This window comes from Gobius niger (genome assembly GCF_951799975.1).
Source record: "Gobius niger genome assembly, chromosome: 14".
NCBI lineage: Eukaryota > Metazoa > Chordata > Actinopteri > Gobiiformes > Gobiidae > Gobius > Gobius niger.
The window spans coordinates 20,406,754-20,475,208 of record NC_136865.1 but is presented as its reverse complement, the minus strand read 5'-3'; the positions used below and the strand labels follow the sequence as shown (position 1 = coordinate 20,475,208).

Below are 68,455 nucleotides of genomic sequence, written 5' to 3'. Positions count from 1 at the left end.
ATTTACGGTGTTCACTCGGACGGAATAAAGGAAGAGCAAAGAGGGGGGAGACGGGCTTTGGGTGTGTGCGTAAAATCAATCAGTTGTTGTTTTCCCCCCTTTCCCAATTCTCGTATAATGAAAGCCAAACCTAAAAACCTCTCCGCGATGTTACGTCAAAGCGGACATGAGAGGGAAAAGGCCGTAATTGATTGGGCGATATGAAAGCAAAGGAGAATGGCACGCGCCTGGACTGAATACAAATGAAGCGGAGAAAGGCTCATGTGATGGTTTATTTTGTGTGATTTTACGGCCTATTACTGACCACTGCGGAGCTGATTGGGTAAGGTTGGGGCAGTAAAATGTGTTCATATAAACCAGGCGAGCAGGAGCGGTTCCTATGAAATGGCAAATAGTTGGAGACAAAAAACGTATTGCTGAATGATTTAGCTTTAAGAAAAGATATAATGATAGTTTATTGAGTAAATACCCACATAGGATGAACAATGGAGAGGCTGAGGTGGAGGTGGTTATGCGCTGATCCCTGGGTAGAAGGATGAGGGCAGACCTTTCCCCTGTCCTACGCCCCGTACATATACTGAAGCATGAAAAGTAGTGCATCTATAATGGGTTAATGAGTGGCAGGTTGATTGACAGCATCAAACAGGGTGGAATTTATATGTTGACATTCATTTTTAACATTATAGTGCTGCACATTAACCTGGCAAATGCAAATACAAAGATTTTTTTATTCTGTTTTGCCCCACGGGCTCTTTTTCTTTCCTTTTTTAAAGACACAACAGTATCACCGGTTCTCAATTGGGACCCATCAACTCCCAAGACTTGGTATCGTTACAGCTGATATATAATGTAAAATACTGGGAAAGACTAGATCAGTCCCAACCTTTTACCCCCTGAGTCTTTCATTTACACTCAAAGTGGGCCTATACCCCTGACCCGTATAGGGCATAGCCAATTAAAATGATGTATTTAAGCTAAAACACTCAAAATTCAAACACAGAAACTCTTGATATTGATATGATGTTCAATTTCAGATTTTTCTATCTGAAATAAGTCAAAGGACCCCCTGCTAATTGCTCGCGTACTCCCTGGCGTTCCTGTACCCCTGGTTGGGAAACACTGCAGATGGCATTTCCTGAACATCGGGAGACCTGCAACAAGACGGACAACACGGTTTGGGAGTGCCAGGGCACGGGACACAGAGCTCAAAACCGTGACATCGAGTCAACCAAAAATATGCTAAGCTGAAAGCATGACCAAAACAATTCAGCGTTCGGCATCTTAAAGGCAAATGACACATTAGACACAATTATATTTAAGATTGTGCTAAAAAATGTTTGACCATTTTTGTGATGTTTATAGTTTCACTTCCTTGTTGGACACTGACAGGAAGTGACATAGACAGAGGACAACAATTTTAAACTGTTGCCGTGCCAACCATGTTATGTCAATGGGTAATGAGAACTGTCACTTCCTCTTCCTCACTTCAGTTATCCGCTTCACAGGAATAAAATGACAATTATTTACGTACACCAGATGTTATTCATCAAATAAGTCATATTTCAAAAGCAGTAAAACCTGTCACGTGCACTTTAACTGACTCAAGAGTTTTTCTACTTTTTCAGCAGATAATTATTGAAAATAATGTCCTCAGGGAAAGGTTTGTGTGATCCACTGAAAATGGAGTCGGGACTCGAACCCATAACTTTAGCTGGAATTATCCGATCGCTGCGACATAAGCCCTCAGGCCAAGATTTGTATTTTTATTGCGCACATTATTTGCACTGAGAGCCGCTGTGTGCCTCCCGTCCCGCCGCCCGTACACATATAAACCATGTTATGATCCACACAAAGTGGACTTTACCCCGCGTGCCGTGCAGCCTGATGGCATCCCAACATCTTGCGGCGGAGGCAGATCAATGCCTTTTAATTACCCAGGGCCCGGGCTGGCTGGTCGATACCGCTGAGAGAGGCAGAGGGGGAGCGGGACGGCCCGGAGAGGTGCCCAGCCCGTGATTGATGTACCCCCTCCTCCCTCACTCCGCGCGCCCCTACAGATGTGTCGTTAGGCTTGATTAATCCCGCCAAGCCACATGCAGTCACATCACAGGCGACCGCTTAACCGTCCCGGGCCGCCGCGGTCACAGGGTTAAGTGGATACCAGGCGTCCAGACCCGTATCGATAAGTCAGGGGTCCTCTGCCTTATGGACGCTTCATGCACTGAAACTTAAGTGAGTCAATTGAGATCTGAACGGTAGTCGTCATTAAAGGCGCGGAGGAGACGAAACACATTCTACGGAGGGCGTATTAGGACAAAAATCACCGATATGTGGAAATGTCAGCGGCTGCACAGGAATAAATTAGTTTTCAGACGGGAAGCAACGTCTGGACAAAAGGTCAGTTTCAAAGTCCAAGCCGATTCATGCGTGGAATAGTTTCAGACCAGGTCATTTTCGCTGAAATTACCTCTAACATCTTTGTAACAGAGTGTGAAAGCCTATCATTTCCTGCATCCTGTGCAAGATGCCCCCCTTGATGTCAGCACGGAGGCTTACTGTAAGTAACTTTATATTAGGAATTGGACCTGCAACCTCAAGCATCCAAAATAACCTTTCAACCAATATATGGCATGAGATTAGTTACACAACGGGTGCTTCTGTTGGTGAAAAGTACCCACTTTGCTTTGACTTAGGAGTAAATAGGTCATCTTCCAAATGCCTTTTTTTTTTTTTGACAACCCTCCATCCATCCATTTTCTTCCGCCTTATCTGGGGCCGGGTTGCGGAAGCAGCAGTCTAAGCAGAGATGCCCAGACTTCCTGATCAACACACACCTCCCCCAGCTGTTCTGGGGGTACCCCGAGGCAACACCAGGTCAGCTCGGAGACATAGTCCCACCACCGTGACCTGGGTCTTCCACAAGGCCTTGTCCCACTAGGACATGCCTGGAAAACCTCCTGAGGGAGGCGACCAGGAGGCATCCGGAACAGATGCCCGAGCCACCTCAGCTGGATCCTTTTGACGTGAAGGAGCAGCAACTCTACTCCTAGCTCCTCCCGGGTAACTGAGCTCCTCACCCGATCTCGAAGGGTGCGCCCAGCCACCCTGAGAAGGTATCTCATTTCGGCCGCTTGTATCCGCGATCTTGTCCTTTCGGTCATGACCCAAATCTCATGACCATAGGTGAGGGTGGGAACGTAGATCGGACGGTACGGCCGACTCAGCTCCCTCTTCACCACAACAGTCCGATACAGCGACCGCATCACTGCCGAAGCTGCACCGGTCCGTCTATTGATCTCACGCTCCATCCGTCCGATCCACTCTCAGCAGAGAAAAAGCAGTTTCTGTGTGTCTGGAGCATGATCGGCATCACTGGCATATTTTATTTAAAAATGTAAAAAGGGAGAGATTTGTTGCTGTAGCAATTTGTAACCTGGAATGTTCCACATTGTGGCTTTAACCCACTGTGCCCTTTGATGTTCAGTGCATTAGTAATGAGACAAAACACTTGGGTGATTTTATGGACGGGACGTGTGAAAAGGTTCAATTGGACACAGTTACACCTCCAAATTACATAATGCATTTCTTTGTGGCATAATTTGGATATTTGCAAGGCTAATTCCACAAAAGTGTGAGGGGATGACAAAATGTATTTAACTGTTCAGGTCTGTGCCACAGTATTAATGTTAAGATGCATGAGCGTATTATAGTGTTGGATAACGTTATGGAGAAGGATGTGAGAATGTGAGAAACAGCATTTTCTCACTAGAGTATTAAATTGCATTATCGTTAAACAACTGATCAATCATAGAAAATTACTATGGACAAACGGTACTAAGAAGATAATTTGCAGCTTTAAAAGAATCCACTGCACACAGTAACTTTCAATGCACTTTCGCTGTTGACACATCTTCATGTTCTATGCTTACAATACATACTTATCAATGCATTAACACAAAGCATTGATCGCAGTTGAACAGCTTTTATTAATATGATTATTTTTGCAGAGTTTTCTTCCCCCACCATCAGTAAAACACTAGATAACAGAGAATGTCAGGCCGATCCTCCCACTCTGTTTTCCCAGAGACTTCAATAAAGTGCACATTAAGTGGATTTAGCAGATCTGCCTCAGGCCTGACCACTGTGTTAGCCGCTTACCCCACTCCACGATCCTGCTACTGCCGAGGACATTACTCCAGTCTGACAGCGGAGACTCAGGCAGTGGATACTTCAAATAAAGCTACAACAAGTGAAGTTAATGTTCAAACATTTGTCCAACGGGTGAAATGTGTCTGGCCCAGCTGCGTGATCGGCAAGCACTAAATATCTGTAATATATCCACAAAGAAACAGTTTTAAATTGAGCTGCGATCTATGAGGATAATACACTGAGATAAACTTGAGTGGTTCTCAAACTTCACACCCTAAAATATATGACCTTACAAGTGTCACCAAGCTCTGATCAAAATCAAATCAGGACTAAAGGGCCTGAAATAATGAGAATGGGAATAAATGATGTCTAAACCAGAAAACATAAATGAAATGAAAGCATTAATGAAATTGTTAATAATGAGTAACGTGAGGAAACTCATTTCAGCCGCCTGTAAGGTAAGGAGCTCAGTTACCCGGGAGGAGCTCGGAGTAGAGTCGCTGCTCCTTCACGTGGAGCAGAGCCAGCTGAGGTGGCTCCTGGTGGCCTTCAGTCGGGAGGGTTCCAGGCATGTCCTATTGAGAGGAGGCGTCGTGGAAGACCCAGGACCAATGGCCGCTTGTAGCAGAGATTCACGACGATGACGCTGGACATTGGCCGCCACTGCTGCAGTACCTCCATATTCACCTTATTCCGGAAGTTCACGTAGGCGCCGCCATGAATTGTGCTCGCCCCTTTTCTCCTATCTGTTAACATGGGGCTGGAGAAGTCCACATAATATCAGCTTTCAACACGAAAGCAACGCCGTTTTTTAGGCCGCGCAGAGAAACGGTGCAGTGTTGACATGCTGGTGCAAATGAACATTGGACATTTTACACAAATCAATCTACTAAACATCAGATATGATGTTTAAATGAACGGGCTTTGCGCTCGACCGGAAGTGTCAGGACAAAGCAAAAAGTGGCAAAAGTGGACGGGGCGGAAAAAGGTGAATAGTGACGGCAGAACAAACTACATTTACATTGAATAGCATTGGACTTAAGACACGTTCTAAACAACTGTAAAGCCTGGTGCCTATTTTTTTTTAAAACTTTCTACAGCTAAGAACTAGTCACAATTAAAGGGACCAGGCTGGTTTTCGCAAGAAACATTGTAGAAATCTCGTATACTAATGAGGGCCGGAGCTGCGCAGCTTTGACACGTCAAGCAAGGGCCGAGTCTACAGTGAAGATCCCGCCCTTATGCCCATTTTAGGAACAGGCTTCGTCAGAGCTGGGGAGGAGGAGTCTTTAAATCCGCCATGATTTCCCTCTTGAACGTACTGTAGTTATTTTGCTCAGACTGCTGCCTCCGCGACCCGGCCCGGATAAATCGGAAGAAAATGGATGGATAGAAAAATGAGTAACGTGTAACATCGTAACCCTGAGAAGTATAAGAAGCCCAAACCCCATCACTTTGCAAATGCAATATTGATCTAATACAGTTAAAGCTCATCCAATTCCCCTTCCTGATTATCAAGCGGTCTCTCCATAAGCTCCTCCCACCACCGCTCCTCTTGCTCCCCTTTGCTGTGCAGCTGTTGAACGGATTAAGCTTAGCATAAGATCGAAGTGGGGATTTTCTGGATGCGTAGGACCTAAGGACGAGCTGTTTGGGAGCTGTCGCTGCAAAGAATAGACTCCTAAGAATGCTTAAAGATGCGTTAGCGGCTTGAGGTATGATTTTGATGAGAGAACAATAACATGGTAAAAAGCTCAAGACAAAGAGATGATTTTGCACAAAACCCTCCAAAGTAACTCCGAGTTGGGTTCCAATTTTTTTCCACAGACTTTGCAGGGATATTTTTAGGCTCTTAACCAGTGTGGAGGTTGCATAATGAATCATTTATAGTTTTATACATTACAATACACAGTACAAGACGGCACACTGCAGCTAATTGTGGCTTCGGGCAGTACAACCCAATGACAGCGCAGACCCTCCGGTGTTAAAAAATTAAAAATACATACATATGATCAATTAAAAGTTTTCCCGTTTCTCTGAGCTCATCATAAATTAACGTACAGAGTGTTGAGGTGCTGAAGTGACACTGGAGCCTGCAGTCAGCAAAAGATTGGTCTAATGAAATAAGCATCCTCACCTCGACCCAGCCAAAATATACAGAATTATACAGAATTACCCAGGCACTCTTCCACCAGGTGCATTAGCAAAGAGGTGGCCCATAAATTAAATTAACATACTGGCTCCAGCAGACGAGGACGACGTGAAAGTTTGGAGAAATATAAGTTTGAAAAAGTAGAAAACAAAATAACATTTGCATGAACACATTGGGAAACAGTAAAAACTCATAATTCCTCAATGCCTCTAAGGGCTGCTGATTAACGAACGAAAGCTTGTATATAATTCAGAAACGATGAAGTATTGATCAATGCTTTACAAATGTATGAAAAACGCGTCAGTTATAAATCCAAATCCACTTTATTACTACGGCGCATTAGAATAACATTGACTGCACATGATGTGAAACATAAAGTTATGACAAAGTGTGACTCTATGTTGTACATTGCTCTAGGTGCGTATATGAAGCCTTTTCTGAAAGTTATTGATTCAAATGGCATTCCGTATTATTATTGATGTTTTACTGTGTTTATTTTTGTTACCAGTCCATTTGGACACATTTAGGAGGTGGAAAAGTCTAGCTTGCATTACACGTGTGCACTTTATGTTGATATTTACACATATTCACCGCAATCTTACACAGCTCTTGAGGCGTGTGAGTCTCAGTTGCTTCATTCCAAAGTTATGTCCGAAAGTTGGTGATGTTGTAGATTATGGGGACCTCATAGGGTGTAAAAAAATCAGTACTCCCTTCAGCAGCTGCCACCTGGGTCACCTATGCCAATGATTTGCATTTCAACCTGGATAGACTCAAACAGACAAAAGCAGCGAGTTGGAAGATTATTTATTGACATGTATATTAGTTTTGGCGATCAGACCTTGGCAGTAACATCGATGTATGAAAGTCAGTATGGATGAACAGCTTGTAGTTAGGGATGTCTTCCCCCGGAGCCTGGACACTGGTGGTGGCATGGAAGACCCGTGAAGATGCAGCAGGTAGAAGCCGAGGACGGAAGAGGCGGAGATGGGGTAGAGGCGGGTCGAGCACAGCTGGGAAGCGAACAAACCATGATTGCTGGGGCTTAAAAGCGGGACCGAGGGCGATGATTGGCTGCTACGGAGGTGCGGCTCTTACGCTGATGGCTGAGGTGGAGGTGTGGCCCTCTCGGAAGCGATCACTGGCTGGAGGTATGTGATAAGTCAAATAAGACAAATTAGTCTCCCAGGTTGAATTAACACCTAGGCTTCATTTATTTATACTTCAGCTACTCTTAGTAAGTAAGTGCTGCTGGAGTACTGCCTTCAGTTTCTTCTTATCCTCTGAAACGGTGCAGCGCCTCCAGGTTTGTCCCCGTTTCAGAGCGTGGTGTCCTGCACTGGTCGGCTCCTCCACCTCCTCTTTCCTCTTGCACAGCTCCCTCCGCTCCACAACAATCTTTCACCATCTTCTGGAAAGATCTTAGCAGACGGGTATAATTTAATACTTATCTTTTTGCTATGGACATTTATAGTTGCACTGGAAAAAACGGATGTATTGATGTATTAGTTTTCTTAATATAACTGCTCATTTTCCTCACTTGTCCATAGAGGCTTTTAGACACATCCAACAAATCACGTATGTACAATCGTAAATGTTGTCGATCCATTAAAAGAAAAGCTGGACTGTCCAAAAGATTCTCTAATTTTCTGGAGCACATAATCCCCAGTGCGGTGAATATGCATAAAAATCTAGTGCATCTGTTGCTCCTGCCATCATTGTTTTGCTGGAAGGACATTTGACAGCACAGCCGGTGAAAGGGAGTGAAGAACATACATAAACATCAACTTTTTGAGAGGATTGATAAAGGTAAATAGGCTTTGAAAAGTGTTAGAAATCTTGTTGCTTTCCACCTGCTGCCAGCTCCATGAGAACAGACAGAGCGGGACGTAAAGCCGCGAGCTGCATGTGACCATCAAAATGTCAGTGTGAGGAGAGTAATGTGGCTGTAGACCTTTATGAGATGGAGGTCTGAGTGCAGGGACCACAGGGAGCGTTTGAGAGAGAGAGAGAGAGAGAGGGGAATGGATGGATGGATGTCGAGCTGCTGCTGCTGCTGAAGACTGGAGGCGGTTTAAAGCTGTGTTTACATATACTGGACAGATACAGTGACCATTTATCTGTTTTATTGACCTATATTTACATAAACTCATTACACAGTTACAGAAGCCCAAAAGGACAACTGAATGAAAAGCTTATAAAACCATGCATGCTCAACATTTACATCAATGGTCCCCAACCTTTTTCGTCTCGTGTACCCCTTGAACCTGCCATTTCTACTCAGAGTATCCCATACATTCTGGTTTTGGCCAGTTATATAGTAAGTGATGAAGAAAAACTTAGTAGTTAAAGCAGTACTAAGTAACTCATGCCCCTAGAGGCCATAAGCGCTACTGCAAGTGTCAAAGCATGTTACTGTTTTTTACACATTGTCCTTGAGAGTAAATACTACGCTGACAGAAAAGACAAAGGGAGAGAGGGATATTGTACATCCAATTACACAATGGAGACATTTTTTTTTCACTCCAACTTGGCTGTAAACACTGCTTAAGTGGCGCTAGCCTGTAGTTAGCTTTGCCTGTTAGCTTCTTCTTCGTGATTCCATTAGTGTGTATTGGGGCTCCGGATTGGTGCAGGCATAGTTATGCTTTTCTGGCCAGAGACACCAGGGGAGATGAAAGACCCCCCAATCATCCCATCAACACTTGTATTACCCCCAGAGGGACTACGACAAGGATTTATTAAGGTAACAAGTTAAAGCTAAAATACTCTTAAACACATACCGTTTAGTACTACGCATCTTGTAATGGACTTCCCTTTCTAATAATATTACTTTTTGTTCTTTATTTTTAATCTTGTCTAATTTCAAGCCCCCTGTGCTTGGTGCTTATACCCCCAGGAATCCCCGTACCATAGGAAGCACTGATGTACAGCTGTAATACAATACATTCCAAGGGGATAATAATGGACACATAATTTCAGAAATAAACCTTTTTTTAATCTATAAAAAGGATTGCAAAGCACTTTAAATGCCTTTATATTATATTGATTTTGCACTATATTCACACATCATACTTTAGGGCTTGTGCAGAGTGCTTTCATTTTTCAAATCTTATTCAAGTGGTCACCTGAAGTGTATTATTTAGTCTGTAAACTCAAGTGTGCAGGTTTGAAGGCTGACCTTAGTCTCAAGCGCCTGCTTTACCACGGATTATCATGCACATAGAGAAACTCAGGGCACACACTGGCTGAAAGCTGTAGGTAGACATATTTTCACGGCCACTCCATTCACTTTTTGTTTCAAGAGCTGTGTGCATTCTTAAAAATGGTTTGGGAAACAAAAGACAACTCAAGCTCTGTAGCACTGACAAAGGAGTCCGACACCTCCAGCAGATATCATTAAGAGAATAATAGCCTCACACATAACCGGTTCCCAAGCATTATTATTTTGCTAATAATGATTCAAACTTGAAGTACATTTTACTTTGGTTATGATTCGCCAAAATCTGAATGAATAACATTACATTTCTCACTACAGGTAATAACTTTCCACAAGGCACCTTCTGTCTTAACTTTGCTCATGTCTTTTTTGTCTGTTCAAAAACACAGTTCAAATAAACAAATTACCATATCACATTTGACTTTTTTATATTGACTTACTGCTAAAAATGACCTATAGTGAGTTACAGAGCGACACAATATTGCTTTTGCCGTTAATTCAACAACTCTAGTCCTGGCGCGGTCTATATGAACCTTGAAAGTTATACTGTATGCGTGATGCAGAGTCAACTCGCCTTATTCTTAGAGAAAACTTGACCCTCTTCCAAGTAGCTGTGAGTTTCTTGAATTGTCGGGACATTAGCAGATTATTGAGGTGGGGCACTTCGAGGGGTTAACTGGTCCCTTCAGTGGGATGTAGTTGGCTTTATGTCTTTTTAAAGGGGCAGCCGTGACTGTGTGAAGTCCCAGTGGAAAAAGGAACAGGGTAAAGAGAAAATACACAACGTGATAGAAATAAAGCTGCCACATAAAAAGGTCACACTCTGTAATGTTTTGTTGGACCGGCTTCAGCTTTGATTACTGCACACATTCACTGTGGCGTTGTCTCAATAAGCGACCGTCATGTCAAAAGACCCAGTGCTTTTTTCATTGTTCACCAGGATCTTGTATTCATGATGGGAGAGCGTGACCACTGTGCAAAGCCTTCTCAAGCACACGCCAAGGATTCTCAAAGGAGTTAAGATCTGGACTCTGTGAAAATGGTGTCTGGCAGTGGATACAACAGGAGGGGGTAAAAACTGCAGCTTTGGTTGTACATTCAGGGCAATCTTCCATCATTTCCTTAAATTGATTTAGTGCTAGTTTAGACCCCAGTTATGTCCTGTTATAGACATGAAGCTGTGGATATCGATCACTTTTTTATAAACTGACAAAAAGTTTGAGCTAACTCTCGGATTTATACAGGCAGAGGCAAGTCAGATTTAATGCTTTTTAATGCCCAAATATTACATTTTAATTACGCAGCATAAAGTGCATATTTCATGTAAGATTAGCAAACATTTCATAAAACAGAGGAAAGAGAATTGGACAAAACGGGCAAGTTTTTAGGAAATAAAAGGGGTGAATTGAAACTAAAACTGCAACTGAAAGTGCAAAATTTTTAATATTTTTAATGAACTTGAACAGTAAAACCTCTTGAGCAATGGCATCATTTTAAAATAACTTAACACTAGTTTAAATCCAATTCAATGCTTTTTAATGAGTTTTAAGGCCTTGATGTTTACAGTCTGTAGATTGCCGTTTCTTCCTTGTTGTATTGGTTTTATGATTCAGTGGATTAAAGCCACACCGCGTAGAATTTTACCCAATAAATAAAATTGAAATACAAGCATTTATTTTATGACAGATATTTTCATCATTGAAAAATACCTCAAATGTACAAACATTTATGAGGCTCACCCTTGCTAAGATATTACTGTAAACTTTACTGGGAGTGGGTACGTCTCCAGCCCGTCTCCATGGAGATGTGACGAAAGGCAGTAGAATTTGAGCTTTAAACAGGTCAGTTTCTCATCCAAGTTCATTCTTTTATAACACACTGCAGTAACAGCATTTTCTGTCATTAGGAGAAACAAATCTCGGCCCCATACTTTCATATTGCAAGATTGCTTTTAGCTCCTAATTTAATCAACACACTCTCATCATTTCAAAATTTCCAAAAAAAGGACCTCAACATATTCAACTGCATCTTTACATTTTCCTCAATGCTGATCTAGATGCAAAAAAATCACAGAATACAAAACACATTTCCCAATATATATAACTTTATTTAAAATATTGTTACAATTTATTACTCTACACAACATTTTAAACCTTTTTTCTCACGTTGGTTAGTAAACCTTCATTGTGTTTTAGATATAAAACTCTCATTTTGTGGCCTGCATCAGCTGTTAACTTTACCTTTAGTACGTGACTTTGTGAAGTTAGCGCCGTCCAAACCAAACCCGAATGCATAAAATTGAACGGTCAACAGTGCCGCGAGCATTTTTTACACTATAATTTCCCCAAACGTTATAATTTCTGCTTAAATAAATAAAAATCTTGGAGAAACAAGAGTGCATTTTTTGTCCAAAGGATATTCTCTTAACTTTTTTTTTGTAGTTTTTTTTTTAAAACAACTATTTACAGGTTATGCTGCAGACAGACAAACAACGCATTTAATCAATCAATGTCTAAGCGGAAACAGAAGTCTCGAAGCAAAACGAAAAAAAAAAGAAGAAAGACACAGAAAGGCTAACACTTTTAGATAAACTGCACTTACATCCACCCGTCATGTTCGATCGAAGTCTGAGAGAGGGAGGTCAGGGATGTGCCGTTTTTTTTTCTTTAGAAGTTACACAATACCTCCGGAGTGGAACACACCAGCCAAAACATTACGACCACCTGTAATAGAACTGAATGAGCTTAAGCTTTTTTGGTCAGTGGTCATAACGTTTTGGCTCATCAGCGCATTCCTCTCGCAAAAAGACAGAAACTATAAGCTGGGGCATATCGCTATAGCAACAGCAACACTCTTGACGAGACACGGCTGAGGTTGAAGTGACAACGCTTCTTTTTTGTTATTTTTTTTTTAAAGAGGCTTAAAAAAAATGTACGTTTCTTTTGTCACTGCCATGATTACTCCATGTACCTTTTTGAATACACTGTCCCATAAAGATACATTGATAAAAAAAAAAAAAAAAAAAAAAAACGTCAAGCAGTACAAAAACCCAGCAGACCAACGGAAAGTAATCACCAATCACCGGTCGACGACTGAAGGGATGGAGACTCGTTCACATTCAAATCAACGCCCCAAAATACTGATCACACTTATAAGCCGACTGTGAGCGGGAGATGGCCATTAGTTAGAAAACAGGGCTGCACAATAGCTCAAATGTGAGTTGTACTAATGTGACGACGCTTGTTGAAGTCGAGAACTGAAAGCCAAAGAGAGGAACATTTCATCTCATACCTTTTATAAAAACGCATTTCATTACAGGCGAAAAATACCTTTCACTATGAACCCTCGCCTCTCCACAGACGAGACTCACCACCTTTTGACAATCAACTTACTGTGAGAAAATTGCATCTCAAAATCATCTTGCAATTGACTTTTCATCCCCCAATACTGTGCAGCCCCATTTCAACAAAAGGTAAGCTGCGCTATTTTCTTTTTTTCTTCCACAAAGCAAATTGGTAACAGCATCACAAGCCACATCGAGAAGACGAACATTGAAAAACATTGACACAAGGAGCAGGGGGGGGGGGGGGGGGCTGGTTCGAGAAGCAGGTCGTGCTCATGTGGCGTCACAACATTCTGACGGGCCCAGAGTGAAGAGAGAGAGACTGAGGTAAGAAGTCAAATGAAAAAGGTTTGCTGCTTCTGTTACGTAATCCGTCGTCAACAGGGTACACAGCTTCGACCAATACGTGTTTTGATTAAGTCACAAAATAAATAAAACTAAGATGTGGGGCTAATAATTAATAAAACAATCACAGGCATCATCATTAGCACAATTTGTGGCTGGATTGTTCATTGTTGCTTGTCTATAAATCCATTAAAAAGGTAAAATGAGTCAAATGTATGGTATTTTTCACCAAACTTTAGAAGTGGTCAAGAAATAAATCACTTTTTGTGTCTAAATCGGGAGCACATTTGACAAATCAAACCCCAAAATGAAAAAAAAAAAAAACTAGTCTCCCAAACCTCAAAAACAACCCTCGCGCCTGCCTTTTTCCTCACAAAAGTCTGTGTGCACCGAACACAAAAGCAAAACCAGCTTGAGACGTCTCTTTCAAAAATAGTTCCTCACCTCAGCACAGCCTCCTGCCAGTGCCCTCCATCTGAGATTTTTGACATCGCATTCTCCAATACGAACAAGAAAAAAAAAAAAAGGAGATACGAGTTTGCTGCTGCTACCACGGCAACAACCACCATGAGACCTGCGAGACGGTAAACAATAGTTACAGATGGAGAGACATTTGACTGCACCTGCACCGTAAATGTTCTTTAACAATGGAATAAATGCGCCTCGGTTGAGCGAGTCCAATTGAGATGTCATCTCTTACGAAAGCAGCCATTACTCCGGCTGTCACAGTGACCACACAGCTTCCAGACAGGCATTTTTCAGCTCTAATTCCTGCAGTGTGCCCGCCATGTTTGACATATTCGAGCAGCCGCTAAGTGCTTCTCTGTAGAGCCAGCAAAATGACTGAAAACAGCCGGGTATGCGAGGTGAGATGAGCATGGGAACTTTGTTTTGGAATACACTTACAAAAAGGGCTGCACGATATATCGGCCAATGACTGAACGCAATATAAGGGGATGCAAGAAGCCAAAATATATCGCAAAATCACTAAGGTTTTTCCATCTGACTGAAATCAAGGCATTTTTGCGAACTCGACTTGAAGGAAAAACGAATCAACTTAAAAAGGTGGGAAAGTTGAGTCATTTTTAAACCTAATTTTGAGACAATTTGCCTTATTTTGGTCCTGGTTTTGTGTTTTTTGCAAGCATTGTTTTGACACAACAAACAATGCATCTCAGATTATAGTTTAAATGTCATACAACATTCTGTGTTGAAATATTTTTAGTCAAATATAGCAAAAGCATTGTTTTTGCCCTTTTCAATTACTGTATACATCGCCCAGTGTTTCACATATTGTACAGCCCTAGTAGAAAGGTAAATATAAAAACACAGCATCCTCTCAAACACTGAGCGTTTTCCAACTGCAGCCGAGCCAACAAACACCTGTCACTGCACACACGACGTCGCCGCTCAGCTATAAAAAAAATAAAAAAAAGCGTGCGAGTTTGACTGACACGGACAATAGGAGGCGTCTCTCATTTGTCTCAATCTGGCTGTCGTCTTCACGCCTTGATACCAAAAAAATCCCATCTTCATTTGCAGGCTCGCACGCCGACAGCCCAGAGCACGAGTCCAATCAGAGCCCACGAGCTTATCAGCAATGTCAACGGTAAAACGCACAGAGGACACGCACAACAGCCCCGCGCACACACGCAAACGCACAAACAGCTCGGCAAGCAAATCATGCATAAACAAAAGAATCTTATTATTGAAGCAAAACCCGAGAGGACGTTTTCACAAAGTTGAATCTTGCGTGTCATTTCTTTCTCCGCAGTTTTTTTTTTTGGTTGTTGCCAGGAAGAAGCAGAAGTAGTCGGTGATGATTAGCCCTTAGCGGCATAGGCAAATCTATTGCATCAGTGAGTATGCATTTATATTCCAATCAGCGATTACATGTCTCCACATAACAGTGCGCTCTACACACCATAGGCATAAACATCCTAGCATGATCTTTACGCAATAAACATGAAATGCTCCTCAAAGTAAAGTAAAGAATACAGTGTTAAAACTGACTATAGACATACATAGATACATAATACTGAATATAGAAGTCAGACAGCGGCCTGCTTTGCTCTGTACGCTAGAGGCACCATCTCCTCGCTCGGACGCACATTCACATCCGCCTGGTGTAGTTACCACACAGGAGTGATACTCGCAGGCTGACTTACAGCGCCCCAGGGATCCTCTTTTAACAAGGATTTTCTCAACCACTGCCTTACGCTCTGCTGCCCTCTGCTGCCCGCTTTGAAAACCACAGCTTAGTCCAATCTGTCAGTCAAAAACTCCCTATGTAAATAATCTTAGACGCTATAAAAACAGTACGGTCTGTTGCCAACAAGCCGGAGGGGAAGTCTCTGCTGCGGGCAATTAGCCAACGCAGGAAAAAAAAACACTTAAAAAGGGGTCTATACTGACAAAATGGCCGACTGCCAAAACTGTCACACTGAAGCAAAACAACATACAGTGGAAATAATATTAGTGATAGCAGTGTGGATGTTTAGTCTCATTTTCTGCTATGACTACAACACGCTGTGCTCGACTATAATTATGCATTTTCTCCTGATGCTGCGTAGAAAACATTTGATGTCAGTGCAGCATCGGTATCGTCAAAGGATCAGTCAAAGGAAAGACCTTCATCTTCCCAGTCCAGAGCAGAAGGGCTTTGTCAAACCGGCCGTCTCAATCCTTTCCCAAACCGGCCTCCTACTGGCTACATGGTGCGCCTTTGAAGACCTCCTTTTTGAGCTACAGGGGCCGTCCCGCGACTGCCACGGCCCAGAGCCTGGCCGCGGGGCCAAATGCCATCGGGAAAACAACACACACTTATGGAGATCAAGTGGATGATATGAGGGTTGGCTCCTGCGCGGCTCGTCCATGCTGCGTTTGTGTATCCCTGGAATTTTGGAGTTTTTTTTTGTGTTATTTTTTGTTGTTGTTGCTCCCCAAATCGGTCACTTTTGTTTGTTTTGCTCGGGCATGGGTCAGCGCGGTCTCCATGCCGTGTCTGTGGATAGAGGTGTTGATGCTAGTGGACCAGTTTCTAGTTGAAGAAGAAAGATGACGATGAGGGCGGATGCCGAGCTTTAGGATGTCGCGATCTCGCCCCCTAGGTGGCGCCATGCCTTCTGCTGCGTCTCCAACGGGGGAAGGTACTCTGGGAACGCACACACACAGAAATCATCCATCACTGACGGGTTTTATTGAATCTCATGTGACTGAGTGAATGCCAATTGAGGAGAGAGACACAACACAGACATCGGTTACCAATGGCAACACGGTCACCATGGAGATGTCCAAAATATTAAACTGCTATTACCAAATCCACATAAAAGAGTGTAAACCAATGCAATTCACCAAAATGCAAACATTTTTGGGTCATGTCACATTGTCTTCAATAGAAAGTGAAATAATTGGAGCTGTCAAAATGGAAAAATCCTGAATATAGTGATATATAGGGACAAACCGAGCACATTTTTTCCAGTTTGGCTTTATCTAAATCTAAAAGCTTGTTGAAAAAAAGTGTCAAAATAGCGACGAAAACAAGGATGAAAAAGCCACAAAAAAGTGTTGAAAATGCAACTAAAAAAAAGCCACAAAAGAGTGACAGAAAAGTGATGAAAACGTGACAAAAATGCGTGACGAAACTGTAAAAAAAAGCCACCAAAGAGCAACAAAAGAGTGACAGAAAAGCAATGGAGAAAAAAAAAGTTGAAAAAAGTGACGACAACAATGCGAGGAAAAAGATCTGTTGAGCTGGAGAAAATGCGCTTGGTTATGGTGGAGGTTAAAAGGTTAAAGGCACTATACCTGATTTTTGTTTCTAGAAGCAGAATAAAATTCGTTTTGTCCACCTTTAGTATATTGTGAATACAGACGGGAAAAACTGTGCATCTTATTATAAACCATTTGTATCAATTTCATGGACTTGCAAGCTAGTATTCTACCAATTTTGTGAAAAGTGACCCTGCAAGTTGTGAAATGTGTATAAACAGGTATAGGGCCTTTAATACAGTGCAGTGCTCTACAAGAGTAAAGCATAGGGGAACAAATCTCCACTTATGATTACTAGACCGCCCCGTTTCAGTGCTCTACAGTGTGCAGTACTCTGCGTGTAACTGTACTGCTGTGCTCACCATTGTTGCTGCAGTTCTTGTTGTCTTTGTCGGACGCCTCCTCCTCGACCTGAAGTGAAACAGAGGTTAAACAAACGCTCCCAGTCTGACACTCGTATCTTTGGGAGCAGAGCTAGAAACGGGTTATTATTAAACTTGGCTCGGTGTCAGACACTTCCAAGTACAAAGGAGGAAAGGAGTGGCCCGTTACCTGCTTCCTCCACTTCAGCTCACAAAAGACCCGCTCGAAGCATTCGTGCATGTAGTTGAACTGGGACAGGAGGGAGAAAGACGCTGTTAGTTTGGCAACACAACACAATTACCCCACTGTAACAAGATACTGTAAAGATCGTGTCCCTGTCCGAATGTTCTCATACCTTAAACTAAAAAAAACATTTTTTTTGCATTTTGAAAAGGTTATATCCAGAAAGAGCTCCTAATCCATATCAAAACACCACTTCATTTTACTTACTGACCTATTATCTCAGCACAACCTCCTTGACAGAGATCAGAGAAGCTACAGCACTATTGCTCATACACTTACATATGGAGTGAATATTTTGACCCATCGAGGTTTCTTCTCTCCTCTCGCATACTCAAAACAAAACGCCATGCCCTCCTCGTCAGTGTCCCAGCGCTGCATCTCGCTCCACTCAAAGGCGATCACTTGGTTCTATACGCAACCAGAGAGAAAAACTAGTTTAATTTGACACAATAATAGAGCATTAGTTAAATTCCCTGGTGAGTATTTAGTGCAATTATGGAGCTCAACAGTCCCAGCTTGAAACCTGCTCCAGTTTATGTTGAATCCTACAACTTCTGTAGACCCAAGAGCTTCAATTTAATAAAACTGCCACAGTTCATAAAGGGGAAACTTTTGATATAAGTGTAGTACGACTAGGGCTGTATCGACTTATCGTTCAATAAATGACAGATAAACAATACATTTTTGGGCTCAATATTTAGCGTCAGTAGATCACTTTTTCCAATGTAATACTTGATTTTTTTTTATGTGTACCATATTATATACATTTCAGGTTCATTGTGGGATATCTAAACATTAAATACTGGTATTGTCCAGATTATAAATCGCACTTTTGTCATAGTTTGGCTGGGGGTGCGATTTACAGTATATATCAAAATATATCATCTCACATTTTTCACACATTTTGTTATTTTCGAGCAGAAGAAAGAAAGTTTGGAGGGAGCGAGAAACTTATGAGGGACTGGTGAAAATCGGAGGTCACCCTTACTGCAATGAAGAAAGCAAAAGAAGCTAATCACGGGGATAAAAGCAAATGTGTGCTTGAACAACGTGCTGCCGGGAGAGGCTTGTCAATGGTGCACCAGGGAGGCTGGTGCGACTTACACTCCAGAGCGACTTATATATGTTTAATGCATGTTTTGGCTGGTGCCACTTATACTCCGGAGCGACTGCTAACAGAGCTTAACATTTTTTGAGCTGAAGAGCGTATGTGTCATTTATCGTGATAGTTTCCTGCTTCAATATATCGAACTTTAGATTTTGTTATCGCGACGGGCCTAATGGCGGCTCTTGTGATGATATCCCCTGCACAAAAACAAACTGGTGAAGACTGACCTCCAGCGTGCCGTCCTCGGTGCATGCGTGCAGTTTGAAGTGGTTGATGCTGATGGCGGTGATCACGTGACCTTTCCTCCGAGAGTCACATGAACAGTGCGGGAACGCCACCTCATTGTAGCCCTCACACGACCGCAGCAGACTCAAATACTACGAAGAGGGAGCGAGCCATTAGTCAGACACGGAAAAGTTTATTGTAAAGCAAAAAAAAGTAATATAGAGCAAAACTTCCAACAATATTTTCAACAATATGTCATATAGTGGTGTTTCTCAAACGCACAAGTAATACAAATTCGGCTCATGTAGTACCGCCAGATCTAAACCCCGTCTGTATTAGGACTGTACCAGGTTAATACGTGGGATTAATCAAGTGCTGAAGCTCGTCTAAAATGACCTCTAATGACCTCATAATCCCAAAGAAGACAGCAAACATAAATAGAATCATCTCTAAATTAAAACAAAAGGTTAATCAAGTAATTAATGGTAATGGAGATAAGAAAATGGCTGTGTATGGAATTCATGCAGCAATATGGCTAAAACGAAAAGCTCATAAACAAACCACTACATAAATGACTCCATACACAGCTAATATTTAGAAGATAAATAGCAACAATTAGGCTTAAAATTAAGTAACGGTATTAAATATTTAAACAACCCCAACTGCTTGACTATTACTGTAAAGAATAACTTTCGAAGCCACAACAAACATCTTGAATTCTTCCAGGGTGTAGTCCCTCCTAAGTGCTGTTTACAAAGCAATAAACGATAAACCCTCTGAATAACTGGCCTGCTTTAATACCAGCTCCTACTGATTTCCAAGGAGCTTTTCACACTTCTTAAAACAAAAGCGTTATTATAAAAAAAAGCTGCCTCTCTCTCCTGTTGATTTTTGGAGATGGCTCGGGTTAGCGGCGGCGGGCATAAAGTAAATTCAACGCCACGCTCCCGGGACGGAACAAAGAGGTGCTTGTGGCACTGACCGTGGCCATCTTGCGCTGCTCTGCCAGTTTCTGCAGCTGGTAGGATTTGTCCTCCGTTTTTATGAATCCCTTCTTCACATCATCCAATGCCTGCAGACACACACGGAGGGGATGGCGACGGGGCAGGGGTGACCGGAACAGAGCAAAACACCGTTAATTAAGTCAAGTCCCAGTGTCATCAAATATCACAATTTCTTCTCATATTGCCAGATTAATTTCTCAAACATTGAGCGACTAGTTGATACAGCGTTAACGTGACCACAATACAAGTGTCGTCTGAATTGGTTTGTTTTCTTGCTAGTCACGAGTCTGTGCAGTGATACAATGTGCAGTTTAAATAGAAGACTGTGTGTGCTCAAATGCCTCAAATGCTTCAGGTAAGTGACTTCTATTTGTCAGCATGTGGCTTCAGGCTGAAGCTGCTCAAGGCACATGGCAGACATTTATGCAAACAGTTCAACAATATCGTGGTCATCTGATGCCAGAATAGTATTTAATTACAGTAAATCCGATCATAAGAAGCTCAAAGAACTGGTCTTGTAAAAATGAGCTGAAAAAACACTCAACACAGGTTGCAAAATATGAAATAGCATAAGGGCAAGACTATTTGTACATGTTGAAATCACTCTTCTGAAAAGTGGGACTCGACAACATGCCAATGCTTGCACAGTACAACCCTTCAGCTTGCAATTTTCACAGCGCACATTTTAAGCACGAACAGGAGCATTAGGATTTGAGACTAAAACATGAACTGCTTAACCAATGCAACATGTTAATGGAGGTTAGCACACCAATAAGGCAGAATGAATTATATTGTGCTGCCTTAGTAATTGTAAGCTGTGATTTGGCATTTGCAACCATTCAGTATGTGATTTGTTTTGCTAAATTTTGCAGCCATGTAAAAATAAACACCCCAGTCATCCGAGTGGAAGCACAATGATGAACAGAGTGAGCTAAACAGCCGTCGTCTGCAAATCTGGTAATAAACCTTTCGATTTGGTACTAACAGAATCTGTCGGATAATTATGACCTGGCTTATTATATTTAGTTAGGAGGAAAATTACATATTAGTAAACTGAAGGTACTTTACATAATAAGACACGTGGGATTCAAATGTTTGCCTCTTTGTCACAGTCAGCAGCACAGACTGTTATTACCTGGTGAAAGCAGTAATGCAGTGCCAGAGGGTTGTCCCGCAGCAGCTCCTCCTCCTGGAAACTAAACAACCATTTACGGAGCGCCAGGCAGGTCCCCGGGACGGCCGACGTGTAGTTCTGAACATACAGCTTATGGGGGAACTCGTTAGGGGCCAGCTTTCGAACTGGAACGACACACAAAACCACAAGCTCATTTCAATGCTGGGAAAAGACTGAAGGCTAATCTTGCAACAACAAACATGGAGTGTGACCTACAGCTCTCCTAGATTATACTTTTCAAACCTGAGTCAAAGTAAATGTTTATTTTTTTCCATTCTGAAGCGCCTCGGGCAGAGATAAGGAAACTGTGGTGGATATACAGTTGGATTCAATGCCAGTTTGAATCTGATTTAATGAGATTTATAATTATAATTCATATCTTCAATCAATAGAGAAGCTTTTACTTTCTCTTGGATAGGCTAATCTCAGCTTTATTTTACTCAGAGCTCTCTCAAATTCCCTAAGGATGAGTCAGAAATATTTCATCATCACTTTGTGTGTTTAACCTGTTGTGCAGAGCCTGGTATGAATTATGTTCGTTTTAATTTTATACCTAATTATCCCCCCGTCATTGTTGTTTCGTGTACCCAAAGGCCAATTACACAAAACTACAAACAGAGTCTCATTAAATTTAACTAAACAGCGTTAGAAGTAGTCACTATCCCGGGGCTACTAATATTTCCCAAACAAACAGCTCTTACCAAACGAGTGGTTGATGACTTCGAAAAGGGCAAAGTAACTGGCCATAATACTGTCCATGCCGACCTTCAACACTAATGCCTGCGGGGAATACAAAACAGGGTGAGTTATTGTTCAGGTTATAGAGCTGTAAATGATAAAAAAGATGCAAACTCAAAACGCTTGTTAAAACATGAGCTCACCTGGTACACCTGGTCTGTGGTGCTGTTCTTACGCACTCGCACCGAAATGGTCGTTTTGTCGGGAAGCGCTATCCGCAACTCCACGTCTGTCACGCCATTGAAGTTCTGCACAGATGACAGGATTCAAACCATATCATGACATGAATTAGTTATACGACAGACTATGTAAAAGAATGAATATTTTATGGACACCTGTAATGTTAAACCTGCTTATGTCGCGTCTCAAAACACCAGATCCTGATCTCATTTCAATCTAAATAAACAGCCATCATTACCAAGGATGGCACATTTCTACATGTTAGAAAACTGTAAGTATAATTTGGAATTTAAAATGCTAAGAGTAATTTTATTCATATTTATCATTAACAACCAAATAATGATACCTTCTGATCACCAAAGAATGCAACCACACAAAGCAAACACCTCTTAACCTCCACCGTAACAAGTTCAGCATTACCCAAATCTTAAAGCATCTTGACCCGAGACTTTACAGCTTATAGGCCAGGGTAATGCCTCGTTTGAAAGCTAAGGCCAACAAAACTTATCTCAGCTTCTTCTAGGGCTGGGCGATTTTGGAAAAAAAAATAATCCAGATTATTTTCCTCATATGGATCGATCTCAATTTTATTTTATTTTGTCATAATAAATTAAATACATCTTGCTGATTCATGAAATTAGATGGACAATTTATTCTAACCTCAGCTCAAACAAAAACAAATGCTTTCATCAAGTCTCATTTAACGCACAAAGTCTTCCATTGTCTCGTCCAAACTCCCAAACTAGGAACTGTTTGTGCCAAGAAATGGCTGTAAACCTGTTGATTATAAAGTCCCATGACGCGTTTTTTGTCACCTTCTATTCACTTTTTTGGTATTTAAGTTTTTTAGTGTAATGTGACTGTGATGAAGCCACAAACATGTGACCAAAACGCAACAGGAACATGACAAAGATCAAACAAGAATGTGACATAAATACGCAAACCTGACCTCAAAAACAAGGAAAGAGCTTAGGCCTTAGCTTTCAAATAAGGTATGGTACTGGCCTACAAGCTGTAAACTCTCAGGTCAAGAAGCTTTTAGATTTGGGTAAAGCTGAGCAGGAAATGTGCTCAGTTAAGGCAGGGGTTAAGAGGCTAAGTAACTTTACTCCTGATAAAATATTATAAAACATATCAGGCCTAACGAGATCAAATTGGGACTAAACCGGGTGTACTCCAATTAAACTGTGAATGAAGTTAAAATCACATGACTAAACCAGAAAAACAATCATTACAAAAGCATGAATTAAATAATCTATAAAAGCCCAAGCACCACAGTTTGAGAACCAATCAACTAGTGTATTTATTGACATTTCTGTGGCCAAAGGACGACATACCTCGTCGGACTCAGACAGGAACTCTTGCATGATGTCACTCTCTCCAATTACTCGAACAGAGCACACTGGTCACAGGGACAAAGAGAGCGAGGAGTGAGAGAAATGAAGGTCAGCATAAACTCATTTAGAAAAGGACAGGTAAATGTCAGTTATTAACTAGAGTCTGCACAACAGAGATGTCGTGCCTTCAGAAGCCAAGAATAACCGCTGAATGGGCCTCTTCTAGTGTCATTTAAACACACAGAATCAGCTACAGATCTATTATACTTTGTTCTAAGAAGTCCTGTACTGTGTATTTAAACACTGGTTTCTACTGGAATACAGGGTTACAGGGTTGGCATCAGTGGCCAAATCTGCCTAAAGCCTGCAGACCAATGTAATTGTCATTTTTTGAGCCCCCCCCCCTCTTCTCTGTCTCTCACACACAAAGGACAGCTCCGATGACCATGGATAGGACCATTTGTCATTCAGAATCCACATGTTTATAAATATAATTGGGCTATAATTAACATATTTTGCATAAAAATAGCTCTGCCTGAAAACCCTGCTGACGAGATAGGCCTTTATGCCTCCAAATTACAATTTCACAAATGGCTCATATTAATAGTAATCCATAATATTCATGAAAGACCAGATGGTGGCTCAGGGCACAACAGACATACAGTACAACAATTGCACAAAAAAAAATTGATTCCAAATATCCAATACTGTACTGATAAACCTCCTCATGTATACACACCCCTTTAAAGCTGCTAAGCTCTGTGATTCAGTTGCTGGAAATTTTGTAAAAAAAGAAAGAAAAAAACTGTCAAGGGTTAAGCTCTGGTTTAGTTTATAATACGCTGTTACTGATAAAGACAGTTCAATGATCAGATTATTTTGCTATTAAAAGGGAACTCTCCTCACAATAGCAAATCTCTATGCTCTTAAACACATAATGAAGAATTCCAATGAGTTTGATAATGTGCTACTTTGACCACCCTTGTACTGACATTCGAGTGTCCTTTTCAAATAACAAAAACAAAATCCCGTCTCGTCTTACCCCTCTCCAAATACTCCTCCAGGCCCCTGCGTCGCGCGTCCAGCTGCTGTTCAGACAGAGAAAACGGCCATTTTCCTGGAAGTTTTGGGAAGTTGAAGTTGGAGAACTCTCTCTTGAGGTTCTGGTGCAGAATGGCAAACTCGCGGTAACGTTTCGAGCACAGCTGTCTGCCCGACATGTACACGTTGTACACCTGCAGGCAGAAAACAATTACATCACGGCAGGAAATTACACTGGGCGCTGTGAGCGGCGGGCGCCGATCAAATATCTCAAACTTTGGTCCAATTGGTCACTGGTGTCAGCAACACATCATAAACTCCATGTATTACTTGTTTACATTGTAAAATGTCAACCCAAAGCAACAACAAGGTTTTCACTTTTTCATTCAGTTTTCACAGTCAAACTATTATGCATTTTTGAATAGAAAAAGATCGTGTCGTTCAGTTTTAATCTTATGTGGGGGTTAATTACAGCAATTTATGAATGTAACCCCGGAGTAGTAAACACAGATTGAGAAATAACATATTTTGATAGCGATGCTGATCTAGAAAAAAATGGCCGAATTCAATACTGAACTGAAAAACCTCCTCCTGTATACACCCTTTCAAAGTTGTATAGACATGGATCAGTTTACTTCATATTTACATTGCATGTTATGTGGTCTTGTCATCTTTGTGGAGTGTTTCTCACTCACTTCCTTACTACACATTATCCATTACTTTTAAGGAACATCTCCTCAATCCTGAAGTACTGGTATAAAATGAAAAAAGCTGGATCTTTAATATTAGACAATCAAGATGCACATCCAGATGATTAAAGCTGCATGGCCTAAGCAGCGGAGATCCAAAGCGCACTCACCACAAACCTCTCGGAGTGCTGCTCTACGTGCTTGTACGTGGGGATGGAGATGGGCACCGCCTGTTTGTCGCCATAGTCATAGTTGGGCTGGATGTCCTCTCCTCCCTCCAGCCCATCGGCCTCCTGCGGGGGAACGGACAGCACCACCAAAACCAGCTCCTTCTCCCCCGCCCGGATCAGGTCCACCACCTGCTTATGTGTGGCCCCCTCCACACTCACGCCGTTTCTGTGGGAAGAGAGGAAATTAAGGGAGATTAGGTCACTCAAATGATTTATAGGCAATTCTGGCGGCATATGCTTAGCAACACAGACTTACTTTAAAGATTTTGTTTAAAAAAGATTTAGGGGAAAAAAAAGATCCCTGGTCCCATAAAAGAAGTAAACCAGGACATAACAAAAACATAAGGAGTAAATCAGTTCTAAACCCAGTAAGGAAGTCAAGCTTGATTTAACACCTTACTGTATGACCAATGGAGGTGGATCACTTTCAAAATTAGCTTAAAATATGGCCAGAAAAGAAAGAGTTATTATCAGGGATGTACCTAGAGGAGTATGGCTTTGGAACCCACCATTATCCCAGGATGACAAGAAACAAAAATTTAATTCAATGTTTTTTTTTTATTTGTCCTTTATTTATCCAGGATAAAACTCATTGAGATTAAAAATCTCTTTTTCAAGAGTGTCTTGTACAATTCAAAATCTGTGATTCCCTACATATAATTATTGAATAATGAATAGATACAGTGGTGCTCAAAGGTTTACATACCCTGGAAGACTTTTTGCTATTATGACTATTTTTCAAAGAATATGAAAGATAACACAAAACATTTTTTTCACTCATAGTTAGTGGTTGTGTGAAGCATTTATGTTGAAACAACTGAATTTGCTATTTCTAAATCAAAATGAAAAAAGAAATTGACCCTGATCAAAAGTTAACATACTCCAGTTTTTATAACTGTGTATTGCCCCCTTTAGCATCAAATGACAATTTGAAGTCTTTTGTGGTAGTTGTGGATGAGGTACTTTATTTCTTCTGATGGTAAAATGGCCCATTCGACTTGGCAAAAAGCCTCCATTTCCTATAAGTTCCTGTTGTGTCTTGCATGAACTGCAAATGTGAGCTCTCCCCACAGTGGTTCAGTGATATTGAGGTCAGGAGACTGAGATGGCACCAACAGGACCTTCACTTTATTCAGCTGGAGCCAGAAGCATCCGCGAAACACCTCCATATTTCACAGTAGGCATGGTGCACTTTTTTTGTTGTCAACAAGGCCAACGATGAAATTCTGCCAGGGTATGTAAACCGTTGAGCACGACTGTAAGCCTTAAACTCAATAGCAGTCATTTTGACATACTCTAAAAGGTGTTTTTTCATGTTTTTACTTAATTCTGAAAAATATGTTCTGAAAATTGGCTCGGTGACTCGCTAGTTGAGAACCACTGCTCTAGAGGAGGGATAGGGTAGTATATGAATCACAATTTGAATGGCTGCAATGGGCAAATCACAACAAAATCCTTTATAAACAATTAAACCCTGTCTCCATGGTGTTTTATTACAGGAGTTCTTCTCATGTGGTGTACCTCTCTGGACCCACTTTAAACAATAAGGGGTTAGGTCCTATTTTACTATATTTAATAACTGTATCTCCTCACAAAGATCGGTTGATTTAAGCACTGATCATTAAGTTTTAAGCATCAGCACTTTATGTACAGACAGTCATTTTTGCATAAAACCTGCAAACACTGCAGTTAAGTAGACTTGCCCTTTACAAACATGTCCTGAAATGCCTATGTTTGTTTCTTGTATGAGATTAGCAGTTCAGTCTTTAGTCTTTTCTTAAATGTTGATTCTCCTGGACTTAAATGGGAATAATGTGCAAAGCAAACTAAGAGAACTTATAAAACCAACCTGAATTGTAAACCTAAGCAGCAATAAAAATGCAACGAAAAGCAATAATCATTCAATTCAAGTGAAGTTAAAATAATGACTTGAACTGGAAAGGCTGGAAAAGTAAGTGACAGTAAACAGAGAGCTGGAGCAGGTAAAAACGAGGGATGTCGAGACCAGACCAGGCAGACAGGAAGCTGAGAGAACGACCAAGGACATGTATGGATTTAGTGGAAGAGGAAATGAAGACACAGAGCCGGACCCCCTCGATGAAAGAGCTTTAGGCTTTGTTTACTAATCATCACAATAAAAGGGAACCCAAGCCACTGTAGCTGTCTTTAATGTGCCCATGTCTTTGATGCCTCTCCGTCTCCACTCCGAGGCAGATGGCTGGAGCATCAGGTGTCACAGCTAATCTCACAGCGAGAAACAGCGGGACAGCAGCGGGGAAAGGGAGCACACGCCACCGTCTCTATTGTAGTTAAAACACTCAAGGGCAGCGGTTCTCAAGCTGTGGGACACGGACCACAGGAGTTGGAACAGGAGTTGGAACAGGATTCAACTCGTGGTGCTCAGCAGGGATGCCTGATTTTTGTGTGTGTGTGTGGGGGGGGGGATAATTGAGATATTCCTGACAAGTATCGCATTATGTTATAGACACAAGATTCACAAGAGGTACAGGTGCAGCAAAATGTTAAATAATTTCAAAACAGGTTAGCAGATTAATAATTAATCTGCTAATAATTAATAATACGTCTTTTCTTAGCATATTTATTTTATTAACAAGTAATTTGAGCCACAGTAAGGTTTTATTACACTGTATGTACTTGAATGCCAAATACACCGCCACATTTTCTATAAACAATAGGCTTTACTTTATACATTCCCCAAAACCTTATCCTTGGTTAATGATCTTTGCAGAAATAGTTGAGCGAGTTGCCTTGTCACATGATTACGACCTATTCTGTCATATGACTATAGTACTAGATTAGCAGTGGAGCAGAAAATGCAGGTTAAGTGAAACACTTTTTGACGCTTCAGCAAGTGGCAATAAAACTATGTTCCTTCTTCCAGGTTTCTCTTCTGCATTAGATCAAGTTTAGACTGGAGCTCAATAGAAGCTCGATAGAAAAGGTGGAATAGACGTAATAGTAAATGTTTTATTTTCATATCACTGGAATGAAAAACTGTACAGTGTTATTACAATGCAGTATAAGGTATAAGGTATAAGGACACCTGCAAGACCACAGCAGAAAACCTCCCTTTTCTGTCAATTCAGCACCTGCCTGCTTACATATGCAACTGATACATTTACAAATAGTCTCTCTGCATGTAGGCAGAACGAAACACAGGTGCACGGTGTGCCGCAGGAAGAAGACTCAAGGACATGCATTAAAGCAGAGGACAGGACAACCAAATCCAACTTATTCAGCCCCATGCAAACATCATGCAAACACTGTAGGGGCAGCCAGCCTGAAAGTGGGACACATCCGACACGAGGATGCTGATCATGACAGCTCTGTATTCACTGCAGCGAACAGTGAAAGCTCAATGATCTGTCACGAAGGACGCGGTGGAAAAGAGGATTTGGTTGATATGTTGTCCATCCCGAGGCAGGCACTGCGCAGACTGGGCTGGGGGAGATGTCGTTTACCTGAGCAGCAGCTAAAGGCTAGCGCCAGGGCTAATCAACATGCACAGCCTGTTATCCAACTTATGTAAGGCGGATAGCTTTCCCTTTCCCTAATTAGCATTAGCCTGGTGTAGCAATGGTCCTCCAGGAGAAATACTTTTTTATTAAATTGCATAAACAGTCCAAACCACATTGGGGACTTAATCAGTTACAGTTACATGAGCAGTTACATCGCACATATAACGGACAAGTGCGGATCATACATGCTTGAAATTCACCAAGTGTAGTTCAGAGAGAAGCTAGCTCTCTGCTAAAGTCCAGGCTAACATGTTTGTGGAGGAGCAGACTTACACTTCCAGGATCCGGTCTCCTTTGGCGATCCCGGCTCGGTCTGCGGCTCCTCCGGGCAGCACGGCGCTGACATGCTGCAGAGGAGCGTACAGTTCCCCGTTAATGCTGCGGAGCTGTCCGCCTTCGCTGACCTGGCCGCGCACATTGAACCCATAACCGGACTCGGACTTGACGATCCTCACAACCCGAGGACCAGAGACGAGCATAGTCGCAGTGGAGCCGACCACCGGGCCGTTCCGGGACGCCGAGGGGAAAGCTGGCCGAATTTCATCGCCTTCATCCGCCATCTTATCCACGAGCCCTACCCCCCTCCGGTCGGTCGGTGTAAATTCAAAACAACACTCTGCTGTGTCCCTCCGCTGCACAGACCTATGCACGGCGCACACACCGCTGTTGTTGACGGGCCGCCTCTCGCTGCGTCACGGGACACGGCCCGGTCACGTGAGCTCCGGGGCGGTCCCATAGGAGCTGTGTCCTGTGATGAAACTACTGCACTGAGGTGAGAGAAGTATTTCAGGATTGTGTCATCTGTGTAGTACTGCTCCACTTAATAGAAGAGATGCAAGTCATTTGGTGCGTGTCTGTGGCTGACTGTACATTTATAGGCAAATATATTAAATAGGAGTGTGACAATATATCGATTTTCCGATATATCGTGATATTTTGCGGGACAATACGATACCGCTACTTTTTATCCCGATATCGATGCTTTTGATGACATCATGCATATAAATGAGCAACGTCATGGATATTAATGAGGCAGCAGTGCTCCACTGCTTTCACAATCAATATAGGCCAATAATGATCAAGAATTCAGTCAGGACAGCAGGGGGACCAAACACTGACACAAATACATTACTTTTAATGATAGTTTTTATAATTATAAAGTGGTTTCTAGTTTATTTAAATGTAAATAAAGTCACTGACGGATCAGTGTGTAAGTCAGGGATCATTTATAGATGCAAAAAAGGGGGTACAAAGCACTTGAAAAGAAATGTAAATGAGGAAAAGTGTGCATTATGTTAAAATAAAGGCTAAAAGTTGCATGTTTTTTTTTTTTAGTCGTGATGTATTGTAGGTTATTTTTCTGCAATATATCGATTCTCACAGTATCGGCGTATCGTGAGATAATCGTTATCGTAAGCCATGTATCGCAAATCGTATCGAATCGTGAGGTACCCAGATGTTCCAACCCCTAGTATTTAGCATACATCACTCAAATAGGTGACATGCTTTCCTTGATTTTAATAGCCTATTGGCCATGCATAGATCGCTCAAGCTGACATAAGGCCATTATTCTTGAACATTATAATTGAATAATTGATAATTACTCTCATACCCTCCGCTGCAATTTGCACTTTCAATTTAATGAAGGTAAATAACTTTGTACTCCCAGAGTCTTTAACTCCAATTTAACAATCACCCTGTTCCTTGTCAACACAGTAATTTGTACAAACCACATGACCGTAATTGTTTTAATTTTTGTCACTGTGTCAGGCAAAGTGCACATGCCGTTCACTCCACCTCCCTCCCATCTCTCGAGTTTTCCCCATATGTGTGACCTGTCTTGTGACTGTGCATAGCAATCTCTGATACAATTGTGGTTTGATTGACGTTATCTTTTGTTCTTCTTCTTCCAGACTTGCAGCGAGAGGTCAGGTGCATTACAGTCACTGTTGTCATTCAGACTAAAGAAGCAGTGCTCCAGAAATCTCTCAAATCAGCGCTTGTTGGAATGAGAGCCTGCAAGTTGTCAGCACGCCTGTCAGGTAAGTCATCGCCTCTTGTTACGTACACTGGTGATTATCCAGGGGAGACACGCGCACCAAGAAGCCTAAAGTTTAAGATCTAGACATTATACAGATATGAGTTGAAGGAATCCTTGACAAATGGGATTCTAACTTTTAAAGCGATTATTATTTACACTTATTCCAGTCAAAGTACTTTTTAGCTGCAGAATTGTTATAGCATTGTCCTAATTTGGAGAACAGCTATTTGAGGTTGCGAAGGCTGATGTGGGTGGCTAGTGTTTCCGGACCATCAATAAGATTTGCATAGTGTCTGTGAAACCTGGTACACTTTGCATAAAAGAGGCACAGGCTCTCATGTCACATACAAACCTTTAAAGTGCATATGACTATGGTTTTAGTGCTTTTCAAAATATGACTTATTGAGTTGCAAGTTCATCTGTTGCATAATTATCATTTTATTTCAGTGAAGCAGCAATTTGAATAAAGAAATGTTGGGCAGAAAATTAATTTTTATTAGAATGTTTAGGCTGCTGACAGGAAGTGACATAGATAAAGGTAAAGTTCCATAACAGTTTGACTCATTTCATACAGATGGCCCCTCCATATAATGGTCATGTTTGAAAACAGTTAAGAGGGAAAACAATTTGGAGAAGAATAAACTTTCTCTAATAATTCAAAAACTACTTCAACAAATTCTGAATTCTGAATATAGTTTTCTACTGAATAAAGATACAAAGACATGGGAAGGGGCTGTTGAACCACTTTGGTTCAACAGCCCATAAATACATAAATAACGGAGAATGCTAACATGATACTACATGTTAGCATCGAGCTAATGCCAACGGCTAGCCACTGCTAACTACGACTACGTTTTTTTCACTTCTACTGAATAATCTGCAGTGAGAGAATATCCATATGGGCCCGAATTACACTGGACTTTATTTGTATGTGATAAAGACGTTTATATTCCACCAGAAAATGACTAAAAAGAGTTGAAAATTGTGTTTCCCAAAAGATTCTATTTTCCCTCTCGGCAAAGGCACGCCCCTTTTTAATGACACGATGCCCTCTATATCTATTGACTTCACATGGTCGGCACGGCAACCGTTTAAAATTGTTTGCCTTCATCTATGTCACTTCCTGTCAGTGTCCAATAAGGAAGTGAAACTATAAACATCACGAAAACTGTCAAACTAAAGAAAGCTGGGTAAATGTTTTAGCAAAATCTTAAATATAATTGTGTGTGTATAATTATGTTTTACCAAAAATGTGTCAAAAGTGTCATATGTACTTTAAGTAAATTTAAAGCCTCTGAACCTCTTTTTTTCACCTTTTTTAACCTGTGAAAGAAAACGTTTGTTGTGATCCAAACTTTCTGACTTTAACAAGGATGAGTTCACAGCTTGACGTTGGATGCAGGCAACATCGGATTGGTAAAAATTTGATTCTGGATGTGGGATTGGAGGCATGAGTGAATATGGCTGAACAGTGGCACTTTTTTCCATCTGGGAGGACCGCTGTTCCTCAAAACCAGGGTGGGAGGACAAGTCCAGGTGTTCCCTTGTCCTTTGAAAAGGGGGAATTGTGGTACTTTGGCACCAGGGAACAATGAGCCTGGAAAAAACACTGCTAATACTTTCGGGTTTACAAAATAGTAGAGTGCCCACTTCATTCAATACATCCCCCAACGATACTTCAAGGGGTCAAAATGGATTCTACTATAAGAGAAAAAAAATGGCTTTACTGTAAGGATGGTGGATTAACTGCACCTAAAGCCCTGGAAAGAGTCCTTTGAGATCAAAATCAAGGCCTAGCCAAGAGGAGTATCAATGTCTATAGCCAGAGCCTAAAACAATGGCCCTTTTTTCAAACGTTTCCTGGAGTTCCAAGAATCTTCACAAACATGCTAAAGATATTAGAGAAAAAAATAACAGTCATGCGGACAAGTCTATGAACAAAAAGGGGGAGAAAAAAAACACAGAATAACACTTTCATTTTATTTTATTATCCTTTGTGCGTCAAATTAAAATGTATCTACAATTCACCTTCAATCTATATTTTAAACATTGCACTAAATATTTTCCTTCACAAGCACCATAGCAGATTATTGTGTGCCGACGCTGCAGGCTCTCACTTCTTGCGGATGAAGTACTCGTGGCACATTTGGGTGAGGCAGACCACCAGGTTACAGAACTCCTTGAAGTCCACGCTGTCGTCTTTGTTGGTGTCCAGGTCCTTGAAGATGGTGTCTATTGCACCCTTATCACTGGCTTTCTGCACATGGGACCATTGACAAATTATTAAATTAAAAGTTTAAAATTGCTTAAAGGAACAGGCCACCGTTTTTGCATACTGAAATATGTTCTTACCTGAGCTTAGACGAGTTGATTCGTACCTGTCTGGTCTTTGTGCGTGCACTCAGTCAGGCAAAACGACCAAAGATGTTGTTAGCATTTGGCCTCTCCCAATGATTTCTATGGCTCCAAACGGGGGTGAAGTTGGAAGCTACCACGCTCTTCCACGGGCACAAAGACCAGACAGGTACGCATCAACTCGTCCAAGCTCAGGCAAGAACATATCTCAGTATGGAAAAACGGTGGCCTATTCCTTTTAAAACCATCCAGTAGGTGAAATGAATACCACTTCAAACTTATTAAGAAAGTGCTGTTTTTTACATGGGGTACTTCTCCCATGCTATTATTCAAAACACATCGAACTTTGATCTGAAACACCTTGAAAATGTGTCTTAAAGGAGTGTTGCTGATTTCTGGAGATATTTTTTTTGTAATTCATGCAGTTCTTATATTTGAAGACTTACGTGGCGCTAGGCTAATGCAAGGCTAGCGCATTTCTACGGTATCAGCTAGCCTGCATTAAAAACAGTCTGACCCGCTCCACAGAGCACCTGAGGCAAATCACTTATAATGCCAGACTAACCATGTGTCAATAGAGTAATTTTAACTATTTTGCATTTAAAAAAACCTTATATTTAAGCAGCATCAGCTTCGTGGTTGTATAAGCTACGCAGCGGCGGAGTGATCTGCTAGAAAATAGTCCCTCAAAATGCGATCATTCATGTGATGCAAGGTCAGTTATATTCCAAAAAATATTCTATCGACACAGATGACTGTTTTTAATGCAGGCTAGCGAATGCCATAGAAATGCGCTAGCCTAGCACAAGCCTAGCGCCACATATCCCTTCAAATATAAGAACTGCATGAACTACAAAAAAAATATATCTCCAGAAATCAGCAACACTCTTGATGACTATTTGGCCATGTGTCAAAAAATCCTGAAATATCCCTTTAATAATGATAGTACACACATCTATTCTATTCTATTCTATTCTATTCTATTCTATTCTATTCTATTCTATTCTATTCTATTCTATTCTATTCTATTCTATTCTATTCTATTCTCTATGACACCTGCTGTTTATTTTACTGTACTGTTTAGTGACTTACGCCCAGCAAGTCTCCAAACTCATTCTGCAGCAAGTCCTTCAGCTCAGGTTTGCTCAGTGTGTTCTGGTCTCCCTCTTTACCAGCATATTTACTGAAGGAGTTGATGAGGAGAGCCATGGCCTGCTGGATTTCAGACATGATGGAAGGCTGGAAAAGAAGAGCGAAAGATTGTGAGTAATAAACATGACAGGCTTCTAAAGGCTCTTCATTTACTAGATTCTCATTGCCCCCTAGTGGAGCAAAAACAAATGAACATCCTGGATAACATGTGCATTATCATTCATTCTTTTTTTAATTGTTGTTTGTGCTCTTGCATTGAAAAGCCTAAACGAATGGCATGGTAAAATATCATGTTATCACGGATAAGGCAACAGGAAATGCTTTTCAATTTCCATTGGCTGCATTACAAGTCTCAATGCATTACTTCATTTTGATTTCAGCCCTAAAGTGTTTTGTTTAGGTGCATTAAAAAACAACAAACAATTTGTTACCATATACACGTATCTAATAATGCTATTCCCTGCGGCTCAGGCCCTGACCTCTTTATGCTGCTTTGGCGCCATCTAGAGGCAAATATGAGGAATGGTAAATGAATCTTCTGATCATGTGGCGTTGAGGTCAATTTTGGGAACGTTAAACAAAGGGCATCATTTAGTCCAGACTGAAGGGAGTGGTTCAAGGGGCGTCAGAAATCTGAGTTATTTCTGAGAAATGAGTGGGCACTGGTTTTAAGTGTGAGTCAGCTGCTTTAGACGCTCAGTTTATCACAGATGACCTCCTGTCTTAAACCGGACACAAATTTAGACTTCTGATTTATATTGTGATATTGCTTTCAAAGAGCATTTACTGTAACTTATAGATATACATTTGAAGTACCACCAGAAACTAAAAAGATTGATTGTTAATATTTGTTTAATGAATCAATAGATAATAAAAAATATCATGTTTATCAAGTATGAGTATACTTGATAAACATCTCAAATAGCCTTATTAACAAACCTATTGATTTTGTGGTTGATGATTTTGTGTAACACAGAGGAAAAATGAAATAGTATTACTTCACACTACCCTTGCAGAGAGCAATGTGTGACAGCCCTGCCAATTTCCTCCTCAACTTTTCCACAGCGTAGGACTTTGTGTCTCTCTCGCGCCCCTGTCCCAAACAAACGCAACTCAATGCATCGCTGTGGCAACCTGTGCATCCCTCCTCTGTCAGATCGGGTAAAAAAGCAGGCCACGACATGAAGCTATTGTCCCCAAAGTAACGTCAGAGTTTATATTTAAATGCTTTTTTTTTCCACACACACCATGTTGGGCCCGCGGGGGCTGGTTCAGGCTGCGCAGGAGGGGGCTCTCTTGGGGGCAGTGCTCAGGAAACAATAGCGGTAAACACATCCACCATCACAGTTAGAGATGCAGTTTGGCCGAGCTTCACCTTGGTAACTTGGACTAACACATCTGTTTAAAGCTGGTCACAGGATTTACTCTGAAGGATAACTCAACATAAAAATGAATGAGCATAAAAAAAGAACGTCTAAAAACCCTATTACTTCATACTTAATAGACAATACTGCAGTTTTGATAGTTGCATGTCCAGAATTCTCTGTTGCATGGAAATTTATCAACATTTTAGGGCCATTTTTGAAATGCCGGGCCAAACAAAGTAAAAAATGAAGTGCTGTAATCAAACTTGATCAGGAGAAGTGCCACGTATGTTTCATATTGAACACATTGATGACAAACTATAGTCTGCACATGACTTATAAAAGTTTATCACTGTGCATAAGTGTTGCATTTCGCTATAGCAACATTCACAGGCTTGTTTCCTCATTCCTCTTGAGAATTACTGTTTGTTTTAAATAGCACGATTGCAACTTTGCACAAAGAATTGCAGGAAAAGTTAACACAATAATAAAGCTTTTATTCTACATAGTCATTTCTTGCATCTACTCACCAAAGTTGGGTTTTGAGTGCAGACTGGAGTCCTGGTTGGTCTGTAGTAAAGGCTGCAAAGGATGCAAGAGATTTTATACCTCGACACACCCTGCTCCCTCCCTCGTCTCTCTCCCTCCTCCCTGACTCTCTCCTCTCTCTCCCCAGTGTCACGCAGTGTTTTTATGTCTTTTTGATCATCTGAAGAATCAATGTATTGTTGCTTTGGTAATAGACGTCAACAAACCAATGGTAACTATTCATGCAACTCCAAAGTGGTGAAGTTGGGCAAAATTTGCTGCAAAGAGAGAAGTCTAAAATAAAGGGATTGCTGATTCCCCCAAAGTTTAGCTAGTTAAGCTAAAAAGTTATGAAACATAAAATGGATAATTGTTTTAGTGTTAAGTTTTAAAGGAGGAAGCATGTTCTGCAATTCCTTTTACTGTTTTTCTTTTTTTTTGCGTCATGGCGACACGTAAACAAGCAGCAACCTCCCTCTCTCTTGGTACAGCTGTTTTTTGTTTTTTTTTCCTTTTTCTGCGAACTACATTTGCAGTTTCACACTGTTTTACTGGACACTTTGGTGCATCTTTGCTGTGTTTTTGTGATTTTAAAGGATTTTTTCTTTTTTTTACTGCAGAGAGTCCATACTGGCCATGAAGGACCCAAACAAACAAACACACACACACGCACGCACAGACACACACACACACACACACGCACACACGCACACACGCACGCACGCACGCACGCACGCACGCACGCACGCACGCACGCACGCACACACACACACACACACACACACACACACACACACACACACACACACACACACACACACACACACACACAATCTTGTGCTTCTATCTTAGTGAGGACACTCATAGACATAATGTATTACCTCAATCCTAACCTTAACCCTCATCTAAACCTAATTCTAACCCTAACCCTGAAAGCAAGTAAGTAAGTAAGTAAGTAAGTAATGTTTATTTATATAGCACCTTTCATAGACAAAGCTCACAAAGTGCTTCACAAACCACATCTAGACCCTCAAACAGTCCTTCAAAAAAGTGAGGAGCACCCAAAATGTCCTCACTCTACAAAAATGTCCTCACTCTGTTGGTTAAAAACTCAAACTGGTCCTCACAATGTCGTAAGTACAAGAACACACACACCTGCAGCACAGTGGAGGCGTCACAAGAGGCGCTACAGGAAACAAAAAACGAGGAGGTACCCGGGCAGGACTCGCAATGGGGTCTTATTGTATAACATCTGCTAACCCTGTAGTTTAGACATCTTTAAACATGTTCTGAATGCGTGTGACCCATGTTAGTTTATATTATAAATATACTGAATATACTTTAAAAACAATAATTGCACATCTTAATACAATTGCTCTTCTTGTGATCAGCAAAATCACACTGATACTTTTCCAGCATTGTGAGGCATACAACATTAATTACAGATTGAGGTTATTGCGCAACAGTAATAGGGGTTAGAAGATTCAATTTCACGTTAAGTATCTTGTTGGACATTAATACATCCTTAAGAGTGAAAGAGGTAATAAAAACCTCTTAAAGCGAATACTATAAACCATTGATGCAAGAGAACATGGCTTTGGGCTTGTTTCGTCCCTCCCTGGCTTTGCCACAGCGTAATTAAAGCCGACATAAGCCTCCTGCAGTCATGCAACACTCATTAAACATGTTTGTGTGGTGCAGACCTATTTGCACTTTTTGTGAACATCTTTCAAAGTATAGATTAGATTTAAAAAGGGCTTGTTTTGCTGTTGGAACTGTGCACTAAGTCAAGAGAGGATGTTTAAGTCAACAGTTGTAACAAGTGCAGTAAAATGTATACTACAGTTTGTGACCTCTATATAAACCTTTTTAGACCGGTCGGGGAAAAGACTTTAAAAGGCAACATTACACAGTATTTTGAAACCGAGGTCTGTTACTTAAAGACATCTTCGTTTCGCGGAGGACTTTGGTGATGCTTTGTCCAAAAACTCCCGAAGGCCTGAAGGAAATTAAAGACATCTCTGAACACACGCCAACTCGCACACATCTGTTTTTATTTGTGAAGTGGCCTGTGTTCAAATCCCTCACAAACAGTTTGGCAATTTGTATTGTGGGCTCGTAATGCACTGGGTTTAATGTTCTCTGCATTTGACCCATCCCTCAATAACACCATGAGCTATAGGTTCATAAAGCCTAAATGAAGCCCACGCTTTAAATGAAGGGCTTCCTTGTGTAAACCACTTTCTTTCCGTCTGGTTTGGCTGTATACTATTACTTTTCTTAAGAATTTTGATGTATAAACGTAAAACTCTAAACATTGGACATCCTGACTCAGACTGCTGTGTATATCCCGGTTAGAGATGTCTCTTTCAGCTGTGACTCACTCTCAGCTCCCAAAGCACATGAGTCACCCGCACTGAGCCACACGGGACAAAAATGAGACCAAAACTCCTGTTTGTTTGTTTCTGTGTGTGGCCCCAAACCTCTCATATCCAAGTCCTTCCTGTATTTAGGGAAAGGTGCAATTGTACTAGTCTCTAATTATCAAATAGATGAACCTGCAATGAAGCATAGAGTTAAAAAAAAATGACAGCGAAGTGGAAAAATACCCACTGTGTCCATCTAAATTCAAGGAGCAGCTCAAATCAGAAAAATGCTGTTGTTGTTTTTTTAAAAGTATGTTATTAATTCATCTCTTCAGGGATTTTGGTGATGGAAAGCATCTGTAGGAAAAAAAACTTACCACTGGTTGCTGGAAAGGGAGTTGAGCTTTTGCGCCCTCTAGTGGGCAGACAACGTAGCACGAGCGTCTGGTTTCCTAAAGCTGTGAGTCTTGTGACTTTCTCACAAGACAATGCACACTGCCCCCTTCATGTCTTTCGGGCAGCAAGTTGGAGAGCAAAGGACTTTAAAGCTGTTGTAAACTAATGTAATCACAGAAACAAATCCCAAAGAATATAATACAGATATAGAAGAAAGTAAGAGTCACTTTTGTGTGCTAACCTCTCCTCAAACCTGACTCGTCATTTGAGTTTAGAAGCTAAATGTGAGTTTTAATTATTATTAGGTCCTCTGTCAAATATTTATTTTGATAATCCACTGCAAAATAACATTGTCTGTTTGATCATGAGGAGCATATTTGGTATTACAGGTGCTTTTTTCTTTATGTATCACAGTTTAGTTGATCTTGAGGCAAATGGCTGACTAAAAATGAGGAAATGCGGACCCTATAATTATGTGAAATTATTATTTTGACTCTAAGTGGCGGTAGTAGTGACATACAGTAGCAGTTCCCTCAATAGTCTCTACATGTGGTAATGAGGTCATAGTTAGAGTAGTAAAGTACAAGCGTTGTAGCATGAGTAATTGATTGTTAATGTGCTGAGCCGTGGTTCTCAAACGTTTCACAATTGGCCCGACTTCACTAAGCATCTGACTTTCCAATGTACCACCAGCGGCACACAGACTTTAAGAACCACCATGCTATAGGTCAGAGCTTGTAATCGACTGTTTGTTGAAGGTGCGGAGGCTCTCGCTGTTTGTTCAGAATAATCCATACATGTGCATAAGACTCATAGGGTTAAACTCTTTGAACATCAGAGGTGATCAAAGACCCACAGTTTATACAGTACATTCCCTTCTATGTGTGTTAATTCAGCTTATAGTGTTTCTCTTGTTGATACTGTGCCTCATGACTATCACAGTACTGCCCTGAGATAAGAATAACTTAAAAATTCTCTCCCTGAGATTTCACAATACAGTAGTGAGGAACAAATCACAATTTTGTAGAAGCTAACCATTTTATCTGTTAAATGCAGTAGGCCGATATAACGAGATGTCAAATGAATTAACCTATTTGATCATTTATTGTTATTATAATTCTTGCTGATATCTTAGTTAATAATACAAAGAATGGTGTGTGTTCACATTTGTACCAACTATTTCGCACTGACTTCACCATAGCAACACAATGTTTTCATGTTGTTAGGAACAGTGGTCGTCCTTGGAAACACGCCCCGCCCAAAGAGGATTTTCCCCGAGTTTGAACTCACAGGCAACACTTCCTCAGTGAATGGAGCTTAAACTTTAGAGGAACTACATGCCCGTAACAATGACCAGGGAGGGTTTTTATGTCTGAAAAGTGTTGTGGAGTCTCAGATGTCAAAGGCGTGGCACTTAATTCCCAACTTCCCCTTTTTTTTGTGCTATTTTTCAGCTTTCCCCACTCATCATGACACATTCAAAGCTCATGGAAAACTTTAGTGTTTTTGCTCAGATGGTGTGGTTTCTGAGTCAGACGCGCCTGGGTGATTTTGTTTCCCTGCCCAAGCCATAGCAGCAGTACTGTTGCAGCCATAGGGGCAGTAGAAATTGCTACTGCAGACACACTGTACTAAAAAGGGTGAGGCTGCAGTTCAATTTTTTTTAGTCTAGAACAGTCCTGAAGATGTGAGACAGGCCTCTACTCACAATGTTCAAATCCAGGCTGAAAATGGTTCTATATTTAGCTGTACATATGATATAATTGTTAACATGCTACTTCAAACCAGTGACTTATTATTTGGGGCGCCCTGGTGGGATCTTTGGGATTGGGAAGGAGGTCGCAATACGTCTGGGACTGTTTCGCTTCTGTGTTCACAGAGTTTCACCAGGCGCGTTGCAAAGGGTGTGTTTATGGCCGGGGCATTCTGCAGATTCCTCGGGACAGTGATAAGGAGGAATTTATCTAACACTGAAAGAGGATTGTCCTTCCCTTCACGCCCATTGGACACCTGTAGATTATACCACAGGTGAGGGTTGCACAAGCACACTTTGAAGGGTAGAGGAAGTGGGGGCTGCACAGTATATCGTTCAAATGATCGTAATATTAGGTGATGCAATATCGCAAGAAGCCACAATATGTCACAAAATCAAAATTCCATCTGACTGAGATTTACGCACTTTTTGTGAATACAGCCGAAAACAAAAATGCATTGCAGCTTATGTAAAGTGTTCAAAGGTTCAGCTTCAGTAATTGTACTTTATATTTTACTTATATTTACTTATATATATAATTAGATAGATAGATTAAATAGGAGGAGATGATTGTATGTTTCTTTACTGAATGCATAAGCCTTAAAATGAAATGCATTTAATAAACGGATTGGCAAATAAATAGACTGTATCAGTATTTTATGACCTGTGGTATCAATTTTGAAAGACATTTTCAACCCGGTTTTTACTCTACATTAAGTTGCAAAATATCTCTAAGTTTTGTCTAAGTTTTGCAGTGCATCGATCCTCAGGGGTCTCCAACAGGCAGCCCGCGGGCCAAATCCGGCCCCCGAGATGATTCAGTCCGGCCCCTGACTTGTAGTACACAAAAGATTCCTGAGCATGTAAAAAAAAAAGTAAGTCTCTTGCCCATTCCTGTGCGAAGTTATGAATGTTTAAGGAAATAATCAGTGCGCTCATTCCAGCCACTAGGGGGCAACTTAAATTAAAAAAAGGCGTGTCCATCAGAGGGCACAGACATTAAAAGAGATCCGGATAAAAACAACAAATTATAGCCACGTGGTAAATGGTCAGTCTGCCCCAGGGCGGCTGTGGCTACAATAGTAGCTTACCACCACCAAGAGCTGAGTGAATGGATAATGACCACAGTGTAGCAGAGACTTGTGACACAGGCTTGTTAAGTGTAAACCGAGGCTACAGTCCAGTCAGGCTCATTATTATTCATTTTTTGAAACAAGTTTCCTCAATAGTATTTTTTAAAACATATTTTACTGGAGTTTTTATTTACGGACCCCGGCAATACACTCCCGATATATTTTGGCCCCCAGGGAAATTTACATTGTGATGGATCAGTAACAATTTAGCAAAAATGTTAGGTGAAAAAAAAGCCAGCAGCCATTCTAAATGTTTCAATTGTTTCACTGGAGCATGAATTACTGATCCCTGATGGATGGATGGATGAACCTCTGTATCTGCATCAAGTATCTGACTGTATACATCCAGTTTTTTGAGGAAATAAACTAAAATCACACTGATTGTGTAGAGGGCTCAGAAATCAAATGGCGATATAACGTTGCTCACATGCTTTTGTTTCATTATAGTGAGACATACTCTGTCAAAAGGATCTGATTTGTAGAAGAGTTCAGAGCTTGTCTGAAGACCATGTAATCACAAATATAACCCGTGCAGATTAAGTAGTGAAAATCCCCCTCATACACTAATACCTCGGTGACAACTTTCTTATTTCTCAATGAGGAAGAAAGATAAGCGATCAGACATATGGCTCCTTTCCTGTGAATGTGGGGCTTTTTTAGCTACCACGTGAAATAGACTGCTGTATACTGTCTGTTTTAGTAAATGGTCGACATTTATTCATAAGAAGATACTGCCAAAGTCTGTAAGTAATTAAATAAAGTAGGACACAAGACAAACTTGAAATTGGTCAGGAAATTTAATCATCAAAACTACAAAAAAACTTGAAATGCTACGGTCTCTTGTCTCCTCTGGTCCAGCTTTGTCGTCTGATTTACTTGATTCCTTTCTTCAATTGCATCTTGTAGCACTGCTCACAGGCGATAGAAAGTCCAACCACCAGAGAAACAAACTCCTCAAAGTTCACCAACCCGTCCTTGTTGGCGTCCAAATCGTGCATGATCTTATCGATGGCGGCGGGATCCCTCTGAGACTGCAACAGAGATGATTAAATATGTTTTTTACAACTTAGATCAGGGTTCTTTGACTACATTACGCTGACTTCTGTGACGGTCAAATCGAACTCACCTTGAGGAAGTTGCAGAGTTCATTCTCCATCAGCTCCCGTAAGGCTCTGCGGTTGAGATTTCCTTCTTTATCGGCGTAACGATGAAAGACCTTGATCAGGCCCTCCATGGAGTTCTCCAGTTCTGAAGGCATGGCTGGTTCGACTGAAAAACAAGATCGGTCATTTTATTGCTTATTAGTTTAAAGTGTGGGGCCTGTGTTGTAAATGTATAGACACGCTTCTGTTGTGAGAGTGTATGTTGTGAAAACTATATTTAATCATTTGTAAATTTGTGTCCACACTCAACACATTTAACTCGATGCCCCATTCTGTAGTTAACTGCACAGTAGCAAACAGTAACAGTCATTTCTCTCTTTGTGTTGTACTTTCAAGCTTGCACAAGATTTTTTGAGTGTATGAATTGAAGCAGAAGTGCTCTTTGCTCCAGTGCCCTGCCCACCCCCTGCATGAGCAACACTCCTATGAAACAGTCTGTTATTAAGTTGCCAGTCAGATAACCGTTTCTGCACACAAATCCCCTCTATCCGCACATAAATGTATATTTCAACTGATTTCCAGTCCAAACAACTGCCTCAGGGATTTTGCTTTTAGATGATACACAATGGAGTGGCTGAGGGGCTCTGAAATGTTGGAATCTGGAAAACAAACATGTGTATGTTACTAAGACTTGTGTGAGCATGCCAAACCCAGCCACACCCAGACTTCCGCGAGCCTATAGCTTTTACATAAACACCTTATATGAACTGTTGAGATGTGCCACGGGAACTATTGTAACTGACCTGCCCAAAGGTTTAGCAAAGTGACTTAAATGTGACCAATATTACGTCATAGCTTGCTTGTACCGCATGATGTCCAATAAACCACAGATAAAATATCTTCTGTATTTGCTTTGTAAATGTCCTGTATTAAAGTGCTCCTTCCATGCAAAAGCTACAAAAAGAGACTTGTATCTAATGGCCAAAGTTGATTCATGTTTGGCATATTAAAGAGAACATAATCCTTCACACACGCCCATGGAAATACAAACATATGTAAAACTGAACAAAAGGAAAAGTCTGAATAGTTCTTACCGGAGCAGATGGGAGGCAAAACACGAAGAGTAGGGCAGACAGGAGTTCAGGAGTTGGAGTTTGGAGCTGCACAATTTTTATGCTGTGGCACCGCCCCGAGCTCTGTGTGCTCTGAGTCAGAGCAGGGCTGTGGAAAGATAGTTGGCCATAATGTGACTTCTAGAATCATTAAGCTACATTACAGCCATATCTCATAAAATTCCACCCGAAATATAAGCCTTTGTTTTATATATTGATATACATTTTATCATATATTTTTATCATTGAACAATCATGTGTCTTTGCTGTCTCACCTTTCCACAGCTCTGACTTGTCACTTTACTGGGAGGGGGACGTCGCCAGCTCGTCTTCATGGAGATGTTGAATAAAGGCGACATATGAGATTTAAATAGGCCAGGTCCTCATCCAATTCTTTTATTTGATCACCCAGTGCAAAAATAGCATTTTCAGTGTCTAGCTGGCCGGCAGGAGCATGTTTTTATATTGCTTAAACCAAAATGTTTCGCATTGTGCCTTTAAGTCTGACAGTATTATAGGCTACGTGCAAATAGAAGATATTAGTAGTTGGAAAATTAGTATTCAGCTCAGTAGAAATCTGCTTCCAAATGAATAGTTGCCTACACATCATGCCTTTTTCTGATTTATTTATTTATTATTTTACGTTTTGTATTTTATTCTAGAGCCACTTTGTATTGGCACAAAAAAGTAGGATAATCAACTGAAAACCTGCCTACTCAAATAAAGGAAATCAGTGACACCTTGTGGACACAGCGGGACACTACACCATCACATTGTGCTGGTCAACTGTGTAGAGTAAACAATGAGCTGCGGAAATTAGGGCGTGTATTTGGCTTATTGGAACCCTTTATTTCATAGGATAAACCGTTTCTGAAGTTTGTGTGTTAGAGCCCCATCTAGTGGACGTTCTGTGTTCGACATGTGATCACAGGTCTGCAGAGAATGATCCAACATCAGAGTGTTTTCCCCTTTCATGGTTGTTTTGTTTACATTTGTGTTTTTATAGCTACCACTTGTTTAAACCCCCACTTTACTGTAACATAAGGTGTGAATGTAAATGATGCCATACGGATGATGAGCTTTTTCACATGATGCTGCTGCCACATCCATGACAGCAGCATGATCGCGGAGGCTCCAGGAGGGGCCGGGAAGCAAAGATATGTTTCCTCGGATAATTGGTAAAGGGTGGACGTTCTTCATCCAGTTAGAGACGTACTAAGATTAGGCACCAGCCCACTATCCTTAAGGTTAGTGGCTCGGGCAGGGTCAGGGTTAAGCTGATTGGTTGATATACGTTTCACTCTCATGACTTGTTACACTGGGCTCAAACCAAGCAGAAAAAAAACGTGTTCCTTCGCTCAGCTTGCTCTACTTCCTTCGCCTCCTCCTTGTGCAGGAGCATGTGTAGTGTCGTAGCAAGGGCACCAAGAGGCCCCAAGCAAGAATGTTGGTAGGGGGCCCTCTGGCGGCCACCCTGTGTACTGGGGAGAGAGGATGTCATTTGGGCAGGAGCTGGTCACCTGACAACTCCCGTAATGCAGTTCTCTGCATACATTTTCCTCAGAACAGAAGGCTGAGGTTCTTTGGGTCATGATGTTACAATAAACTGGCTTCACTATTTTAAAATCTTATCTAGTGGAGCCATGAGTAAAAAGTAAGTTCTAAAGCAGCATCAAAGTTAATAGGAAGACTGTGAATATCAAGCGTTTGATGCAAGCTTATAGATTATGGATACGTTTGTGGGGGTCCTTGACTGTTGGGGGCCTCAGGCAGGTACCTGCCTTGCCTAATGGCAAGCTACACCTCTGAGCACATGGAGGTGGGGTTTGAGACGCAGCTGAAGTGCATGAGCCAAATACTCACAGGTGTCTGTCAGAGCTTGTTCTGTGGTTGGTGGTCGCCGCCGGATATGGCTCTGTAACGGCAGCTCGTCGCTGCTCCGGCCGCCCGTGCCGCTCACCACTCTGTCAGTGTGAGTAGTACACACTAGTGCCTTTGGGTGTCCAGAGAAGCGCTATATAAAACCAATGCAAAACCGATATTAATATGAATTACCCCTTTTTATCTGCTTGGAAAATCCTGTTTCATTTTGTGTAACTTGGATCGTGTAACTGCTCATGTAGCCGTATTTAAATAAGGAAAATGTGGAAGAGCCTAGTCGCTTCTAACTTCACCCTTGTTTGGTCCCATAGGAGGAGAGGCTAAATGCTAGCAGCATCTTTGGTCTTTTTGCATGACTGAGCGAACGTGTAAAGAGTTTTCCAACTTAACAGGTTTTCATCTTTTGTGACCCGTTTGTATGTGTGATTGAGCCAAAACAGCAAAACGAGTCACTGATCTTCATGTAATACAAGTTTCAATTTCTAACGTCTCCATGTCCCACTGCATCACATGACTCGTCCCACCTTAACCAGGGAACATTGGTACGCAACGAGCCTGCCAACACTTTTGGGTTTGCAATCGTAGAAAATAGTCCCCGAAGAGCACACCCCTGACTCCAAACAAATGGATTTAATCTATAAGAAAAAAATGGCTACGGCCCCTTTAAAAGGTGGTGGATTAACTGCACCAAAAGCCCTGGAGAGAGAGTCCTTTGAGATCAGAATAAAGGCTGAATCAGAGTGTCGAGGTCTATAGCCAGAGAAGAAAAAAAAAAAGCCCTTTTCCAAATGTTCCCTGGAGTTCAGAGATGCTTAATATATTGGGGAGAAAAAAAATAATAAAGTCAGGCAGGCAAGTCTTCAAGTAAAAAATAAATCGCACACAGAATAACACTTTCAATTCATTTTTATTATCCTTTGTGCGTCATTAAAATGAAAAGGTATCTTCAATCTATATTTTAAAAATTGCACAAAATAGTTTCCTCCACAAGCACCAGATATTGCGAGCCGACACTGCAGGATCTCACTTATGGGACGGCCTCGTTGAGTTTTATAGAGACGTTGACCACCAGGGTACAGAACTCATAGAAGTTCACCTGCTGGTCTCCGTTCAAGTCCAGGTCCGTGAAAATCTTGTTCACTTCAGCGTTATCCATGTTGACCTGCACACGGGATTATTTTTATTTCAAACTTATTTAGAATGACCAGTGCTGTTTCTCAAATGGGGTACTTCTCCCATGCCATTATTCAAAATAGCAACTTTGATCTGAAACTCCTTGAAAATGTGACTGTCTTCTCAACTCCTCTCTATTTTATTGTATTCTATTGTATTCTATTGTATTCTATTCTATTCTATTCTATTCTATTCTATTCTATTCTATTCTATTCTATTCTATTCTATTCTCTAGAGGCCTGCTGTCTATTATCCTGTACTGTTCTGTGACTTACGTCCAGCAGGTTTGCAAACTCATCCTTCAGCAACTCCTTCATCTCATTTTTGCTCAGCGTGTCCTTGGGTCCCTCTTTCCCTGCTTATACAGTGAAGACTTTGTTGAGGAGCCCCATGGCCTCCATGACGTCAGACATGTTGGAAGGCTGGAAGAGAAGAGGAAACGATTGTGAGTAATAAACATGACAGGCTGCACAAGGATCTTCATTTATTAGACACTCACTGCCCCCTAGTGGAGCAAAAACAGTTAACACCCTGGAAAACGTTAGTCAATCATTCTTTGTACGTGTAACCACGGGGAAAGGCTAGGGGCTTTGCAGCTTTGGCATTGCTAGACAGACAGAGCACAGACAGGGGGCTCAGGGCACCTCCGAGGAGCAGCATCAGTCCAGCAAACTCCTCACAAAAACCCTAGCCAGACAGTTCAAATTAAACATACTTTCAACATTCAAAAAATACGGAAACTCATTGCTGCCAATGTGAGTGAAACATTTTTGACTGCGCTTTGTCGTTCGAACGTAATACCATCTCGTTCTAACGTAATACCATCTCGTTCTAACGAGTTGCCAATGTCGTTTTAACGAGTTGCCGATGTCGTTTTAACAAGTTGCCAGAGAGAGAGAGAGAGAGAGAGAGTGAGAGAGAGAGAGAGAGAGAGAGAGAGAGAGAGCGAGCGAGAGAGCGAGAGAGAGAGAGAGAGAGAGAGAGAGAGAGAGAGAGAGAGAGAGAGAGAGAGACCAATAACCAATAATTGTACTTTTAAAATAAAACAAGGTGGAAAGTGCTCCTATGGTGTTTTTACGCCTTATAGTGCCCTTTTTATCCGCTTAGAAAAACGACACGTTTAACTTTGTGTAACTATATTTGGATTGTGTAACTACTCCTGTAACTGTATTTAAATAGGGAAAATAGGGAAGAGCTCGGTCGCTTCTAACTTCACCCCCGTTTGGCCCCATAGAGGAGAGGAGAGGCTAAATGCTAACAACATCTTTGGTCTTTTTGCGTGACTGAGCGCTCGCACAAAGACCAGACAGGTACACATCAACTCGTCTAAGCTCAGGTAAGAACATATCTAAGTATGGAAAAACGGTGGCCTATTCCTTTAACAAATTATATTTTCAGTTGCTGGTGGGACTTGACATATATATGTAAGTTGCAGTAAATGCTCTTTGAAAGCAATATCACAATATAATTAAGAATAACTAATTATGAGTAAACATAACCCCCCGCGGGGGCTGGTTCAGCCTGTGCAGGAGGGGGCGCTCTTGGGGGCAGTGCACAGGAAACAATAGCGTTAACATATCCAACGTCTAAGGTTATAGATGCAGTTTGGCCGAGCTTCACCTCAGTAACTTGGACTCGGTGTCAACAAGCAAAAAAAAAGAATGTCTAAAAGCTATTACTTCATACTTAATAGACAATACTGCAGTTTTCATAGTTGCATGTTCAGAATTCTCTCTTGCATGGACATTTATCAACAATTTAGGGCCATTTTTGACATGCCAGAGTAAAAAAGTGTCACGTATTTATTTTTTTATTTTATTTTTTTTATTCATTTGAGCAGAAAAAGTATGCCAACATTTACAGAAAGAAAAAATACAAAACAAGACTTTGTGCTCAAAAGGAGTAGGAAGAAGTTCAAAGAACTTATAGTAAACCTACCCCTTATCTCTCATTCAAGTAATCATCACATTAATTTTCCGCTAGACTCATGCAGGAAACCGATGCATGAGTCTGGGCTTACATGTTGATATACATTGTTTATGATCGTACAAAATGTCAAAGAATTTCATCATTTACAGTCTACCAAAAAAATAAAAATAAAGGATTCATCATTTACAGTCGTAAATAAATAAATACACCATATGGTACATAAGAGTTATGCCAAGGCGCATCTCTCTTTCGTTCTGATCACACAAAAATATATATAATATCGCTCAGCCCTGCTATACCAACTATACCTAATGTACAAGCTCCGTATAACCATGTAGAAATAGAAACTATCTGTCCATAGTCATTCACTTAAGATTGACCGGGAAAGGGAAAGAAAAAGACATGTAAACATCCTTGAAGTATACATACGTATATGTGATCTATGAACATATTGGAAACATGTGTTTTGTCCATTGTCATGTAGACTTGAACTAACAAGCTGACCTCACTTTGATTTCACACAAAATGATTTCCAAACAAACAAAAACGTACTGTAGTCGATGCAAAATAATGCTTTAGGGTCTTAACTTTCTTTTTATTTTGATATTCATATCCAGGCAAATACACACAAAAGCGCAAGTGTCTGCCTGTCTAAGAATGTAATAGTAATTATGATACTTCGCTAGCATACTTTTTAAAGATAATGTCTTTACATGTTCTTTTAAAGTGTCCGAGTGTTTTGCTCCGTTTAGCCTCTTTGTCTAACTCATTCCACAGTGTTATTCCTGCTTGGGAGATACACATACTTTTAAAGGTGGTGTGAACACAATGTTTTCTCATCACGTATGTTTCAAATTGAACACATTAATGACAAACTATAGTCTGCGCTTGACTTATTAAAGTTTATCACTGTGCATAAGCGTTGCATTTCAGTATAACAACATTCACAGGCTTGTTTCCTCATTCCTCTTGAGAGGAATGAGGAAATGAGGAATGTTTTAATGTTTTTCGCACAATTGCAACTTTGCAAGAATTGCAGAAAAACTTAACACAACAATAAAGTTTTTATTCTACATAGTGATTTTTTGCATCTACTCACCAAAGTTGGGTTTTGAGTGTAGACTGGAGTTGGTCCTGGCTGGTCTGTAGTAAAAGCTGCGAATGATGCAAGAGACCTTGACACACCCTAGTCCCTCCCTCCTCCCTGACTCTCTCCTCTCTCTCCCCAGTGTCACGCAGTGTTTTTATATCGATTTGATCTACTGAAGAATCAGTGTAGTGTTGCTTTGGTAATAGACGTCAACAAACCAATGGTAACTATTCATGCAACTCCAAAGTGGTGAAGTTGGGCAACATTTGCTTTTAAAAATATGTGGACTTTCTGACTAATTTCCAAATTGTTTGTACTAATCAGGTTTAGTTTAATTATATAATTTAATCATGCACATTTAAGTAATCATCCCTTAGTCGGCAGTCTTGAATGCCGACTGTAACAAGTGAATTTCTCCTTTGTGAGATCAATAAAGGATTATCTTATTTTATCTTATTTTATCTTATCTTAAAGGGACTAGATGGAAGTTGACTTTTTTATACCCGCAGCTGCCACCTCAGGTCTTACGCGTAACTGCAGTTTCTATATTAAGCCCGTGCATGATGGTACCTTGGACCCCATTTATTTATTTGATAGGGACAATGCATATTAATGAACAGTTGCACATGAGCACTGTAAATATGCCAGATTATAGCAGGGATGCTAGTTTCCATCTGTAGTCCCTAGGCAGGCAGCACATACACAATTTACAATTAACAAAATGTCCATCCATCCATACATTTTCTTCCGCTTTATCCGGGGCCGGGTCGCGGGGGCAGCAGTCTCAGCAGAGATGCCCAGACTTCCTCATCCACACACACCTCCTCCAGCTGTTCTGGGGGGACCCCGAGGCGACACCAGGCCAGCTCGGACACATAGTCCCACCACCGTGTCCTGGGTCTTCCACGAGGCCTTGTCCCACTAGGACATGCCTGGAACACGTCCCACGGGAGGCGACCAGGAGGCATCCGGAACAGATGCCCGAGCCACCTCAGCTGGCTCCTTTCGACGTGAAGGAGCAGCGACTCTACTCCGAGCTCCTCCCGGGTAACTGAGCTCCTCACCCGATCTCGGAGGGTGCGCCCAGCCACCCTGCAAAGGAAACTCCTTTCGGCCGCTTGTATTCGTGATCTTGCCCTTTCGGTCATTACCCAAATCTCATGACCATAGGTGAGGGGTGGGAACGTAGATCGTCGATCGGTAAATCGAGAGCATTGCCCTCAGACTCAGCTCCATATTCACCACGACAGACCGATACAGCGACCGCATCACTGCTGACGCCGCACCGATCCGTCTATCGATCTCACGCTCCATCCGTCCCTCACTCGTGAACAAGACTCCGAGATACTTGAACTCCTCCACTTGAGGTAAGGACTCCCCACCGACCTGAACAACAAAATGTGCCAACAATAAATGCAATAACAACTAAAAGTGTTCACAGGCCTGGTTTTCCTTTAGCCACAGTTTAAAACGTGCTTTAAAAGTGGCCAGAGTTGGAGTCTCTCTGACTGGTACAGGGAGACTATTCCAGTACTTGGTGCCTTTTTCATAGAGCACAGTCTGTCCAAAGGAGGTTCTCCTGTGTGGAACCTCACAGTCTCCTCGAGCTGATGCCCTGGTGCCCATCCCACTAACAGACTTTGGTTTGATGAAATCCTGCAATGGAGGCGGAGCAAGTCCATGCAATACTTTATATACAAGGCAACCATATTTAAAATTAATGAAGTTATCAAAATTGAGTAAATGATGCTTCTCTGAAACAGTGCAGTGGTGAAAGGAGAACGGTTACTTGTCCAAGATTTTTATGGCTTTTTTAAGAGTACCAGCAGCAAGTGACCATATGGTTATACAATACTCTATATGAGACAGAATCATGGAGTGTAAGAACATTCGGGCCGCATACAGTGACATAAAGGGTCTTACCTGTCTAAAATTTGCTACCTTACAATTAACAGTTTTAGTGAGCCGTTTAACAGGTTTCTTAAATTAACACCTTTTTGAGTGACAGTGGATTTTAGAGGCAGTTGTGGTGAATATGTCTGGGATCATTCTACACATTAGAACATTTCTGGTGCAAGTGGGGGTAGAAAATATGTAATTTTGACATCTTTAAACCAGAGGTGGGAGTAAGTCACTAAATGCAAGTCTCGAGTCAAGCCCAAGTCGTGAAGGTCCAAGTTTCAAGCAAGTCCAAGTCAATCGGTCATGGGGTCAAGTCAAGTCAAGTCATAGCTTTTGTCAAGTCAAGTCTTGCTTTAGCCGGCAAGTCACCTCAAGTCACAAACTCCAGCGTGTCTACTTTTCATGTGTTTAATCTTGAAAATAATAAGTGCTTTCTCAAGATACCGTAATTTTGAAAATTTAGGCTAAAATCAAACTTTTTAAAATATCATGGATTTGGATTTAAAGTGTAATTAATATTTAAACGCCACAACATTCAAACTATATGTAATATAAATAAACAGTCCATGTACAAAATTGCTGGGACAGCATTTTAAGGAAGGGGGCCGGGGGGGGGGGGACTTAAAAATATGAAATATAGTATTTTAAATATGAGCTGCTTTTCCCTGCAGTCTGAAAGATCAATATAAAATAATATTTTTTATTTTTGTTAGTTTCTGGCAGTTTTTCTGTCAGTGGTTCCCCTGTAATGCCCCAACCCCTGTATACTCAGATTCGCCCCTGCTCAAAGTAGATTCCACGTAGCCTTCAGTCCCGCTGTCACTGGGCTCTGTGCGGATGCGTAAAATAGCCTCTAAATGCTGTAAACTTTGTGTGAACGCCTTAAAACATCGAAAAGCCCCCAAGATTTCTGTTGATTAATCAGCTCTTACGCATCGTCGTTCTGGAGGCTCCGTCTGCGCTGTAGGTCCAGTCCATTGTTTCAAACATTTTCCTGTCCGTAAATCTCCACCTCTTTACTCTGTTTTTTACTTTTAATGCACGTATTTCGACGTAGTATTTCCTCCTGCCTTTACGCGCTGTATTGATTAGACGCTCCGTCGGGAAACCGAACACGCATGTGCCTAATTACCATAATGTAAACATTGATGCGCCGCTTTTACGCAATGAATCCTGATCTTTCGACAGTTTCACTCAAATAAATAATAAATATAAATTCCCAGCAAGTCATTGAGCGTCATTGGCCTCAAGTTCAAGTTAAGTCTCGAGTCACAAACCGCAAGTCCCAAGTCAAGTCAAGTCTTTTTGCAGCTTTGGTCAAGAGCAGGGGTGGCCAACCCGCGGCTCTCGAGCCGCATGCGGCTCTTGGCCAATCAGAGTGCGGCTCTTTGCATGATTGGAGATGTTTAATACAATGCGGCTCTTTGCAAAAGAATTGGTAGGCCTAAATATTTCCCATAAACTGTAATAGTCTTTGACCAAAAATCCAACCATAGTCCTACAGACCCTGTTTCCATCACTACTTGAATGAGCTCGTATCTCTCTCCTTTTCGAGGCGGCGTGTAAAAGGAGCCCGTGCAGCCTCACTCAAAGCGGGATGTGGGTTAAACAACAGGCAGGCATATCGTGGCACTAGGATCAGCTTCTGTGCTTTTCAGATTTCTGATCTCTTTATTTGATGTAATTTGGCCTCATTCACAGAAAAAGATCAAAATTAGGAAATGGAAAAAAGCGGAGCTCTTATGTAGCATGTGATGCGAAGCGCAACATCGTAACGCGGAAATACGCAAAGTCATGACTTTTCTTTCACACGTGCTATAACTGTAGCAGATGCAACTTAAAACAGACTCTCAAATCCTCCAGAGGCTCCTGGTTAAAGTTCATGAACGTTATGCAGCCTAGAGTGCCTTCTCTCTGCACAGTCCAGTCAGGACGAAGCTGCACTGAGCGCCCAGGCCAGGGGCGAATCAGAGAAGGGGGCTCAGTGGGCAGGGCCCCACATACAAACACACCCCAGCATTAAAAAAAATAAAAAAATAATAATAATCAAATTCTGTCTCAGTCAGAACAGGAAACACAAAATGTCATTTAATATACATGTATTTCAATCTTGTTGAGGAGTAAAACCATTAAATCTAACACAATTATAAAAAAAAAAAAGAAAAAGGCATAAAGTTATAGTTTATTGTGATTAAATAAAACGTCACATTCTGTTTAATCACAATAAACGACCGCCCCGGAATCTCGCTAATGGTCGGTGCCTTTGTGGCTCTTCACAGGATCAAGGTTGAAAATTTCGGCTCTTGGTCTCTGACTGGTTGGCCACCCCTGGTCAAGAGTCTCAAGTCCCGAAAATTGCGACTCGAGTCAAGTCATGTGACTCGAGTCTCCCACCTCCTGCTTTAAACTCTAGTCCCTTTAAGTGTTTGTTTCATATGCTTTCATGACTCATGTGTTAAAGTTACAGTAACTTAATCTCATGTTTACATAACTGTTCTTTCATACAATGTAATTATACGGATATGTCACAACTGAACATTAGATACATGTTCTAATGTACATTTGTTTATTACTAAACAACAAAACAGTACCAGATGTATGGCATCAAATTAGGGTCTGCTTTAAAGGATCTGTATCATACTATTTTAGCCATTCTAAAGTAAAGTATTGGCATTTATATGATATATCAATATATTGTACCTCTACCACTATGGAGCATTCAAATGGATTCAATCTATAAAGGGAAAAAAATGGCTACATCCCCTTTAAAGGTGGTGGATTAACTGCACCAAAAGCCCTGGAACGAGTCCTTCGAGATCAGAATCAAGAGGAGTATCCATGTCTCTGCCAGAGAATAAAAAAACAAAAATCTTTAAAATGTTCCCTGGAGTTCACAAACATGCTTAAGATATTTTAGGAAAGACATAACAGTCATGGAGACAAGTCTTCAAGTAAAAAATAAAAATAAAGCGCACAACACAGAATAACACTTTCAATTCATTTTATTATCCTTTGTGAGTCATTCAAATGAAAAGGTATCTTCAATTTACCTTCGATCTATATTTTAAAAATTGCATAAAATAGTTTCCTCCACAAGCACCAGATATTGCGAGCCGACGCTTCAGGATCTCACCAATGGGACGGCCTCGTTGAGTTTTATAGAGACGTTGACCACCAGGGTACAGAACTCAGAGAAGTTCACCTGCTGGTCTCCGTTCAAGTCCAGGTCCGTGAAAAACTTGTCCAATTCTGCGTTATCCATGTTGACCTGCACACGGGATTATTGACAAATTACTAAATTAAAAGTTTTAAAATCTCTTAAAATCCACCCAGTAATGTTTTTTTTTTTATTTCAACTTATTTAGAATGACCAGTGCTGTTTCTCACACGGGGTACTTCTCCCATGCTATTATTCAAAACACATCAAACTTTGATCTGAAACACCTTGAAAATGTGACTTAATGATGATTTAATACAGATATACTACTCTTCTCCACTCAACTCCACTCAATTCTATTCTTTTCTATTCTCTAGAGGCCTGCTGTTTATTATCCTGTACTGTTCTGTGACTTACGTCCAGCAGGTTTGCAAACTCATCCTTCAGCAACTCCTTCATCTCATTTTTGTTCAGCGTGTCCTTGGGTTCTTCTTTCTCTGCATATTTAGTGAAGGCTTTGAGGAGGAGGGTCCATGGCCCGCTGGGCGTCAGACATGATGGAAGGCTGGAAGAGAAGAGGATCGATTGTTAGTAACAAACATGACAGGCTGCACAAGGATCTTCACACTCACTGCCCCCTAGTGGAGCAAAAACAATTAACATCCTGGAAAACGTGCACTGTTTGGTCCACTTTAAACGGATCAGGGTTCGTTTTGAACGCTGGTCCGTATTTTTTATTCAGGTGTGAATACAACAAATGAATCCTGTTCCGGATCAAAGAACCGGACCGAGACCCACTTTTTCAGGTGGTCTCGGTCCGCTTCCAAACGGACTCTGGTCCAGTTCGCTCCAGGTGTGAATATAAACCACTGTTGATCCGAAACAACTGCGAGATACATGCGCCTTTTGGGCTTAAGCCACCAAGGCACCGTGGGAAAAGTTATCCGTTTGCGGCTGCTAACGCAATATTGGATGGATACTACAGACCTGGAGCCTCCTGGATATTTGGGCAGATGTGCACTAACCCAACTGCTGGAAAAGACACACAAAATGCGTTCGTGTCTAGCGAGAAAATGAAGGAGAGGGGCTTCGAGCGTCTCGGCATGAAAGTGGGAAAACACTTCGCCAAACTTAAATGAAAGCACAGACGCATTAAAGAAGAGTGGAGGATCAAGACCAACAGTTTGTCCCGTAGACATAATGGAAACAAACAGCTCAGCAGACGACCCTTCATCCGCACAAAACACCTCTTCCTCCAGCTACTCCGGTGAAGCTGAGGTTAATCTTACGTGGTTTAGCCTCTCACGTTTCTTTTATTATCATAGTAACTGTCAAATTTTCATTTTTATTTCATTTGTTGTGGTCCTTTTTGTCCAATGGGAGCCTCGATTGTGTTTACAAAATAGTTCTCTTGCAAAAAGTACAGTCTGAATTCAAACTGCACCAAACGAAAAAAAAAAGTCTGCTTCTGATCCGGAACAAACAATTGGTCTGAATACACCCTTAGAAAAGTAATACGTTTCGTTTAGTCATTCATTCTTTGCACATATTTAATTTCCATTGGCTACATTACAAGTCTCAATACATTACTTCATTTTGATGGAAGCCCTTAAGTGTTATGTTTGGATGCATTCAAAAAAGAATAAAAAGAAAAAAGATAGAAAAGAAAGAAAAGAAAGAAATAATGAAAGAAAAAGTGTAATTTGTTACCATATACACGAATCTAATGCTACTCTCTGCATAATATGCAGAGAGTAGCATAAAGCTCTTTAAAAAACACATATTATGTTTTTTTTTATAGAGCTCAGGCCCTCTTTATGCTGGTTTGGCGCCATCAAGAGTCAAATATGAGGAATGGTAAGTGAATCTTCTGATCATGTGGCTTTGTGGTCAATTTTGGGAACGTTAAACAAAGGGCATCATTTAGTCCAGACTGAAGGGAGAGATATCTCTTGAGAAATGAGTGGCCACTGGTGTTAACTATGAGTCAGTGCTTAATACACTCAGTTTATCACAGATGTTCTCCTGTCTTACACAGGACACAAATTTAGACATCTGAATTATATTGTGATATTGCTTTCAAAGAGCATTTACTGCAACTTGCATATATATATATATATTTAAAGTCCCACCAGCAACTAAAAATATACTTTGTTATAGAATACGCCACCGTTTTTCCATCCTGAGATATGTTCTTACCTGAGCTTAGACGATGCGTATCTGTCTGGTCTTTTAATGCGTGCGCTCAGTCATTAGTCTATATCTTTCGACGTCCACACAGTAAAGTCGAAGTGGTCCTTGGTGTTATTAAGCCTTACAATATAGCTCCTCTTTTTATCCGCTCAGAAAATCGACGTTTAACTTTGTGTAACTATATTTGGATTGTGTAACTACTCATGTAACTGTATTTAAATAGGGAAAATGTGGAAGAGCTCGGTCGCTTCTAACTTCACCCCCGTTTGGCCCCATAGAGGAGAGGAGAGGCTAAATGCTAACAACATCTTTGGTCTTTTTGCGTGACTGAGCGCTCGCACAAAGACCAGACAGGTACACATCAACTCGTCTAAGCTCAGGTAAGAACATATCTCAGTATGGAAAAATTAGGACCTGTTCCTTTAAAGGTATAGTAATCGTAGTGTTTGTAAACTTTTGGTCTGATAAAAAGTTATGAAAATTGTGTTGAAAATTCTATCTCTCCCTCTCATTTGACAAATAGAAATGATTTTTAAAATTCTAGTTGACCTAAGTTTATTCTAGTTTCATGTCAGACAGTGAGAAAAAAATCCGAATGTGTCTTTTTGTAAACATATGGTTCCCGCTGTATTTTATCCGCTATCTTTTATGCCATAATGCATGTTCTGATAAATTTTTCAGTATTATTTTTTATCTGAATCAAATCTGATTCCATTCCTTGACTTCATCTGACGTTTCCAAATACTTAGAAATGATAAAAGCAAATTATAACTTTTTTGTACAATTTGGTTTTCTAACTTACCGGGTTATAATATTTTGTGACCTGTTTCTGTCTGTTTATGTGATTTTGAGCCAAAATAGCAAAGGAAACTCTTCACTGCTGATCTTCTTGTAATATAATTTTCAATTTCTAATGTCTCCATGTCCCACCACATCACATGACTCGTCCCACTTTGACCAGGGAACATTGGTACGCAACGGGCCTGACAACACTGCTAACACTTTTGGGTTTACAATCGTGGAATATGATCCCTGATAGAGCGCACACCCCTGACTCCAAACATACAAATGGCTTCAATGCTAGTGTAAGAGAAAAAAAATGTCTACGCCCCCTTTAAAGGTGGTGGATTAACTGCACCAAAAGCCCTGGAAAGAGTCCTTCGAGATCAGAATCAAGACTGAATCAAGAGGAGTGTCCATGTCTATAGCCAGAGAGTTAAAAAATGCCCTTTTTTAAAATGCTCTCTGGAGTTCACAAACATGCTTAAGATATAAAAAAATTAATAAAGCGCACAACACAGAATAACACTTAAAATTCATTTTATTTTCCTTTGTGCGTCATTCAAATGAAAAGGTATCTTCAATTTTGTACAAAATATTTTCCTTTTTTGACGCTTCAGGATCTCTTCTGCTCAAGGCCGCCCAGTATCTCTTTGACCGCTAAACCGAAGGTGCCCAGCATCATACAGAACTCCATAAAGTTCATCTTTTTGTCTCCGTCGGTGTCCAAGAGTGAGATGAATTCGTCCGCTGCAGAAACCTTACCGCCGGTCTGCACATGGGATTGTTGTCAAATTATTAAATAAAAAGTTTTAAATCGCTTCAAAAATGCCTCGTAAGGTTTTTATTTCAAACTTCTTATTTAGAAAGGAACAATGCTGTTTCTCACATGGGGTACTTCTCCCATGGCATTATTTAAAATACATACAATTTTGATTTGAAACACCTTGAACATGTGACTTAATAAAATATGCTAAAATACTAAAATACTTACATACTTCTCTTCACTTCTCTATTCTATTCTATTCTATTCTATTCTATTCTATTCTATTCTATTCTATTCTATTCTATTCTATTCTATTCTATTCTATTCTACTCTACTCTACTCTACTCTACTCTACTCTATTCTATTCACTATGAGGCCTGCTGTTTATTATACTGCACTGTTCGGTGACTTACGGCCATCGGGAACTCCTCCTTCAGCAACTTTGACAGCTCAGCTTTGGTCAGTGTGTCAGCGTCTCCATCTTGCCCTGCATATTTATTGAAGGTTCCGAGGAGGACCGCCAAGCCCAACTCCATTGGCTTTGGTTGACATGGATCACACATGATGGAAGGCTGGAAGAGAAGAGCAAACAATTGTGTAACTCACTATCATTGAAAACATACAGGCTGCACAAGGCTCTTCATTTATTAGACGCTCACTGCCCCCTAGTGGAGCAAAAAACAATTAACATCTCGGAAAACGGGCTACATTACAAGTCTCAATGCATTAATTTTGATGGCAGCCCCAAAGTGTTTTGTTTATTAAAAAACCTTCATTTAAAAAAATAAATACATACATAAAAAAAGAATGAAAATGTACAATTTGTTAGCTGCATGTAGAACTATCTTACCATATATCTAATGATGCCATTCTCTGCATATGGTATTTTTCAAAGAGCTCGGGCCCTGACATCGTTATGCTGCTTTGGCGCCATCTAGAGGCCAATATGAGGAATGGTAAGTGAATCTTCCCATCATTGTGGTTAATTTTGGGAACGTTAACCTCTCACCCCTGGCCTTACCGGAGCGCATTGTTTCCAGTTCTGCTATACCCAGATCTAAAAGCTTCTCAACTGGAGAGCAACAGCATAGCGCCTCATTTGAAAGAAAACTTAGTGTAACTTTTTTGTTGGCGCGTTTTTGTCACATTTCTGAAGCGTTTTTGTCACTTTATCGTTGCTCCTGAGTGACGTTTTTTATTATTGTTTTAGTTGCTTTTCTGACATGTTTTTTTGTCGCTCTTTCGTTGCCTTTTTGTTGTGTTTTTGTCCCTTTTTTGGCGTTTTCATCCTAGTTACACGTCCGCGCAGTAAAGTCGAGGTGGTGGATGTCAGGGAAACTGTAGCACACTGAAGAAACCTGACTGGCTGTCCTCTGTCCCCTCTGATCCTATGAAAGAGTGAAGCGCCTCCTGGGTCTGTCCCTGTTTCAGAGCGTGGTGTCCTGCACTGCTCAGCTCCACCTCCTCCTTCCTCTTCCTCCTGCACAGCTCCCTCTGCTCCACAACAGTCTTTCACCATCACCGTGTTTGTCCCTTTTTTGTTTTCCTGTAGCTCCTCTTGTGACGCCTCCTCTGTGGGGGCTCTTGGTGCCTCTTCAGTGTCTCAGAAGAAGAATTTAAATCGACATGTTTAATTTTGCGTAACTAGACTTGTATCTGTATTTAAATAGGGAAAACGTAAAAGAGCTTAGTTGCTTCTAACTTCACCCCCGTTTGGCCCCATAGAGGAGCGGCTAAATGCTAACAACATCTTGATATTTTTGTGTGACTGAGCGCGTGCGTAAAGACCAAACAGTTTTGCATCAACCCGTCTAAGCTCAGGTAAGAACATCACACCCTTGCAGAGAGAAATGTGGGACAGCCCTGCCCTGGGGCAACTTGTGCATTCCTCGTCTGTCAGATCTGGTAAACTGCAGGTCACGACATGAAGCTATTGTCCCCGTCAGATGAAGACATTGTCCCAAAGTAACGTGTGTATATTTAAATGCTTTTTTTGTTGGGCCCACAGGGGCTGGTTCAGCCTGTGCAGGAGGGGGCGCTCTTGGGGGCAGTGCTCAGGAAACAATAGCGTTAACATATCCAACGTCTAAGGTTACAGATGCAGTTTGGCCGAGCTTCACCTCAGTAACTTTGAAAAAAAAAAGAACGTCAAAAAGCTCTATTACTTCATACTTAATAGACAATACTGCAGTTTTCATGTTTGCATTTTTGACATGCCAGAGTAAAAAAAGTGTCATGTATGTTTCAAATTGAACACATTGATGACAAACTATAGTCTGCCCTCGACTTATTAAAGTTTATCACTGTGCATAAGCGTTACATTTCGCGATTACAATATTCACAGGCTTGTTTCCTCATTCCTCTTGAGAATTACTGTTTGTTTTAAATAGCACGATTGCAACTTTGCAAGAAATGCAGAAAAACTTAACACAGCAATAAAGTTTTTATTCTACATAGTGATTTCTTGCATCTACTCACCAAAGTTGGGTTTTGAGTGCAGACTGGAGTCCTGGTTGGTGCCGGTTGGTCCTGGTTGGTCCGTAGTAAAAGCTGCAAAGGATGCAAGAGATTTTATACCTGCGCACACACCCTGCTCCCTCCCTCGTCTCTCTCCCTCCTCCCTGTCTCTTTTCTCTCTCTCTCCCCAGTGTCATGCAGTGTTTTTATATCATTTGATCTACTGAAGAATCAGTGTATTGTTGCTTTGGTAACTATTCATGCAACTCCAAAGTGGTGAAGTTGGGCAACATTTGCGAATAGAGAGAAGTCTAAAATAAAGGGATTTCTAATACCCCCAAGGGCTACAATAAGTCAGATTTAAAGGCTTTTAAAGTATAAAAAGTATAAATATAGTGCTAGGTAGTGGCACGGTGGTGCAGTGGCTCGTGCTTCACAGCTAGAAGGTCCCGGGTTCGATTCCCACCTGGACAGGGCCTTTCTGTGTGGAGTTTGCATGTTCTCCCTGTGACTGCGTAGGTTTACTCTACCACTAAAAACATGTACAATAGGCCAGGATGAATGAGAGTGTGTGAGAGTGTGTTTGAGAGTCCATGGCTGCAATCCGGTGTGCCGTGTTTACATGCATGAGACCCATGTATGTTCATTAAAGGGGCTAGTTGCAAGTTTGCCATTTTATACCCACTACTGCCATCTCAGGTCATACGTGTAACTACTTCACTTCACTTCACTTCACTTTATTTCATGTCCGCGATAGGGCAATTAGTTTTGCAGCACAAGATGCATGAAAATAGATACATAAAAACAGACAAGAACAATAAAAATGCATTCATTCACCAGTTCGAACAAGATGCCGAAGTGCAAAACCTTACAACAGAACAAGAGAATACAACCTTCTACACTTTCTATATTAAGCTAATGCATGACGGACCCAGCTTTTTGAGTGACAGTGCAGGATTTTAGAGGCAGTTGTGATGAACAGGTCTGGGCTCATTCTACACAATAGAACATGGCTGGAACATGTTGGGGGAGGAAAATACATTACTTTAACATTTTTAAACTCTGTATAGTCCCTTTAACATACACTGTCCCGACCAGATTAAAAAGTAAATAAAATGGAATGTTCTGCCAATACATTACCATTACAAGGTGGTTTAAAGGAAAATATGTTACAGCGACTAAGGTCGTTTTAGTATTTTTCATTGAAATCAAAATTGCCATTTGAATAGAATTAATCAGTTGTTTTGGAAGTACAATAACGTTTGCAATCAACATAATATCCTGCCTCCATGGGGTCTTTATATATATTTAAAATCTGCTAACCCTGTAGTTTAACTTTAAACATGTTCTGAAAAGCATGTGACCCATATTTTATTTTAGCAGTTTATGTGCCAGCCCCCTCTCAAGTGTAAAAGCTGCAGCAAAATCTGCACGATCAACCGAATATTACTTTTGAAAACATAAACTGCATATCTAATTGCTCTTTCCGTTTTCAGAGAAATCGCACAGATATTTTCCCAACATATGAAGGTTTTAATGGGTTGGAACGTAGATTCAATGTCACGTAAAGTAGCTTGTTGCTTAAAGCTTCTACACAGAATGATCAAAATCAATGGACGTTAATACATCCTGAAGAGTGAAAGAGGCAACAAAAACTTCTTAAAGTGAATGTATAAACTATTGATTCAAGAGAACATGGCTCTGTTTCACTCCTTTCGCAAAGTTAAGGAAACACTGTTGTGGTGTCTTGGTATTTATCAATCACAGAGCGTTGTAGCATCAACTTTCACAGTTTTAAAACTTTTATTGCAACGGTTGTGCAGTAAACCACGCAATAAAAATACTGTTTGACCTCCATAAAAACCTTTGAATATCATCTCTAAAACTGCATATCATTTTAAAACCCATGCACCTACCTTTTTTAGACGGTCAGTGAATAACCGCTCAATAACATTGGGGTAATGCAGCACCTCACATCTTGACCTATAGGTGCCTCAGTAGGAATATATTTAGGGTGAAGCCCTACAGGACTTTAAGTTTAAGTTATACTTTATCTCTGTAGAGAAATCACAAATCTTGTTGTGGGGCGAGAGTTTAACCACTTTTTTCCATCTGGTTTGGCTGTATAATATCACTTTTCTTATGAATTTTAAAGTGTAAACTTCAAACTCTAGACATTGGACATCCTGAATCAGACTGTTGTGTATATCCCGGTTAGAGACGCTTCTTTGTTTCTGTGTGTTGCCCCAAACCTCTCATATCCAAGGCCTTCCAGTATTTAGGGAAAGATGCAATTGTAATGGTCTATATTATGAAATAGATAAAGCTGCAATAAAACATAGAGCAAAAATTATAGTGAAGTGGAAAGATTTTTTTTTTTTTTTTTTTTTAGCGATGAGCTGCTTAAATCAGACAAATGCTGTTGATGTTCCTTTAAAAGCATTCTATTAATTCATCTCTTCATGGATTTTGTTGATGAAAACCATCTGTAACAGACTATTAATCACATATAAAAAAATCTGACCACTGGTTGCTGCAAGGGAGTTGGACTTTTGCGCCCGCTAGCGGATAGACAAGTAGTACGAGCGTCTGGTTATGAAGTTACCGGTAACAGGCCAAATCAACCTCTGCCCAGAGTAAACCCGGCCTAAGCCAAACTATACCCAGGGGTATAAAATAGCCTAGGCTAGACTATACCCCTCTGGAACAGAATATACCTGTCTAACTTTACACAATGTGAGCAAATGTTCTTAAAGTGGTTATTGTTAAAAAAAAAAAAAATAGTAATAATAATAATATAGTTATAGCCTAATAATTAAAGAGAAGAAAGAAAAATGCGTGACCGTTTTCAGAGATTTTGTGATACAAAAAACAATGTTTGGCATTGATTTGACATTTGAAATGTGAACCTGTAGCCTATTGGTAATAATAGAATATAGGCCTATTTATTAATATTGCATCATATGTCAACTTTGTTGAATTACCATAATAACTATAAGCCATGGAAAGTGCAAATCCTCCGTTTGATGACGCTTAACATACTTTTCGCGCGCTTTTCTTTCTTTTATTGACGACACTAGCTAGTGACCTTCCCTCGATGGATGAGCTAACTGAGTCAAGTATAAGTAAAATACTGAAATGCCGCCCTTCCGGGGTGATCTGCTAGAAAATAATCCCTCAAAATGCAATGCAAGGTCAGTTATATTCCAAAAATTATTCTATCGACACAGACATTTATATCATTAGTCTGGTGTTATAAGTGATTTGATTAATGCAGGCTAGCTGACATCTAGAAATGCGCTAGCCTTGCATTAGCCTAGCGCCACGAAACTCTTCAAACAGAAGAACTGCATGAATTACAATAAAAATATCTCCAGGTACAGCAACACTCTGGATAAGTAGGAAATGAGGCCCTATGTCAAAAATCCTGAAATATCCCTTTAAAGGCTGCTTCATGTAGTTACCAGCTTTATTGACGTTACAGCTATTGGTTTTCACAGGATCGATGCGAGCTAGAAGCTATAGCAGCGCGGGATTATTTGTTGACATGGCTGGATGTTCTCACGTTGAAAATACAGACAAAATAAAGTTGTAGGCCTTTTAAGCAGAGAGAGCTCATCAGAGGGCTGTCAGTGCTTATGAAATGGGGCTGAGGGCCCCTTTATACGATAGTGTCCTGGGGGCAGCGGTTAGCCATGCGGGCTGCCTTCGAGACTGTAGAGCGGGGCAGTGTGTCTCTGAGTATCTCCTGTAGGCAGGAGGGGAAGCGGGAAGGTACGAGAACTAAATATCCGCCGCCTGCACTCTGTCTGTAGCCGCCGATACGAGAGGCTTCAGTGTCCAGGAAAGTGTTGTGATGTCCGGAGACGCCCCTGCTCCGGAGCTGGAGGCTGTAGGCTGTTTTTGTAAAAAAAGTGGTGCGCACTGAATGGGTGCTGCTGCCGGATGCTCTCTCATCGAATGCAATTTCTCCATCTGTGAGATCAATAAAGTATCATCTTATCTTATCTTATCTTAGAGCGGGGCAGCGAGTGGCTGAGTGTTCACCAAAGGCAGAAGGGGAGGCGGGGAGATGCAAGCGCCAAATGTAGGGAGTCGGAACAAACTGTCAAAGTCTGCATTATATCAGCTACACAACTTTATTACCTTTATAGCAGAAGATGGCAGCGAGCAGAGTGAGCAAAAACGCATCAGCAGACAAATCCGGAAGTTGTGACAACGCGAAACGGACAACGCAAAAATCAGTTGCGGGTTCCAGAGTGTATGATGCAGACAGACTGCTCTCATCATAAACTCCGGCCTCGTTTCCTGCTGCTCTCCACCAAGTCCTGCATTTCTTTCAGAGTTCCTCTCGAGGACGTGGTGCCAAATATCTGTGATGGAATTGATGTAATTCATTTTAATAGAGAGGGGAGGGAAGGAGGAGATGTGGTTGAAGAAAAAATGCGGCGGAGATTCACAAAGAGTGGACTGCAGATGGAGTCAGTGCTTCAATGACCACCACGCACGGACGTCTGCAAGACATGGGTTTCATGGAGGCACAGAATGTTTGAAGTCCAGTGTAAAGTTTCCACAGTCAGTGATAGTTTGAGGTTCCGTGTCATCTACTGATGTTGGTATATCTATCAACTGCTTCACCCTGGATATCAGGAAAAGAATAGCTCAGCAACGCATACTACCATTAATAGACTATGGAGACATCAAAACACCACAGATACTGTCCTGAAACCACAACGCTCACAAACTCGCTCAGCAGTTTCGATGTAATTATTTGACTCATCACTGTACCAACACACTGAACAGGTTACAACACATACACCAACGACGGCTCCACTGGATTATTTGAACAGTCCTGTGAGACAGGACTATATTCACAATGTTCAAATCCAGGCTGAAAATTGTTCTATACATATGTCTTGGACTGATTGTTCGCTTCTACACAGAGTTTCACCAGGCGCTTTACAAAGGGTGTGTTTATGGCCGGGGCATTCTGCAGATTCCTCAGGACAGCGACAAGGAGGAATTTATCAAACACTGAAAGATGACTGTCCTTCCCTTCACACCCAATGGACAGTAGTAAGATTATACCACAGGCGAGTGTTGCATGTAAGCACACTTTTAAGTGTCGAGAAAGCGGGGGCTGCAAAATACATCGTAAAAATTATTGTTTTCATATTATTAGGTGATGCAATATCGCAACAAGCCACAATATGTCACAAAATCAAAATTCTATCTGACAGCGGAGGGACAGTTTGATTACTTTAATCTTTATTAAACATTGTACGTTGCATCACGCATGTTACGCGTGTACATGAGAACCCCCCCTCGCAACCCACTGCCTTCCGCAGGTCTGGGGAAAGCATGGGGAGGGGGCGGCACCACAACATCGCAATGGGAGTCTGTCCCCCCCTCCTGTCCTGCCCACTTTTTGCGCCAGGTATGACAGTGAAGATTGCAAGGAGCGGCATCTGCGTACTCGTCTTCTCTACAGCCTGCGCTATGAACCACAAGATCTGGGCCCTCTCTGTGCTAAAATGACACAGAATGCAGGAAACTGCTTGTATTTGGCTCGAAGTTCTCAGAACAAGTGTTGCATTGATACGCATTTGCGAGCACATTATGGCATTATTTTCTTCACATCTATTGGTAACAGTATGAATAGAGTTTAAAGGGTGGGGCCATGTGGGCCGTGGCATCGATGGCAGTACAACTTCTCCTGTTTTCTGAATTTATGTATGTAGTGAAAATTATATTTAATCTTTTGTAAATTTGTGTCCACACTCAACAAATTGAACTCGATGCCCCATTCTGTCAGGCAAAGCAAACAGTAACAGCCATGTCTCTCTGTGTCAAACTTTCAAGCTTGCACAAGGATTTTTGAATTGATAGAAGCAGAAGTGCTCTTTGCCCCATTGCTCTATGTGAGCAACAGTTAGGCAGGCTCACATGCCTAACCCAGCCACACCCAGGTTTATGAACTGTTTAAATGTACCATGGGAACTATTGCAAACTATGCGGGATTAACTGACGTTTAGCAAAGAGACTTGAATGTGACCATTACGGTTTTACATTTGTCAAAGCACATACTGTTAAATGTCCAATAAACCATCTATAAAATATATTTTGTACAAGTGAAAATTGGGAAATTTTAATATTGTTCAAAAGTTCATTTATTTCTGTAATTCAACTTAAACTGTGAAGCTAATATGATATAGACTCATTACATGCAAAGTGACATAATTCAAGCCTTTGTTTTTAAATTGGATGATTATGGCTTACGGTCCATTTTCAAACAACAAATAAAGGCAATACATGTCCCACTGTGTATGTAATGAGTCTATATCATATAGTTTCACAGTTTAAGTTGAATTACAGCAATGAATGCACTTTATTACAATATTCTAATTTAGTTTCACCTCTATTTCCGTTAAATATGTCCTGTGTTAAAGTGCTCCTTTCATACAAAGGCTTAAAAAATAGACTTGTATCTAATGGCCAAAGTTGACTCATGTTTGGCATGTTAAAGAACATAATCTTTGATTCATACACACCCATAGAAACAGCTGCTGTGGGCGAGACAAAAATATGTCAGTCTGAACAAAAGGAAGGGCTAGTTCTTCCCGGAGCAGAGAGGAGACAAAACACGATGAGCCGGTCAGACGAGAGTTCAGAATATGCCACAATCTTTCTGCTGGCACCGCCCGGAGCTCTGTTTACGGAGATGTTGAATAAAGGCAGCTACATGTGATATTTAAATAGGCTAGGTCCTCATAAATTGCATTTTCAGTGTCGAGCTGACCGGCAGGAGTATGTTGTATATTGCTGGCAACAATATAGCCTAAGCCAAAATGTTACACATTGTGCCTTTAAGTCTGATAGTATTATAGGCTACATGCAATTAGAAGATATTTAAATGGAAAATGTGGTGGCGCCCAGAGGTAAGGGATGCTGTCAAGCTGAAGAAGGAGTCCTA

The 68,455-nt window shown here is 41.0% G+C and overlaps 3 protein-coding genes across 4 annotated transcripts; all 3 read right to left on the bottom strand.

Moving 5' to 3' along the window:
• Positions 1–14,173: 14,173 nt before the first annotated feature.
• Positions 14,174–29,411, bottom strand: snx27a (sorting nexin 27a; the record flags this gene model as incomplete). The annotated part of the gene is made up of 13 exons (XM_079571123.1): positions 14,174–16,363; positions 17,343–17,391; positions 17,533–17,592; positions 17,866–17,994; positions 18,922–19,071; positions 19,902–19,991; positions 21,059–21,222; positions 21,799–21,877; positions 21,979–22,083; positions 23,353–23,417; positions 24,395–24,587; positions 25,253–25,478; positions 29,125–29,411. 13 exons carry the CDS (start codon positions 29,409–29,411, stop codon positions 16,293–16,295), a joined length of 1,668 nt encoding a protein of 555 aa, XP_079427249.1. The 3' UTR covers positions 14,174–16,292.
• Positions 29,412–32,853: 3,442 nt separating this feature from the next.
• On the bottom strand, positions 32,854–61,630 carry LOC306973987 (ictacalcin-like). Of its 2 annotated transcripts, none has more exons than XM_079571099.1 (3): positions 36,294–36,392; positions 34,340–34,486; positions 32,854–33,149 (listed from the first exon to the last, which is right to left on the bottom strand). In XM_079571099.1, exons 2-3 carry the CDS (start codon positions 34,475–34,477, stop codon positions 33,006–33,008), a joined length of 282 nt encoding a protein of 93 aa, XP_079427225.1. In that variant the 5' UTR covers positions 34,478–34,486; positions 36,294–36,392; the 3' UTR covers positions 32,854–33,005. The 2 variants fall into 2 exon arrangements, with proteins under 2 accessions (XP_079427225.1, XP_079427224.1); XM_079571098.1 differs by lacking the exon at positions 36,294–36,392 and adding an exon at positions 61,504–61,630 and having other exon boundaries at positions 32,855–33,149.
• s100a10a (S100 calcium binding protein A10a) lies at positions 42,722–44,251 on the bottom strand. The gene is made up of 3 exons (XM_079570730.1): positions 44,137–44,251; positions 43,066–43,208; positions 42,722–42,970 (listed from the first exon to the last, which is right to left on the bottom strand). The coding sequence occupies exons 2-3, from the start codon at positions 43,195–43,197 to the stop codon at positions 42,812–42,814; spliced, it is 291 nt and encodes a 96-aa protein (XP_079426856.1). The 5' UTR covers positions 43,198–43,208; positions 44,137–44,251; the 3' UTR covers positions 42,722–42,811.
• Positions 61,631–68,455: the final 6,825 nt, after the last annotated feature.

Bases quoted from the DNA above. Each gene is read 5' to 3' on its own strand.
- LOC306973987 (XM_079571098.1), bottom strand. From the start codon at position 34,477: ATGTCTGAAATCCAGCAGGCCATGGCTCTCCTCATCAACTCCTTCAGT. The intron at 33,150-34,339 runs GTAAGTCACTAA...TCCCATGTGCAG, and splicing joins AGTTTGGAGACTTGCTGGGC to AAAGCCAGTGATAAGGGTGC.
- s100a10a (XM_079570730.1), bottom strand. From the start codon at position 43,197: ATGCCTTCAGAACTGGAGAACTCCATGGAGGGCCTGATCAAGGTCTTT. The intron at 42,971-43,065 runs GTGAGTTCGATT...TCTCTGTTGCAG, and splicing joins AACTCTGCAACTTCCTCAAG to TCTCAGAGGGATCCCGCCGC.